At 33.5% G+C, this 65,152-nt stretch overlaps 3 protein-coding genes and 2 long non-coding RNA genes across 7 annotated transcripts in view; 3 read left to right on the top strand and 2 right to left on the bottom strand.

Annotated features, from left to right (window-relative positions):
* Positions 1-32,424: 32,424 nt before the first annotated feature.
* On the bottom strand, positions 32,425-36,180 carry LOC104646685 (uncharacterized). Its single transcript, XR_740858.4, has 2 exons — positions 36,001-36,180; positions 32,425-33,247 (listed from the first exon to the last, which is right to left on the bottom strand). It is a non-coding gene; the product is annotated as an uncharacterized lncRNA (long non-coding RNA).
* A 3,449-nt stretch (positions 36,181-39,629) lies between these two features.
* LOC101259429 (uncharacterized) lies at positions 39,630-44,275 on the top strand. Its single transcript, XM_004236613.5, has 5 exons — positions 39,630-40,334; positions 41,991-42,209; positions 42,913-43,011; positions 43,198-43,302; positions 43,744-44,275. Exons 1-5 carry the CDS (start codon positions 39,822-39,824, stop codon positions 43,960-43,962), a joined length of 1,155 nt encoding a protein of 384 aa, XP_004236661.1. The 5' UTR covers positions 39,630-39,821; the 3' UTR covers positions 43,963-44,275.
* A 201-nt stretch (positions 44,276-44,476) lies between these two features.
* Positions 44,477-47,149, bottom strand: LOC101259735 (uncharacterized). Its single transcript, XR_011220550.1, has 3 exons — positions 46,995-47,149; positions 46,398-46,548; positions 44,477-44,614 (listed from the first exon to the last, which is right to left on the bottom strand). It is a non-coding gene; the product is annotated as an uncharacterized lncRNA (long non-coding RNA).
* Positions 47,150-52,353: 5,204 nt separating this feature from the next.
* Positions 52,354-58,854, top strand: LOC101260037 (scarecrow-like protein 21). 3 transcript variants are annotated; one of them, XM_069297006.1, is made up of 3 exons: positions 52,354-52,485; positions 53,228-53,267; positions 56,695-58,854. In XM_069297006.1, exon 3 carries the CDS (start codon positions 56,893-56,895, stop codon positions 58,552-58,554), a length of 1,662 nt encoding a protein of 553 aa, XP_069153107.1. In that variant the 5' UTR covers positions 52,354-52,485; positions 53,228-53,267; positions 56,695-56,892; the 3' UTR covers positions 58,555-58,854. The 3 variants fall into 3 exon arrangements, with proteins under 3 accessions (XP_069153107.1, XP_069153108.1, XP_025886403.2); XM_069297007.1 differs by having other exon boundaries at positions 52,378-52,485; positions 53,225-53,267; XM_026030618.2 differs by lacking the exons at positions 52,354-52,485; positions 53,228-53,267 and adding an exon at positions 53,341-55,245.
* A 4,245-nt stretch (positions 58,855-63,099) lies between these two features.
* LOC101260528 (heterogeneous nuclear ribonucleoprotein 1) overlaps positions 63,100-65,152 on the top strand; it is a 4,645-nt gene continuing 2,592 nt past the window's right edge. Inside the window, exons 1-2 of the mRNA XM_004236617.4 lie at positions 63,100-63,467; positions 64,423-64,645. Coding sequence (XP_004236665.2) covers positions 64,430-64,645 — 216 coding nt within the window. The 5' untranslated portion in view covers positions 63,100-63,467; positions 64,423-64,429. The remainder of the gene's footprint in view (positions 63,468-64,422; positions 64,646-65,152) is intronic.

Raw genomic sequence — 65,152 nt, 5'->3', positions numbered from 1 at the left:
AATATTTCTTATGGGCGGGAGACTCAATACCGCTATCAAGATTGAAAATAAATGTGATGACTCTAAAATATTAATATCGTTTTTGGTGCCAGGCAAACTAAAATAAGCATGTCGAAAGGCTAGATAGATACCAAAGTCGAGGAATATTGAGAGGAAACTAAAATTTTAATAATAAATTTAGAAACTATTAGTGATCCAAATGTTCGTGTTACCTGCAACGAGAACAACAACGAATACTTGAAAAAAGAAATTGACAGTCACAACTGCAATCGCAATCACAATCGCAACAATTTTCGGAATCATATCTGAAGTTTTTATCGGATAGTGCTAGATCTGGAAATGGAATTACTAAATGATTGTTGTGATCAATTAATTATGTTATATATTGTATTTTATCTTGTATTTAAATTATTATGTTATTGTTATCTTGTATTTAAATTATTGTGTTATGTAGTGTATTGTGTTATTTAAATTATCATATCATGCATTGTATTTTTAATTAAATTTTTCACCTGGTCATTTTAATTTTGTGTTCCTTATAATGAAAATTAATAATATAATAAAATTTTACTATTGATGAAAATTAGAAAAAAAAAATACAATTAATTTGAAATTAAAGTAGTATATATTTAAAAAAAAAATTTAAAATATTATATTACATTTAAAAAAGAATTATAAATATTAGATATTTAATTAATGGAATTATATGTAAAATAATATGTAAAATAGAAAGAAATAGAAATAATAATAAAATAGTCAAAACGTAAAATAGAAAGTGTGAATAGTAGTTCTCTATATTTGGAGAACTACTGTTCACCTCTCTATAAATAGATAATAGAGAGTGATTCGGAGGTGGGTTGGAGAGGGCATTCTCTATTTTACTCTCCAAATATAGAGATGGAGAGTAAAATAGAGGTAGGTTGGAGATAATTTAAGCAGATTTACTCTAATTTGTTGCTGCAGCCTCTTATTAAAATGATAATATGTTTTAAACATTAAATGATGCAAAATAGGTGACATTTGAAAGAAAAATCATTGACCTATAATTTTCGTAAGTCATGCCTCACCTAATTCATCACTTACTAAAAGATGTGGTAGTACATTGTTTGCCTTCAAGAGAGACACACATTGATTGGATGTAGTGTTTTTATCAAAAAAATTTATGGTTGTTTGTGATAATTAAATAAATTATGTGTATCAGTTCGAATGGGTAATTATAGGCATTTATAAGTTCCAATGAGGTATGGACCGTGAAATAGAGTTTTTATATACCTGAAACTAACATCAAAAATCAAAATTATGAATGTTCAAAATTTCTCTTATTTACAACTACACTAGTCTCCGGTAGAATGGTCATAATGTTTTTCTTGATATATTAAATGATGCAAAATTAGTGGTATTTGAAAGAAAGCTTATGGACCTACAATTTTCATTTTTTGCTCACCTAATTCATTACGTTAAGTTAGTTTCGGGTATAGAAAAACTCTATTTAATGGTCCATACCTCCTTTGAAATTATAAATACCTACAATTACCCATTTGAACTAACACATATAATTTATTAAATCATCAAAAATATCCACAAAAAATCTGGTCAAAAAACAACATGCAGTCAATGTGTGTCTCTATAAAAGGCAAACAAGGTATACTATCAAATCTTTTAGTACGTAATGAATTAGGTGAATCATTAGATACGAAAATGGTCAATGAGTTTTCTTTCAAATGCCACCAATTTGTATCATTTAGGGGCCGTTTGGTTGCAGGTATTAGTTATGCAGGTATTAGTTATGCAGGTATTAGTTATGCGGGATTTAATTATGCAGTGTTAAATTATACAGAGTTTAATAATTTTTTGGGCTGATGTTTGTTATATTAAAAATTAATAAACATTATATACTTGTAAAAAACAATTTATTTGTATTGTTATATCTTAGAGCTTTCTTACCATTGTATTTTTATTTGTTTTTTGCATTTTGCTTAGGCAAAGTTTTAGACGGAAACTTGAATGCCACATTTTTCAACTTCCTCATATAGTTGAACCGATATATGACATGTGTTAACACGGGATCAATATTGTAATAGTTGAAAATTATTGATATGCTAGTACATATAATTATGTATATATAAAACAAAAATAGATACATATAAGTTAACATTTGAGCAACACCGCGTACTAATGCTACATATTATACTTGGAGCCTTCACTTCAATAATCTATAATATAGGAAGTTTATTTTTTTCTATTTGATGAAGGATTTCATATTTACAAGAGTCTTGGTAAGAACTAGTAGAAGCTCCAAAGCTTACTTCAAGCAAAGCCATTGATATGTATGTTGGAAAGATATGACTTACTTCCAATGGCAAGATCTATTGACAGATGATGCTTACTTCCAACAGAACAATCTATTGCTAGACATTATCCTCAACAATTATCGATATTGTCCTCACCCCATAAACAATATACTCAACAATGATAGAATATATGCCTTCACTTAACAAGTAATGGACCAGGTCCCTTACTACACTAATGAATAAAACAGAAAGTTAAATGCAGTAAAATCAACACAGTGATTTTACGTGGAAACCTCCTTGCTTAAGGGAGTAAAACCACGACCTGTCTCACAGGATTTTCAATCATTTTCACTAATCTTCAAAAGCAAAAGCAAAACACGATTACACCAACGTAAGAAAGAGTTATCAATCTTACAGTTAAGCAATAGTCCCTCCTTCTTAACAAGCCTAAGTAGAAAACTATCTACCCACTAAGTTCTCCCACTTGGACAACCTAGACTTTTAACACTACACAACGATTCCTTTATAAATTCAGGAATGTTTTACAGTTTGTGAACAAGAGAACGTATTCCTAAACAACTATATGAAAAGCTCCAAAGATTGATGTTGTTGTTGGAATACTTCTGCCTTTTTCTATCAGCCTTTGCAAAATGTTCTTGAAGAGGTTTCTCTCAAGTTGAAAAAACTAAACAAAATGTTTAGGAAAGTGCCTTTTATATGGGCAAGTCACTTTCCTAAACCTCTTTGCCATTGGCTGGAAAAGTCACACTTTCTGACGCCATCGGGAAGTGTGCACCTACTTTCTGTACCGTCTCCAGCTGGCAATCACCTGGCTCCTCATCATAAGAGCCTGGTGCCTCTACTAGGTCCCTGAGTTTGTTTCATCTGCAATACTCAAGCAAGAACCCTGCAATACTCAACTAAGAACCTGGTACCTTTGCAAGGTCCCCAAGTTTGTCAAATCATCAAAACTACAAATAACATTTTTTCCCTTTTTGATGATGACAAACATTGAAACCATGATCTAAGATCCTCTCCAACTTTGTTCCCCCTTTTTATATTCCCCCTCACTGTATGTTCCCCCTCACTGAAATATCATTTAGCCACATTTATTTAGCTACACACAGTTACACATCTTCCCCTTTTGGCATCATAAAAAAGAAATGCAGTAAACCAGTGATGTGAACATAAACACTAAACAAGATCAAAGCTAAAAATCAACTAATCAGTAAAGAAAAAGCATGCACAAGAGGAGATAAGTAGAACAACACAGGAATGAATTAACCAGCATGCCATCATAACATAAATACATTAAAAACAAACTAAATATCCATCAACACATTGATAAGCCACACAAAAAGAACTTGACACAGGGGGTGGGGGGTTGTCCAACAGTTTAGGAAGAGGAGGGAGGATGAGACAGGGACTGGATAACAAGAGTGAGTCGTGCATTGGCTTCATCATTGTCCCTGATGGCCTTTTCTTGCAGGGCAGTTATCTTCGCCTTCAACTCAGCATTCTCTTTCTCCAGAGCTTGAACCACTGAAGAACCTGGTCCCTCACTTTGTGCAGTAAGCAGTTCTGCTTTGAGTATAGCAATCTCTGCCTCTTTACCACTTAACCGCACAGTAAGCTCTTCAACCTCGTGCTTAAGCTGATCCTGATCATCAGTAAGTTGAGCCATTTTTCTCTTTGGATAGTCTCTTCCTTCAATGCATTCGCACTCAACCAAGGTACTTTCAGAGATGGTCTGCTTAACAGTCCCCACTTTTCCAACACTGAGAGGGATTTGAAAATGCTTGAATACTTCCGTGAGAAAATATCCATAACCCATTCCGTGAACACCTCTTCTCTCAATGACAGTTTTGTGAATATATTCAAGCATTAGACCAGGGAGGTTCAAGGCGTCGAAGCTACACAGCATCTCCATCACATACAAATCAGCAGCAGTTGCGACTGTCCTCTTTTCTGTGCGAGGAAGGAGCACCTTGTTGACAAACTCAAAGACCAGCTGATACTCACTCTTCATAATTTTCTTATAAATCCCAGCAACCTTAGTTGTGGGTGTCTTAGAAATCACAGAAGCAAACTCAGAAGAGCAAGTTTTGCCCAGTACAGACCGGGTCCCCTCTTTAGGCACCCTGAGAATTTTGCTCAACACCTCCTCATTCAAAGATATGGCAATATCATTTACCCGTGTGAGGATGCTCCCACCTTCCATGAATTGGACATTGTAGCAAAATTCACGGACTTCTTCTTCATGGAGGATGGGGGATTTTTTGTCGAATAAGTGCAGCCAAGATTGAATCTTCACCATATCGTGCAGAGAATCCATGCCAGGAAGAGTTATGATTCCCATATCAAAAACTCTGCCTGCCAAGACTGTTTGTGTTCTGAGGTTGTCAACCACCTCCTTCATGTTGACACTCTCAACTTTCCTGGCCTGGGAACCAGGTCCCTGTGACCGCTTTCTCTTTTACTCAGATCTCTTCCCTTTTGACTGTGTGTTATCAACCTTCTCTGTAGCCATTTTCTTTTTCTTTTCTGACCTCTTTTTCTTATTTTATTTTCCACTTCTTCCCCAGACAACTCAACCACAATAACATCAGGTATTTTAAAATTTGATATCTTGAAAGTTCTTGCACGTCTAACTGCAGTAGTAGAGCATGCATTTGCCTTTAAGACATCAGCCATCAACTTCTGGGCGGCAGACCTAGTAGTAGGTCGTCTTTTAGGAGCCTCCTCTATAACTCTCTCATTTCCTTTTCTAGATTTCGCCACTTCTCTCCTCTCCACCTTTCATTTTAGAGGTTCTTCCTCGCTTGCAGAGTCAGAGGAAGAAGAGGAAGAGTACCTGCCCAAATCAGGGGTCTTATCAAAGATAGGTTGAGTGGGTATTACCTCTTCTCCTTCCAAGACTTCAGTATGCTCTGCCCTTCTTTCTTCTCGCATCATGGCCAAGCTTTCAATCACGAGCTCTTCACTCGCTGTCAATATGTTGGACTCAGAAGCCTTGTGCTTGGGTAGATACCCTTCAAACATATTGTCAGGCAACATGTCTTGAAACGGACCAGGTCCGGTAGGCATGACAGAACTATTTAGATCTATAGCGAAAAAGGGGTTATCAGGGGTGTCTTGTGGAGAACTGGAAGGAGGAGGAAGTCTGGCTTAAGTATTGGTAGGAGAATAGAAGGCAAGAAGCTCTATTTCATTGAGAGCATTCAACATCTGTTTGGAAGAGGATGAAGGAGAAGACATGGTTTGTACACTAGAAAGAGTTTTGCTTTGAACAGTGAAAATAAGAAGAAGAAGACAAATTTTTCCTTTTGAGATTTTGCTAAAACCCTTCGTGAATAGGGTTTTTAAAGAAAGAGAAAAGGTACCAGGTCCGTGATTGGATGCGTCGTTTGAGAGAGAAACGATGGGACTGATCGGTCACAGTAACCAATGGCTGACACGTGGCATTATCAACGGTCATATTTTTCAGTTTCAATTTAATGTATAAATGCTAATCTGGATAGGCACCAGGTACCATAACACAGTTAATCTTCATTCCTCAGTTGTTCTAATTGCTTCCCTTGCCAAGCAGGTCCTTACTGAGAGTATACCTACAGAAGGTACAAAAAGGATCTTATTCAGATATTTAAAATTCACACTAAGGATACCTGCACTGCAATTTTAACCATCAAGGGAATGCAACTGTTGGAAGCTAATAGCATCACTTGGAGATCAACATCCCCAACTTCAATCGATTTCTCTCAAATTGATCCTTGCTGAGAGCTTTGGTGAAGATATCTGCAATTTGCTCTTCTGTTGGACAATATGTGAGCACAATATTTCCCTTCTCAACATTATCTCTCAAAAAGTGATGTCTAACATCTATATGCTTTGTTCTCTTATGGTGGACTGGATTCTTTCCCATACTAACAACACTAGTATTGTCACACATAAGAGGAATAACTTTGATGTGAATTCCAAAATCTTCCAAGTGTTGCCTGATCCACAGCAGCTGAGAGCAACATGTGCAGCAGCTACATATTCAGCTTCAGTAGTTGAAAGAGCCACAGAGTTCTGCATCTTGGTACCCCAGGAAATAAGTGATGATCCAAGGAAATGAGCCATTCCGGAGGTACTCTTCCTGTCTACTTGATAACCAGCAAAATCAGCATCTGCAAAACCAAACAGGTCAAAAGTATCACCTGCAGGATAGAAAAGGATCAGGTCCCCTATTTTCTTCAAGTATCTGAGAATACGTTTTGAAGCCTTCAAGTGTGAATCACGAGGACATGCTTGAAACCTTGCACACATTCCAACACTATACACAATATCAGGCCTACTAGCAATTAGATATAACAAGGATCCAATGATTCCCCTGTACATTGTCTGATTCACAAGAGAATCAGATTCTTCCACTATCATCTTGGAATTTGTTCCCATAGGAGTATCAATAGGTTTAGAATCAAACATATTGAATTTCTTCAACAGCTCCTTAATGTACTTCTCCTGACATATTGAAATCCCATTTGATGATTGCTTGATTTGCAAACCCAGGAAGAATGTTAATTCACCCATCATGCTCATTTCAAAATCCTTTCCCATCAGTGATGAGAATTCTTCACACAAATATTCTGAAGTAGTTCCAAAAATTATGTCATCCACATACACTTGAATGATAAGCAATTCTTGTTCTCTTTTTAATAAGAACAGAGTATTGTCTATCTTGCCTCTTTTGAAACCATTCTTCAGCAGAAACTTTGACAGCCTTTCATACCATGCTCTTGGAGCTTGCTTTAGACCATATAGTGCCTTATTCAATCTGAACACGTGATTTGGTAGCTCTGCATCTTCAAAACTAGGAGGTTGCTTGACAAACACCTCCTATTTGAGATCTTCATTCAGAAATGCACTCTTCACATCCATTTGGTACAGCTTGAAACCCATGAATGCAGAAAAAGCTATTAAAATTCTAATAGCTTCCATTCTGGCAACAGGTGCAAAAGTCTCATCATAGTCTATTCCTTCTTCTTGATTGTATCCTTTCACCACCAACCTGGATTTATTTCTAGTAATCACTCCATTTTCATCAAGCTTGTTTCTGAAAACCCACCTAGTTCCAATTATTGTTCTGCCTTCAGGTCGAGGAACCAGGTACCATACCTTACTTCTTTCAAACTGATGGAGTTCTTCTTGCATAGAATTGATCCAGTCTGCATTACCCAATGCTTCTTTAACATTCTTGGGCTCAATAGATGATATGAATGCTGAGAATGCAACTAGATTTCTTGTTTTTGATCTAGTATGAATTCCAGAATTCAAAGGAGAAATGATCTTATCAAGAGGATGTGATGAGCTGTGCTTCCATCCTAACCTTGGAGCAGATTGACTTGGATGATCTGCATGCTCTTCTTCATCAAGAGTGACATCATTTTCTGGGGAGTCTAATGTACTCTTGCTAGAATTTTGAGTAGAACCAGGTACCATATTATCCTTTTCAACCTCAGCAGCCTCTTCAGGTAGACTATGATTCTGATCATCACAGTCATTGTTCAGTTGTTGATCTGCATCAGCTTCACCTCCTTCAGAATTCTTTGATTTGAGCATTTTCATCACATCATCATCATCATTTGATCCATCATTCTTTAAGCTTCCATCTTCATCAAATACAACATGAATGCTTTCTTCAATGCATTGAGTTCGTTTGTTGAATATTCTGTAAGCCTTGCTGGATGAAGAATATCCAACAAACACTCCTTCATCACTTCTGGGATCAAATTTTCTCAGATCATCCTTCAGATTATTCAGCACAAAACATCTGCATCCAAATGCTCTAAGATAGCTCAGCATTGGCTTTCTGTTTTTGAGCAACTCATATGGAGTCTTGTTCAAAATAGCTCTTATTAGACACCTGTTGGTAACATGACATGCTGTGTTAACAGCTTCAGCCCAGAAACTTTGAGGAAGATTTGATTCAATAATCATAGTTCTGGCAATGTTCACCAAGGTTCTGTTCTTTCTTTCCACTACTTTATTTTGTTGAGGAATTCTTGGAGCAGAGAAATTATGACTCGTACCATTTTCCATGCAGAATTTATCCAGTGTTGAGTTCTCAAACTCTGTGCCATGATCAGATCGAATGTTGCAAATAACTTGATTCAATTTGGTTTGAATTATTTTGAAGAATACCACCAACTCTTCAGCTGTGTCTGCCTTTGATCTCAAGAATCTCGTTCAGGTGTATCTTGAGTAATCATCAACAATCACCAAAATGTACTTCTTGACATTTCTGCTTTGAACCTTTAAGGGTCCACACAAGTCCATGTGAAGCAGCTCTAGCGTTCTTGATGATGTTAGCTGATTCTAAGGCTTAAAAGATGATCTGATCTGTTTTCCTTTAACACAAGCTTCACAGATCTTATTTTCAGCAAACTTCAGTTTGGGCAAACCTCGGACTAGGTCCTTAGAGATCAGTTTGTTCAATAAAGATGAGCTTACATGCCCCAGCCTACGATGCCAGAGATTAGCATTTTCATTCTGAGCACTAAGACATGTTAAGTCATCTCCATGAGACATCTCTAAATTTTCTACAGACATATTTTTACTTCTATGTGCAGTGAGAATTACCTTGTTTGTAGTTAGACTCACCACAGTGCATTTCTCAGAAGTAAATTTGACCTCATTTCCTTTGTCACAGATTTGTGACACACTCAACAAACTGTACTTCAACCCATCCACATGGTAAACATTGTCAATTGAATCTTCAAGAGATCTTCCTACTTTGCCAACTCCCAAAATGTACCCCTTTTTACCATCACCTAAAGAGAAACCACCTCCTTGGAGTGTCTTGAATGAGAGGAAGTTCTTTACATCACCAGTCATATGCTTAGAGCAACCACTGTCCATATACCAACATTGACTGCTGCTCCTCTCACTCACCTGCACCAAGAATCACTTGTTTAGCTTGGGAACCCATTTCAGCTTGAGTTCCCAGTTGGCAGACAAAGGAGTGATTAGATTGTATTTAGTCCAATATGGTAGATTTTGAGGCTTTCTAACAAAGGACATAAGAGCAGGGACAAATTTTTTCTTTGAAAATCTGTGAGTTGAAGCATGCTTTGGAGGACCAGGTCTCTCTTTTGGTAAATTTTGCTTTTCAGCATAATTAGAGAACCTTTCACAGGAGTTCTCCAGCTAGCACACTCACTTTTCAAATGTCCATTCTTACCACAGTGAACACACAGCAGATTGTCAGACACAAACACATACTTACTGTGAGGATTATAAGGAGGACTGATGTTCAAACTTCCTAGTCCTTTCTTGTTAAAATTACTCTGATTTGTTGCATTTGACAGTAACTTTGAAGATTTGGTCCACTTAGGGGATTTTTCAAGTTCTTCCTTAAGTTTCATAATATCCTGTTCTAATTTGTTACTCTTTTCAAGCGACAGACCAAGGTTTTTCTCAGAGTTTTTCAATTTTTCTTGAATTTCAGATTGCAAACAATTTGACATTCCATTCAGTTTTTCAGCTTCTTCAGTGATCTGGTTCAACTGGTTCTTAAGTTCAGAGTTATTTGACTCTAGAGACACCATTCTTGACATTTTCTCTTCAAGTTTAACTTTGTTTTCAAATAAACTGGAAAAGTCACACTTTCTGACGCCATCGGGAAGTGTGCACCTACTTTCTGTACCGTCTCCAGCTGGCAATCAACTGGCTCCTCATCATAAGAGCCTGGTGCCTCTACTAGGTCCCTGGGTTTGTTTTATCTGCAATACTCAAGCAAGAACCCTGCAATACTCAACTAAGAACCTGGTACCTTTGCAAGGTCCCCAAGTTTGTCAAATCATCAAAACTACAAATAACAAACAATTTGATTGTCTACTTAATTTTTGAAATAATAATATAGTACATTAAATATAAATTCCAGTTTCGTCATACTAAATAATTCGTTTAGTTACAATTTTCACATACTACCATATCCTAAAATTGAGAGTCCATTTTTCAAGCAACAAAATAGTGACACAATAGATTTTACAAGATGAAGAATACAACAAATCTAACTATACCATTGAGACAAACTTGGAATTTTAGTACTGTGGCCTCACAGGATCAAACTAGACACACACATTCATTAAACGTGAAAGAAATTTACATAATACATTGTTTAAATTATATAAACCAGCAAATAAATATAGGAAAAATAAAAGTGAACTAGGCCATGGTTACACCTTACAAAGCAGCTACACCAAAAAAAATCCAAAGATTTATAGTTTATCATCAATAAACATTTGCACTTATCAAGTTCATTGATGTTTAAAAAGCACTCCATGAACTTTGTGTTGCTCCAACTAATATAGTAGCTTCCTCTTCAGCAATTTGATCTTATTTTTTAGTTGGAGCATCATTCTCATCCACAACAATAATAGGAAATTCCAAAGTCATATCATTAGCATCTTCTTGAGCTTCAGTTCTTTCTATTTCTTGAACACCAACTTTTGGCCCCTCGACAGATTGTTCAGTAGTTCCATCCTTGCGAAATATCTCTTTCGAATCAGCAAATAATGGTCATTTCTTATATATCATTGACTTGGCATATGGATGAACCTAAGGGAAAAAAGCAAGTATATGAAGTAACTGATAATATTCCAGAGACATTATATTCACCAAGAAAAAATATAACTAACTAGCTTTTGTTTACTAACAATTTAAACAATTGTAAATCACCTTTATGAAGTCATCCCAAGCTTTTGGATCTTCAACCAAGATAGTTCCATCGCTGTATCAAAATCCTAAGCAACTTCGACTTTTTACCAATGATATGGTCATATAATGCTTTTGCCACCCTCTTATTTTTGAAAAAATATGTGGTTGAGCTTGCAGTCCGCAGTTAGGATGACAAACATTCATGTGTTGTTCCAGTTCTATCAAATATCCATGTTTAAAGGTTTCATTATCTTTATTCCAATCATTAGCACAGAACTTTTTTAATCCATTAACTAGAGTAAGTTCCTGTTCTTGAGTACACACGCTTGCCCTTTTTCGAGACATGAACTTTTTTTAATGGAACTGTTGGTTTTAATTGTAAGAATGTAAAAAAATCACAATTTATACCAACTTACAATTGACTACAAAAGTATACTAACTTATTTTCACATATATTGCATTTGTCTCTCACCAGATTTACAAGAGAAAAAACACAATATGAAGCATTAGAACATGTTACGATTTCAAAAGTTTCTAACCTCAAAGAAAAAATTTAGATTGAGATGTCTTCTATGCCTCTTAGAAGATAATAAAATTTCAGATGTATAAAAAGGCATACAAAGTATCTCATTGTATTAAATTAGAAGTGATGAAGGTCATAACTATCTACCTATAATACACAATGGAAATGGTCTGCATTTGATGTAATAAATCAACCCGTCCTTTGGTTAATAATGGAAGATTAATGAAATTCTAAGGAGTGAATGACAATTTAATGGTAATCTTGTCATGGATTCTTAAGTTATACTTTGAGAAACTAATGACACAAATAGGCTAGACAGACCTTACAATTATTGGAAAATCATTTAGCCAAAATATCACAGTTAAAACGCCTAATTGCACAAACTCAAAATGAAAGCCTCAAAACATGAATCAACAATCATACTAGACCAAAAATGACCTTCCGAATCTAAACACACTGGCGGAATTCTCATCCGATCAGTTTTTACCAAGAATAATCGAACTTTGACTAAATTTCAAAGTTAAAACGCCTAATTGCACAAACTTAAAACGAAAGCCTCAAAACCCGAAAAAACAATCATACTAGACCAAAAATGACCTTCCGAATCTAACCACACTGACGGAATTCTCATCTAATAAGTTTTTACCAAGAATATTGACTGAAATCAAACTTTGACCAAGTTTCAAAGTTAAAACGCCTAATTGCACAAACTCAAAACGAAAGCCTCAAAACCCGAATCAACAATCATACTGGATTAAAAATGACCTTCCAAATCACACCACGCTGACGGAATTCTCATTCGATCAGTTTTTACCAAGAATATTGCTAGAAAACGAACTTTGACTAAATTTCAAAGTTAAAACGCCTAATTGCACAAACTCAAAACCCAAACCAACATTACTAGACCAAAATGACCTTTCAAATCTAACCACACTGACGGAATTCTCATCCGATCAGTTTTTACCAAGAATATTGACTGAAATCGAACTTTGATTAAATTTCAAAGTTAAAATGCCTAATTGCACAAACTCAAAACGGAAGCCTCAAAACCCAAACCAACCATCATACTAGACAAAAAATTGACCTTTCGAATGTAGCCACACTGACGAATTCTCATCCGATCAGTTTTTACCAAGAATATTGACTGAAATCGAACTTTGACTAAATTTCAAAGTTAAAATGCCTAATTGCACAAACACAAAACGGAAGCCTCAAAACCAAACCAACCATCATAATAGACCAAAATTGAACTTTCGAATCTAGGCACGCTGACGAATTCTCATCCGATCAGTTTTTACCAAGAATATTGACTGAAATCGAACTTTGATTAAATTTCAAAGTTAAAATGCCTAATTGCACAAACTCAAAACGGAAGCCTCAAAACCCAAACCAACCATCATACTAGACAAAAAATTGACCTTTCGAATGTAGCCACACTGACGAATTCTCATCCGATCAGTTTTTACCAATAATATTGACTGAAATCGAACTTTGACTAAATTTCAAAGTTAAAATGCCTAATTGCACAAACACAAAACGGAAGCCTCAAAACCAAACCAACCATCATAATAGACCAAAATTGAACTTTCGAATCTAGGCACGCTGACGAATTCTCATCCGATCAGTTTTTACCAAGAATATTGACTGAAATCGAACTTTGATTAAATTTCAAAGTTAAAATACCTAATTGCACAAACTCAAAACGGAAGCCTCAAAACCCAAACCAACCATCATACTAGACAAAAAATTGACCTTTCGAATGTAGCCACACTGACGAATTCTCATCCGATCAGTTTTTACCAATAATATTGACTGAAATCGAACTTTGACTAAATTTCAAAGTTAAAATGCCTAATTGCACAAACACAAAACGGAAGCCTCAAAACCGAACCAACCATCATAATAGACCAAAATTGAACTTTCAAATCTAGACACGCTGACGAATTCTCATCCGATCAGTTTTTACCAAGAATATTGACTGAAATCGAACTTTGACGAATTCTCATCCGATCAGTCTAAAGTGATCGATTTCATTCAATATTCTTGGTAAAAACTGATCGTATGAGAATGACGTCAGCGTGGTTAGATTCAGAAGGTCATTTTTTGTCTAGTATGATAGTTGTTTCAGGTTTTGAGGCTTTCGTTTTGAGTTTGTGCAATTAGGTGTTTTAACTTTGAAATTTAGTTAAAGTTTGATTTCAGTCAATATTCTTGATAAAAGCTTATTGGATGAGAATTTCGTCAGCGTTTTCAGATTTGTAAGGTCATTTTTTATCTAGTATGATGGTTGTTTTATGTTTTGAGACTTTCATTTTGAGTTTGTGCAATTAGTCGTTTTAACGTTGCAATTTAGTCAAAGTTTGATTTCAGTCAATATTCTTGGTAAAAGCTGATCGGATGAGAACTCCATCTGCTTGGTTAGATTCGGATGGTTATTTTGGTCTAGTATGATAATTCGGGTTTTGAGGCTTTCATTTTGAGTTTGTGTAATTAGGCGTTTTAACTTTGAAATTTAGTCCAAATAATTGTCCAAATGTTCTCAAATCTGCCAAGCATATTTATTTCATCAGTTGCGCAATGTCCAACTTCAAAATCCATAACAGGATTACCATTCAATTTTTCTTTCACTCCTTAGAATTGCATTTATCTCCTATTACTAACCAAAGGACGACCATATTAATAGTATGTGTATGGCAGATGGAAACCTGTGACCGTTCATCACTTCTATTAAATAAAATCAGATACTTTATGAGGAATAGATATCTATTGTAGATAGATAGCTGTAAAACCCTTTATGAGAATCATTTTATTTCAAGTCTTATTTGACAGTGCATTAGTTGCTCTTTTAAATGTTAATCTGTTGCTTTCACAAAATGTCAATCCAAAGGATTCAAATCCCTGTCTTTGCCACAATTACTATATTGGGTTTGTTACTTCCAATCTGGTAGTGCTTTTTTAATAATGTGATATTCTTTATTTTAGAGCACCTTAACTACGTGACTATATAGATTTAGCCAAATGAGACAACATTCATCAGGAAAGAATTCACTCACACATAATTCATAGTTAAAATATACACCTTCATTTAAAGTGAATGAAACTTAGCATAATTCATTGTTGAATTACAAAAGTTAACCCATACAACAAAGACATGCAATTACATTTTTTTTAAAAAAGGTCCCCTATTTTTGTAACATTATCCTTCAATGACAAACACATAAACACCAGCCTTAACAATACTTGACAAAATAGCATCTAAGTACTTTGTACTTCTGACTGGATCTTTGTGATAACTCCAATTGTTGAATAGTCTGCGAGAAAAGAAAAGTTCAATATAGTCTCAGAGAAGAAGGAAATAAAAACACCTTGTAGAAGATGATGAACTTACCGTTTGGATAAACTGCTTGAGCAATCTGAAGATCATCTTAGTTGGCTACTTACAAAAGCACTAATATTGAACATAGTCATGTATTTGTTGTTGACATCCTTTGAATGGGAGCAATGTCGCGGCGACTCAATAATAAAAAAAAGAATTGGTTAATTGAATTTTTGAAAAGGGTAAAGGGGTCAAAAATGGTAAAAGGGGGTTAAAGGGAAAAGGGAGTCGCCACCAAATTTTTAGGAAAACTAGGAACCGATTAACTAATTAACCTAAAAGAAATGCCTACGAAACCAATTTGATTCTAGGTAAGGGATTGTAACGACCTGTTTGGTCGTTTTGAGCAACAGATTTTATTTCTGGAAAAACAGGCTGAGATGACGGAAACCACGACGGACCGTCATGGGCACGACAGACCGTCAAGGGGGTCTCGTTTCAAAATACTTAGAATTCTGAAATTTGGGTACTGAAATCGACTCTCTGAACTTCGTAACGGAATGGCAGAACGGACCGTCACAGGCGTGACGGACCGTCATAGGCGTGACGGACCGTCACAGACTCTTCAGAGAAATTGAGTCTCTGAACTCTGTGCCGGAGCAGCAGGACGGACCGTCGCAGGCGCGACGGGCCGTCACAGGCTGCGTAATCCCAGGCTGGGTCGGATTTCTTTAAATGTTTTAAGGGACGTTTTTGACTATTCCTGCTTTGATTATAAAGTTAGTGGGTTAATGTTAATAAGTCTAATTATTTGGGGGTTAAAAGAGGTAACCTTAAGTTAATTAGTGGGTTATTATTGCCATCTTTTATTCTTAATTATATGCTAATTAGGGTAAAAGAAAGAGGGTTTGAATAAGAAAATTTGAAAGGACAAGAGAGGGAGAAAACGAACGAACAGGGAGAGAAGAAGAACAAAGCTTTGGGAATTTGCTTGCTTGATAACTAATCTTCGGTGGAGGTAGGTTATGGTTTTTACACTATTCGTAGTAAACTCTTAATAGCGAATGATATGTGTGGGTAGTATTGTAAACCCTTCTATATGCTTAATTGTATGCTTGCATGAATGTGATTATGTAATTGTGATGAGATAAGCATGATGAAGTTATTGAATCCTAAATCTTGAAAAAGAAACCCTAATCTACTTTGTTAATGATGATGCCTTAGTATACGAGAAGGCTTGATGAATGAAAGTAGTGAGATTAGGGGATCGGGTGCCACGTTCCGGTACCAGGATAGTATATGAGGATCGGGTGCCACGTTCCGGTACCAAGATAGTATATGAGGATCGGAGTGTCACGTTCCGGCACCAGGATAGAATATGGATCGGGTGCCACGTTCCGGTACCAGGATAGTATATGAGGATCAGAGTGTCACGTTCCGACACCAGGATAGTATATGGATCGAGCGCCACGTTCCGGTACCAGGATAGAATATGGATCGGGTGTCACGTTCCGACAGCAGGATAGAATGAGGATCGGAGTGTCACGTTTCGACACCAGGATAGTATATGAGGAACGGAGTGTCACGTACCGACACGAGAGGAATTAAGATAATGAATCTTGAAAGATGTTAATATACTCAATCTAATGAACCTAATTCCCAAACGAGTATGATGAGGAGGCGTGAGTCCTCATTGATGTGCTTGCTATTGTAACCAAGGGTTATGGTAATTGTAAATGCTACATGTTGAGTATTATAGTTGATTTTATGATATTATCTGATATATACTGTTTTCTATTTTGAGTTGGCCGATGATATCTACTCAGTACCCGTGTTTTGTACTGACCCCTACTTGTATGTTTCTTTCCTTGTTATTTATGGAGTGCAGCAAACGTGCCGTCGTCTTCAACTTAACCGCAACTCTAGCCAATCTTCATTTCACCGGATTTCAGGGTGAGCTAACACTTCTAGCTTGGACTTGAACCTCTTCTTCATGTCTCGATGCCTTGAAGTTCCGGCATGGACTACCTTTTTATTTATTCTAGCTTTCTAGATACTCTTAGCTTTAGTAATTTGAGGATAGATGTTCTTGTCATGATGACTTCCAGATTTTGGGGATAATAATAGATGTTTGAGTTTTAGAAGTTATTTGATTTATATTGTTAATGAGTTTAAGTCTTCCGCATTACTTTCTGTTGATATTATATTGAAATGTTAAGGTTTAGATTGGTTGGTTCGCTCACATAGGAGGGTAAATGTGGGTGCCAGTCGCGGCCCGATTTGGGTCGTGACAAACTTGGTATCAGAGCATTAGGTTCGTTGGTCTCATCACACAAGAACGAGTCTAGTAGAGTCTTAAGGAACGGTAGGGAGACGCCTTTACTTTTCTTTGAGAAGCTATAAGACTTTAGGAAAATTCCATTCTTTCATTCTTTCTTTCGTGCTATTACTTGGGTCCAATTGTATCTAGGTGATACAAATTTGTATCTGACCATCTTCACTCTATTTCGCAGATGGTTAGAACTAGAGCAACAACCGCGCAACATCAACATCGGCAAGACAAGATACATCTGAGCCAGCCACTGAGACTGTAGCTCAAAGAGGAGCAGTGGCAAGAGGGCGCGGTAGAGGTCGTAGGAGGACGTCCTCTAGAGGAAGAGGACGAACGCCTGGCCCATCTGATACTAGGGCAGTGACTCCTCCACCGACTGAGGAAATAGTAAGAGAAGGGGAGGATGGGGAGAATGAACAAGTGCAGAATGAGGAATTACCACCCCAACCTACCCCAGAGATGATCAATCAGGTTCTTGCTTATCTTAGCGGGTTATCCGATCAAGGCCAAGCGCCTCCAGTGTTTTCTGCACCAGCACCTCAGGCTCCGGAGGTACAACATACGGCTACTGTGGCTCCCCGCATGGATGCCTCATTGGAAATAGGCACATTTCCTCGTCTGACTACAGGGTCTATAATGACAAATGATCAACATGAACTTTTCAGTAAGTTCTTGAAATTGAAACCTCCAGTCTTCAAGGGTGCTGAATCTGAGGATGCCTATGATTTTCTGGTTGACTGCCATGAGTTACTACACAAGATGGGTATAGTAGAACGGTTTGGTGTGGAGTTTGTGACTTATCAGTTTCAAGGGAACGCCAAAATGTGGTGGCGGTCACATGTTGAGTGTCAACCAACAGAGGCACCACCTATGACTTGGGCATCATTCTCTAGCTTGTTTATGGAGAAGTATATCCCCCGGACTTTAAGGGATAGGAAAAGAGATGAATTTTTGAGCCTAGAGCAAGGTAGGATGTCGGTTACTGCATATGAGGCTAAGTTTCGTGCATTATCCCGGTATGCCACCCAACTATGTTTCAGTCCACTAGAGCGGATTCGCCGTTTTGTGAAGGGGTTGAGATCAGAGTTGCGGATTTCAGCCTTACAGGTAGCGGCTACAGCGAAATCTTTTTAAGAATTGGTAGACTTCGTGATAGAGGTAGAGGGAGTGAAGCCAGATGACTTCACCATGGCAACTACATCAAAAAGGTTTCGAAAGGGAGGTGAGTTTAATGGTTCTTACTCTAGAGGACAGGGTTCAGGAGGTTACTCAGTCCGACCAATTCAGTCTTCACTACAGACTGTAGTTGGGGGTCCACCTCAGACTGGTCAACACTTCTCTGAGAGACCTATGCTTGAATCCAAAGAGTGTTATGGATGTGGGGAGACTGGACACATTAAGAGGTATTGTCCAAAACAGAGTTACAGACCTCCAAATGTTAGAGGTAGAGGTGGTTATGGAAGAGACCGTCATTCTGGAGGACGCGGTGGTCGAGGTAATGGTGGTCACCAAAACGGTCGGGGTGACGGACAGATGGGAACTACTGCAGCGCAGCTTGGTAGAGGCAACGGGCGGTCAGAAGCGGAGACATCAGATGTTGTCATCACAGGTAATCTTTTGGTTTGTGATTGCATGGCTTCTGTATTGTTTGATCCTGGATCCACGTTTTCTTATGTATCTTCTTCATTTGCTACTGGTCTTAATTTACCTTGTGAATTACTTGACATGCCTATTTGTGTTTCTACTCCGATGGGTGAGTCTTTAATAGTTGAAAGGATATATAGGTCTTGTTTGGTGAATTTTGTGGGGAACAATACTCATGTAGACTTGGTTATCTTAGACATGGTTGATTTTGATGTAATTCTGGGTATGACTTGGCTTTCTCCGAATTTTGCGATCTTGGATTGTAATGCTAAAACAGTGACGTTAGCCAAGCCTGGGACAGATCCGTTAGTGTGGGAGGGTGACTACACTTCCAATCCGGTTCGTATCATCTCCTTTCTTCGTGCTAAGAAAATGGTTAGTAAGGGTTGTTTAGCGATCTTGGCACATCTCAGGGATGAGACTACCCAAGTACCTCCAATTGAGTCGGTCTCGATAGTTTGTGAGTTTTTAGATGTGTTTCCCGCAGACCTTCCGGGTATGCCACTGGATAGAGATATTGACTTCTGCATCGATCTTGAACCGGGTACTCGCCCCATTTCTATACCCCCTTATAGAATGGCTCCCGCGGAGTTAAGAGAGTCAAAGGCACAACTTCAAGAGTTGTTAAGTAAAGGTTTCATTAGACCAAGTGCATCCCCTTGGGGTGCTCCGGTGTTATTTGTGAAGAAAAAGGATGGGAGTTTTAGGATGTGCATAGACTACTGGCAGTTGAACAAGGTAACTATTAAGAACAAGTATCCCATTCCTCGCATTGGTGACTTATTCGATCAGTTACAAGGTGCTTGTGTCTTCTCTAAGATTGACTTGAGATCCGGTTATCATCAATTGAAGATATGGGCAACGGATGTGCCAAAGACTGCTTTTCGAACTAGGTATGGGCATTACGAATTTGTAGTAATGTCTTTTGGTCTTACGAATGCCCCTGCTGCTTTCATGAGCTTGATGAACGGGATTTTTAAGCCATATATGGATCTCTTTGTGATCGTATTCATTGATGATATATTGGTATACTCAAAGAGCAAGAAGGAACATGAAGAGCATTTGAGAATGGTACTGGAAATGTTAAGGGAGAAGAAGCTCTATGCCAAATTCTCCAAGTGTGAGTTTTGGCTAGATTCAGTGTCCTTCTTGGGGCACGTGGTGTCTAAGGAGGGCGTGATGGTAGATCATTCTAAGATTGAGACAGTGAAGAATTGGGTAAGACCTACTAATGTGTCAGAAATAAGGAGCTTTGTTGGTATAGCTAGCTACTACCGTCGATTTGTCAAGGGATTCTCTTCCATTGCTTCCCAATTGACAAACTTGACTAAGCAGAATGTTCCATTTGTATGGTCGGACGAGTGTGAATAAATCTTTCAGAAGCTCAAGACTTTGTTGACTACCGCAACTATCCTTACCTTGCCAGTGGAAGGTAAGAATTTCATTGTCTATTGTGATGCATCCTATTCGGGGTTGGGTGCAGTGCTAATGCAAGAGAAGAACATAATTGCTTATGCTTCAAGGCAATTAAAGGTGCACGAACGTAATTATCCGACCCATGATTTGGAATTGGCTGCGGTAGTGTTTGCCTTAAAGCAATGGAGACACTATCTATATGGGGTTAAGTGTGAAGTATACACGGATCATCGTAGCCTACAGTATGTCTTTACTCAAAAAGATTTGAATTTGAGACAGAGGAGATGGATGGAACTACTGAAGGACTACGATATCACTATCTTGTATCATCTGGGAAAGGCTAATGTCGTGGCAGATGCCTTAAGTAGAAAGGCAAAGAGCATGGGAAGTCTAGCTCACTTGCAAGTTTCTAGACCTCCATTGGCTAGAGAGGTTTAGACTCTGGCTAACGACTTTATGAGGTTAGAAGTAAATGAGAAGGGAGGATTTTTGGCCAGTGTGGAGGCGAGATCCTCTTTTCTTGACAAAATCAAGGGAAAACAGTTTAATGATGAGAAACTAAGTCGAATTCGGGATATGGTGTTGCGAGGAGAGGATAAAGAAGCAATAATGGATGAGGAAGGTGTTTTGAGAATTAAGGGAAGGGTATGTGTGCCCCGTGTTGATGATTTGATCAACACTATTCTGACAGAGGCTCATAGTTCTGGATATTCTATACATCCTGGTGCAACCAAGATGTACCGTGACCTAAAGCAACACTTTTGGTGGAGTAGAATGAAGCGCGACATTGTTGATTTTGTTGCCAAATGTCCAAATTGTCAGCAAGTAAAGTATGAACACCAGAGGCCCGGAAGAACACTTCAGAGAATGCCCATTCCTGAATGGAAGTGGGAGAGAATTGCAATGGACTTCGTGGTTGGTCTTCCAAAGACATTGGGGAAGTTTGACTCTATTTGGGTGATTGTTGATAGGTTAACTAAGTCTGCTCATTTCATTCCGGTCAAGGTGACTTACAATGCAGAGAAGTTAGCCAAAATCTATATCTCAAAAATTGTTCGGTTGCATGGGGTTCCACTCTCCATCATATCAGATAGAGGTACGCAGTTTACTTCTAAGTTTTGGAGAACATTGCATGCTGAATTAGGTACTAGGTTGGACCTTAGTACTGCATTTCACCCTCAGACCGATGGTCAGTCTGAGCGAACAATTCAAGTGTTGAAGGATATGCTTCGTGCATGTGTGATAGAATTTGGAGGACATTGGGATAACTTCTTACCCTTAGCAGAGTTCTCCTACAACAATAGCTATCGCTCCAGTATTGATATGGCTCCGTTCGAAGCATTGTATGGGAGGAGATGTAGGTCTCCCATTGGTTAGTTTGATGCATTTGAGGTTAGACCCTGGGGTACTGACCTTTTGAGGGATTCATTAGAGAAAGTGAAATCTATTCAAGAAAAGCTTTTAGCGGCGCAAAGTAGACAAAAGGAATATGCAGATCGAAAGGTTAGAGACTTGGAGTTTATGGAGGGTGAGCAAGTCTTGCTGAAGGTTTCACCCATGAAAGGGGTGATGTGGTTTGGTAAAAGAGGTAAACTAAGCCCAAGGTATATCGGTCCCTTTGAAGTACTTCAGCGCGTGGGGGAGGTAGCTTATAAACTAGCCTTGCCCCCAGGACTATCCGGATTGCATCCGGTGTTTCATGTGTCTATGTTGAAAAGATACCATGGGGATGGAAACTACATTATCCGTTGGGATTCAGTTTTGCTTGATGAGAATTTGTCTTATGAGGAAGAACCTGTTGCCATTCTAGATAGAGAAATTCGCAAGTTGAGATCAAGGGAGATTGCATCCATCAAAGTTCAATGGAAAAATCGACCCGTTGAAGAAGCCACTTGGGAGAAAGAGGCTGACATGCAAGAAAGATACCCACATTTGTTTACAGATTCAGGTACAACTTTTCGCCCTTGTTTTCTTCTTGTGATCGTTCGCGGAGCAACGATGGGTAAATTGGTATCTATTGTAACAACCTGTTTGGTTGTTTTGAGCAACAGATTTTATTTCTGGAAAAACAGGCTGAGACGACGGAACCCACGACAGACCGTCATGGACACGACAGACCGTCGAGGGGGTCTCGTTTCAAAATACTTAGAATTTTGAAATTTGGGTACTAAAATCGACTCTCTGAACTTCGTAACGGAATGACAGGACGAACCGTCACAGGCGTGACGGACCGTCACAGGCGTGACAGACCGTCACAGACTCTTCAGAGAAATTGAGTCTCTGAACTCTGTGACGGAGCAGCAGGACGGACCGTCGCAGGCGCGACGGGCCGTCACAGGCTGCGTAATCCCAGGCAGGGTCGGATTTCTTTAAATATTTTAAGGGACGTTTTTGACTATTTCTGCTTTGATTATAAAGTTAGTGGGTTAATGTTAATAAGTCTAATTACTTGAGGGTTAAAAGAGGTAACCTTAAGTTAATTAGTGGGTTATTATTGCCATCTTTTATTCTTAATTATATGCTAATTAGGGTAAAAGAAAGAGGGTTTGAATAAGAAAATTTGAAAGGACAAGAGAGGGAGAAAACGAACGAACAGGGAGAGAAGAAGAACAAAGCTTTGGGAATTTGCTTGCTTGATCACTAATCTTCGGTGAAGGTAGGTTATGGTTTTTACACTATTTGTAGTAAACTCTTAATAGCGAATGATATGTATGGGTAGTATTGTAAACCCTTCTATATGCTTAATTGTATGCTTGCATGAATGTGATTATGTAATTGTGATGAGATAAGCATGATGAAGTTATTGAATCCTAAATCTTGAAAAAGAAACCCTAATCTACTTTGTTAATGATGATGCCTTAGTATACGAGAAGGCTTGATGAACGAAAGTAGTGAGATTAGGGGATCGTGTGCCACGTTCCGATACCAGAATAGTATATGAGGATCGGAGTTTCACGTTCCGACACCAGGATAGAATATGGATCGGGTGCCACGTTCCGGTACCAGGATAGTATATGAGGATCGGAGTGTCACATTCCGACACCAGGATAGTATATGGATCGGGTGCCACGTTCCGATACCAGGATAGAATATGGATCGGGTGTCACGTTCCGACACCAGGATAGAATGAGGATCGGAGTGTCACGTTCCGACACCAGGATAGTATATGAGGAGCGGAGTGTCACGTGCCGACACGAGAGGAATAAAGATAATGAATCTTGAAAGATGTTAATATACTCAATCTAATGAACCTAATTCCCAAACGAGTATGATGAGGAGGCGTGAGTCCTCATTGATGTGCTTGGTGTTGTAACCAAGGGTTATGGTAATTGTAAATGCTACATGTTGAGTATTATAGTTGATTTTATAATATTATCTGATAATATACTGCTTTCTATTTTGAGTTGGCCGATGATATCTACTCAGTACCCGTGTTTTGTACTGACCCCTACTTGTATGTTTCTTTCCTTGTTATTTGTGGAGTGCAGCAAACATGCCGTCGTCTTCAACTCAACCGCAACTCTAGCCAGTCTTCATTTCACCGGACATCAGGGTGAGCTAACACTTCTTGCTTGGACTGGATCCTCTTCTTCATGTCTCGATGCCTTGAAGTTCCGGCATGGACTAGCTTTTTATTTATTCTAGCTTTCTAGATACTCTTAGCTTTAGTAAATTGAGGATAGATGTTCTTGTGATGATGACTTCCAGATTTTGGGGATAATAATAGATGTTTGAGTTTTAGAAGTTATTTGATTTATATTGCTAATGAGTTTAAGTCTTCCGCATTACTTTCTGTTGATATTATATTGAAATGTTAAGGTTTAGATTGGTTGGTTCGCTCACATAGGAGGGTAAATGTGGGTGTCAGTCGCGGCCCGATTTGGGTCGTGATAGGGGTTCAAGTTATTCCGAAGGGAAGGGGTTAGGCACCCTTCGAAATCCACAACTGTGGTTCCCGACTGAGTTCATTTTTTCCAATTGAGGAGATAACAATAATATACTAGTAATATAAATAAAAAATAATAATAAAATAAAACAACAACATGAGAAACGGCCTAAGGTTTGCCTAGCATCGATATATACAAAATAATGAATTGTAAAATATAATTCGAACTCCTTTCGAATAACTTCAATGGAACAAGTCTTGGGTACCTGTAAACACACTTAGTAAAGGTGTTAGTAATAAATAAAAATGAATAAAATTGAATATATGAAATAATAATTTAAAAAACAAAAATCCGTCTTACTAACATGGGAGGCCTTGGAAATCGACGGTAATTTCTTCATCGGCCCTTTTAACAATTTAACAAACAAGTTATATGAACTTAAACTTAAAATTTTCGTCTTTTAATATTGGGGAGGCCTCCAAAACCGACGGAGAGTTTTTTCATTGGCCAATTAACAAATATATTTAATATAACCTGAACATCAACAAAACATAACAAACTTATCCCAAGAGAATATGGAAAACAACAACCAAACTAAAACAACATAATTAGAAATGAAAATAACAATAACGTAATATATAAAAATAACATTAAAATAAAATAATAACAAAACCCTGAAAAGTTAAGATAGCAAATAGTTGACTAACAATTTTAAAATAATAATAATAATAAATAAATAAACATCAAACCGTAAAATAATGCTAATATTAAAACTACAATAAACACAAATATTAATTGACTTTTAGAACTACATTAAACTAAAAAAACAAAACAAACTACATATAATAAACAGAAAACATAAAATAGCTGGGAATTAAATAAAACAAGGCTAAGAAAAAAAAATTTACCTGGTTCTGGGCGGCGAACCTGAACTACGAGTTTGAAGAAGACGACTCCAACTCCTCAACTCGAAAAACCACAAAAACACTTTAAAATTTTTGATCTATGGGAACCAAGAATTCTCAAAATTTTATGAGTATTCTTTTGTTTTCCCTTCCAAATCCTCCCCTAAAAATAGTGAATGAAGTGGGTTTATATAGAAACCCAAAAATCCTCAAAAAGGATGAAATACCGATGTGGGACAATTGCAAAATTGAAAATTATTTGAGAAAAGATGTGGGATAGGCAGATTTTTTTATTTTTTTATATTATTTATTTTTTGTATTTGACTCAAAATGTATTAATTTTAAAACCATCGGACCAAAATTTGGTGTCAACAACTTGCCCCTTTGTTTGATTAGGATCGATGAAAGAGATCCTGGTCAAACAAAGTTGACGAACCAAATTTGGTTTGATAAACATTGAACAAAACAATTGAGACGTTAGTAGAACTTTTGAGCAAGACTCCACGTTGATCGACTGGGATGAAAATAATAAACAAAAGACGGAGATTGATTGCAAACTGAGAAAATTCACATACCCTTTGATGTTAATTGCAAAATTGCACAATGAAGGTGATGTACCTTTTGAAAGAAGGATGATGCGAATAACATGTTACTTTGAATGAGGTGACAACCCAGCGTGTCTCGTTGAAAGGCGGACAACCCAACTTGAACTTAATATGTCATTTGAAGGGAGATGACAACCCATCGTGTCTCTTTGAAAGGCAGACGACCCAACTTGGACTTAACATGTCATTTGAAGGGAGATGGCGACCAAATCATGTCTCTTTGAAAGGCGGACGACCCAATTTGAACTTAACATGTCATTTGAAGGGAGATGACGACCCAATCCTGTATCTTTGAAAGGAGGATGACCCAACTTGAACTTAATATGTCATTTGAAGGGAGATGACTACCCAATCATGTCTCTTTGAAAGGCGGACGACCCAACTTGAACTTAACATGTCATTTGAAGGGATATGACAACCCAATCTTGTCTCTTTGAAAGACGGATGACCCAACTTAAACTTAATATGTCATTTGGAGGGAAATGACAACCCAATCTTGTCTATTTGAAAGGCGGACGACCCAACTTGAACATAACATGTCATTTGAAGGGAGATGACAACTCAATCTTAAACTTAATGTGTCATTAGAAGGGAGATGACAACCCAATCTGAACTTAACGTGTCATTTGAAGGGAGATGACAACCCAACATGTCTCTTTGAAAGGCGGACGACCCAACTTGAACTTAACATGTCATTTGAAGGGAGATGACAACCCAATCTTGTCTCTTTGAAAGGCGGACGACCCAACTTGAACTTAACATATCATTTGAAGGGAGATGACGACCCAATCCTGTCTCTTTGAAAGGCGGACGACCCAACTTGAACATAACATGTCATTTGAAGGGAGATGACAACCCAATCTTAAACTTAATGTGTCATTTGAAGGGAGATGACAACCCAATCTGAACTTAACGTGTCATTTGAAGGGAGATGACAACCCAACATGTCTCTTTGAAAGGCGGACGACCCAACTTGAACTTAACATGTCATTTGAAGGGAGATGACAACCCAATCTTGTCTCTTTGAAAGGCGGACGACCCAACTTGAACTTAACATATCATTTGAAGGGAGATGACGACCCAATCCTGTCTCTTTGAAAGGCGGACGACCCAACTTGAACATAACATGTCATTTGAAGGGAGATGACAACCCAATCTTAAACTTAATGTGTCATTTGAAGGGAGATGACAACCCAATCTGAACTTAACGTGTCATTTGAAGGGAGATGACAACCCAACATGTCTCTTTGAAAGGCGGACGACCCAACTTGAACTTAACATGTCATTTGAAGGGAGATGACAACCCAATCTTGTCTCTTTGAAAGGCGGAAGACCCAACTTGAACTTAACATATCATTTGAAGGGAGATGACGACCCAATCCTGTCTCTTTGAAAGGCGGACGACCCAACTTGAACATAACATGTCATTTGAAGGGAGATGACAACCCAATCTTAAACTTAATGTGTCATTTGAAGGGAGATGACAACCCAATCTGAACTTAACGTGTCATTTGAAGGGAGATGACAACCCAACATGTCTCTTTGAAAGGCGGACGACCCAATTTGAACTTAACATGACGTATCACAAAATCTGCAATATCAATGTTAGTAGCAAATATAACATAATCATGCAAACATGACCATATGACAAGGTATTAACCAATGCAATGATTCAAACTTAATAACATCATGGACCAAATAAAATGTCAACTTAAAATGGAATAAAAAAGTGTCATATTGAACGGCATGACAAACCAATTTGGAAAGAATTAATTTATTTAAGATAATAAATTCATTTCTAAAAGATATCATTTTGAAAGGCATGACGACCGAAAAATAAAAAGATGTCATTTTGAAGGATGTGACGACCCAAAAATACAATTTTGAACTTTGAAACGGTCCACAAAGTTATTTGGACAAATATGAGCATAAAAATAAAATGATGTCAGTTTGAAAGGTATAAAGACCCAAATTTAAAAGATGTCATTTTGAAAGGTATGATTACCAAAAATAAAAATATGTCATTTTGAAGGGCATGATTACCAAAAATTCAATTGAAACTTTGAAACGGTCCACAAAGTTGTTTGGACAAATATTGGGCAAAAATTAAAATGATGTCAGTTTGAAAGGTATGACGACCCAAATTTAAAAGATGTCATTTTGAAGGGTATGACTACCGAAAAATTAAAAAAAATGTCATTTTGAAGGGTATGACTACCAAAAATGCAATTTAAACTTTGAAACGGTCCACAAAGTTGTTTGGACAAATATCAACAATGAAACAGTCCACAAAGTTGGTATGGACAAATATCAACAATGAAACGGTCCACAAAGTTGGTATGGACAAATATCAACAATGAAACGGTCCACAAAGTTGGTATGGACAAATATGGGGCATAAAAATAAAATGATGTCAGTTTGAAAGGTATGACGACCCAAATTTAAAAGATGTCATTTTGAAGGGTATGACTACCGAAAAATTAAAAAAAAAATGTCATTTTGGAGGGTATGACTACCAAAAATGCAATTTAAACTTTGAAACAGTCCACAAAGTTATTTGGACAAATATTGTAAAGTGGGTTTCAACCCATTTTTTATTTTATGAACAATGAAACATATTTTAACTTGGTTAGCGCCAACAATAGTATTGTACAAAAATTTCTCACAATTTTCACTTTCAACTGAAATTGACATCGAGGTAATTCCTATGGATTCAAGTGGTAACTCAAATGTACTTAAGCAACAACAAGATTTGTCCATCTTGCTATAAACAAAAGCTTAGAACTAGACCTAACATCATGCTTCAAGTGCCGTCACAAGAAAGAAACTTTCAATTTACGCACATTTAAAGTGTTTTGATTTGGAAACATCTGGAAAGGCACACTCATATTCGAAAAAAATTTTCAATGCATGCAATTGTGATACCATAGGCTTGACCTTCATGTAAATCTTCGCTAATGTGGAACATTTGAATTGAAATCATGTAGGGCTTGTTAATAGCTTGTAATGTCGGCTTAGGAACGGATAGGATAGTCATTTGGGATTAAAGTGACTTATTCCTTCTTGAGCATTGCACTAAATAGATGCTTTCAACATTTATTATGCTTTAGAGTTTGATTCTCTTTGTTGTCCCTTCTTTTCGCACTTTTGACTTCTTTGAAACTTTGTTTGTCTGAGTTTTCCCCCTTTTTGAATTTTCTCCTTTTTGTTTGGAGTGTTTTTCTTCTTTTTGAAATTTTGCTTTCTTAAATTGGTGGAGAATTTTGAAGCTTTTTTTTTCTTCTAAAGTCACTGTTGTTTTCTTGACACTCAGGAACTTTGATAACTTTTGTCTTTGACAAATTTGAACTTTGTATCTTCTCTTATAACTTGCATGTCTTCAGTGCACTCAAGAAATTCTGGTCAAAAGAGAGATAGTGCGTAAAAGCACTCAGAAAAGGTATAGGCTAAGATGTGGTTGTTCAAAGAAAAGGCTTAAGGCTCAAAGTGGGGACATCTAAGGATTAACATCATTTGGTAGGCTTTGAAAGGCTCAAATGGATCAAAGAAGGCCTACAATCATTTTTCAAATCAAACATTACTCAGAATTTTGCCTCAATAACATTTAGGCCAAGTTCTAGATCAACAATGCAATATAATTTAATTTGATTCAAAACTCACCACACAATGCACATGAAACAATGAATCTGATTTTGTTCTGATCTTGAATTTATACAAGACAACATTTGCAAGTGTAACAAAGTATGAATGAGAGGTACCAAAAGAATCCATTGTTTAACAAGAAGTCAATCTTCATTATTATACAAATTATTTTTCACATGCACACTTGAACTGTGTCGGCACCAACCCAGTTAAAAATAATTTCGAAAATATAAACAATCAAAGAATAAAAAATAAATTAAAAAAAATCTTTTGAAGAAAGAATACCGAACCCAATAAAGGTTGCCTACGTATCTCATTGATGAGAATCAGGTTTGCGTAGTTCTTCCAAATATGACATAAAATTTATAAACAACAAATTACTTTTTGAAAGGAAAAAATAATGAGAATAAAAATCAATGAGCAACATTGAAAGACGGGCAACCCGAATTGAACAAAATATTTTTTATTTACAATTTAAAGAAAATTTTTACAAGGACGCATGAATCAGTGAGTCACATTGAAGGGCGGACCACCTAAATTTAACAAAAGTACAAAAATCGTTGAAGGACGGACTACCCAAACTTAAAAAATGTCAATTAAACTAATTTTTTCAATGGAGTATAATAAAAATCAAAGATATACAATGAATGTGACATCATGTACAAAAAAATTAATGCAAAATAAACAAACCAACTCGGAGTGAAGCCTCATAAATACTGGAGTCTGTGTACAATCTTGGTGAAATTTTGAGGGCATTCCAAAAAAATTTTGCCCTTATATCAGCTTCAACAAACCTCCGATATTTAATATTGTAATTACTATCTCCATTATAAAATTTTGGAGACTTCCACAAAATTTTGCCCCAGTTTCTGTTCTTAAAATTTGGAAAACTTACGGGGAAGATGACCGAGCCTTAATGGCGCCTACGTATCCTGTTGAAGTAGGAATCAGGTCAAACGTAGTTCAAACGGCTTGTAACTTGAATAAAACAAGACTTGAATTATGAATATTCTAAAAACTAGGTTAACAAAAATAACTTTGAAATAATGAATAATACATCACGTATAACAGATATATCATATAATATACAAACAATGAGTGCATGTTATGCAAATATGTCTTGAGTGTTATGCTTAATGCGATGTTTTGGTTTCGCTTTACACTAGCTGACTAAGAGTGGGCTTAAAAAGAGACTTGTTTACCCGAGTTGGACAACTACGGGATGAAGTATAATAAACAACGTTGGATGACCGCAAGCCAACTATTTTTTTATCACTTCCAAAGAATTTCAAAGGTGTTTTTCTGAAGGACAGTCGTGGAAAGCCACGTAACCGCCTTTATCCTAATGCATTCTATTTGCCATTTGGCAGAAATTATGTAATGAAATAGAATAATATACAATAAATAATGAATAAATAATTAGTACGACATGCAAATAATTAACAAAATATACAAGATATAATGAATAACACAATAAAGAATAGTATCTACAATTTGAAAAAATGAACCCAGAATGGTTAGAACCTCTAATTTCCCCAGCGGAGTCGCCATTCTGTTGACATCCTTTGAATAGGAGCAACGTCGCGGCGACTCAATAATAAAAAAAAGAATTGGTTAATTGAATTTTTAAAAAGGGTAAAGGGGTCAAAAGTGGTAAAAGGGGGTTAAAGGGAAAAGGGAGTCGCCACCTAATTTTTAGGAAAACTAGGAAACCGATTAACTAATTAACCTAAAAGAAATGCCTACGAAACCAATTTGATTCTAGGTAAGGAGTTCAAGTTATTCCGAAGGGAAGGGGTTAGGCACCCTTCGAAATCCACAACTGTGGTTCCCGACTGAGTTCATCTTTTCAAATTGAGGAGATAACAATAATATACCAGTAATATAAATAAAAAATAATAATAAAATAAAATAACAACATGAGAAACGGCCTAAGGTTTGCCTAGCATCAATATATACAAAATAATGAATTGTAAAATATAATTCGAACTCCTTTCGAATAACTTCAATGAAACAAGTCTTGGGTACCTGTAAACACACTTAGTAAAGGTGTTAGTAATAAATAAAAATGAATAAAATTGAATATATGAAATAATAATTTAAAAAACAAAAATCCGTCTTACTAACATGGGAGACCTTGAAAATCGACGGTAATTTCTTCATCGGCCCTTTTAACAATTTAATAAACAAGTTATATGAACTTAAACTTAAAATTTCCGTCTTTTAATATTGGGGAGGCCTCCAAAACCGACGGAGAGTTTTTTCATTGGCCAATTAACAAATATATTTAATATAACCTGAACATCAACAAAACATAACAAACTTATCCCAAGAGAATATGGAAAACAACAACCAAACTAAAACAACATAATTAGAAATGAAAATAACAATAACGTAATATATAAAAATAACATTAAAATAAAATAATAACAAAACCCTGAAAAGTTAAGATAGCAAATAGTTGACTAACAATTTTAAAATAATAATAATAATAAATAAATAAACATCAAACCATAAAATAATGCTAATATTAAAACTACAATAAACACAAATATTAATTGACTTTTAGAACTACATTAAACTAAAAAAACAAAACAAACTATATATAATAAACAGAAAACATAAAATGGCTGGGAATTAAATAAAACAAGGCTAAGAAAAAAAATTTACCTGGTTCTGGGCGGCGAACCAGAACTACGAGTTTGAAGGAGACGACTCCACCTCCTCAACTCGAAAAACCACAAAAACACTTTAAAATTTTTGAACTATGGGAACCAAGAATTCTCAAAATTTTATGAGTATTCTTTTGTTTTCCCTTCCAAATCCTCCCCTAAAAATAGTGAAAGAAGTGGGTTTATATAGAAACTCAAAAATCCTCAAAAAGGATGAAATACCGATGTGGGACAGTTGCAAAATTGAAAATTATTTGAGAAAAGATGTGGGAAAGGCAGATTTTTTTTTATATTATTTATTTTTTTGTATTTGACTCAAAATGTATTAATTTTAAAACCATCGAACCAAAATTTGGTGTCAACATTTGTTATACGAAAACAACCTACTTTAAGCCCACAACATTCACATATATGCACATTTGTGGACATTCTACTAGGTAACAAAAGATCCCATTATGGTTAGACCTTATAAAACAGTTACACAAAAACCATTCAGTGAATTAAAGCTTATCATTCGTAATCATCCATCAAAAGATCCCATTATGGTTAGACCTTACAAAATAGCTACACAAAAATCATTCAATAAATTAAAGCTTATCATTAATAATCATCCATATCATACTGTGACGTTCAAGTTCGCTGATGCTTAAGAAGAATTCCATCCTCTTTATATTTTGAGTAATTCCCATTGCTGCCTTAACTCGTTCATCTGAGTTGTATGTTTCATATGCAGGGAATCCAATAATAGAATATATCTTACCACGAATTTCAGATAGACACGCTCTCCTAGATTGTCAATTAAAGAAGACATCCTGTTATCATGGCTTTCAGTGAATTGTTTCATCACCTCCACCAAACCTTTAAAAACAATCTCTTATCATCTTTAACTGTTTTTCTTTTTTTGCATCTACCTTTTTCATTGACTTTAGAAGATGATGCTTTAAAACAGTTACCCTTTTTCTAAGATTGATGGGTTTCACCTTTTTGAGCGGTGAATGAACTTTATGCTGCTCCAGTTGATTCATTAGGTTCATGTTGAGCGTTAAATGGACTTTGTGTTGCTCCAGTTGGTTCCTCTTAAGCATCTCGATTTTTTCTTGTGCCTGAAGCATCATCTATGTCGACAACATCAATGGAAAATCCCACAGACATGTCATTAGTAATTTCTTGAGATTCGATTCTTTCTATTTCTTCAACAGCATCTTCTGGACCTTCTACAAACTCCCCAGTAGCTCTATCCTTGCCAAATATCTCTTCCCAGTCAGCAAATAATGGCCATTTTTTCAAGTTCATTGACTTGGCATTTGGATCAACCTAAGAAAATAAAGAAAGTAACTTGTCAATATTCCAAAGACAAAGATCCATAACCAAGAGAAAATACAAGTAGAAATTGCCTAATGATTTCAAATAAATATACGTTTTATCAAGTCATCCCAAGCTTTTGGATAATTAACTAAGGTACTTTCGTCACTAAATTGAAATCCTAAACCACTTTGACTCTTTAGCAACGATATGGTTGCATAACTCTTTTTCCATGCTCTTATTTTAGAATCAACATGTGGTAAAGATTTCAATCCACAACTAGGATGACGAGCATTCATGTAGTGTTTCAATTCCATTAAATATTCATGTCTAAAGGTTCCATTATCTCCTCTCCAACCATCAACACACAATTCTTTTAATCCATCTGTAAGAGTAAGTTCCTTTTTTCTGGAGTCCATATTCTTCGACATGAAGGTGTTGGTTTTCTTGGCCTCTTTCTGGACGTGTTGGATGTTGCAACAGTAAAATTAGCCATTTCAATTTGAATTTTTTTTAAATGAAATCACAAGTAATACTAAGTTACAACTTACAAGAAAATTATCTCAATCATAATCAAATTAATTGTAATACAACTTCATTGGTCTGCGAAAAAGATAATGTGAAGAGATAAAGAGAATTTTACTACTTATATTATAAAATAATAGATATACATTGAGATTCACTATTTATTTGCACAAACAACAATGTGAGACATACAAAAGATTGACCATTTGTTTTCACAAAATAATAGAAGGTATTACATTTTACAGTGGATGGAAAATCAAAAGTAAAAGTTCATAAGCACACCAAAAATGAGCACATAGTTTAAAATTATAAATATTGGTTTCCCAATCGTTCATTCCACATAGACTGAGCTAGTTCATCCCTCCAAGTGGTCTACTCATCAGATGTTTCAATTGTATTAATATTTTCATGTTCATGTTGATTCTCCATGTGGAAATCCATTTCCATATCTAAGGGGTCAGCTTCCATATCTCTTCGAATGAAATTGTGTATAAACAACATGCACTAATAATTCTATTGTGAACCTTAACTGAGTACTACGGAGGACTTCTAAGAATTCCCTTACGTCCTTTTAATAGTCCAAATGCTCGTTAGATAACATTACGTTCCCCAGCATGCTTCATATTAAAGAGCTCTTCTCGACATCGAAGTGATGGATTGTCACCCTACCAATCCTTTAGCCAATATCTATATCCTCGGTAGGGAGACAGTAAACCATTTCCATTTGTATATCCTCCATCTCACAAATATTAATTACCTAATAATGTAAACAATAATATAATTACTTTAAATATTATTCTATTTTGATGTAGTAGAAATAAACAAAGGTCTTCCTATATTTAGCATACCATGAGGTACTTTCAACCTATTTCTTCGTACAACAACATCTCGCAATACGCGACCATCAGCGACTGATCCCTCCCAACCAGGTAATACATAAATAAAGTTGAGATTTCTATCACAAACCCTCAAGACATTAGTTGCTATATCTCTATTTCGTGTTCTGTATCTTGGTTTATATATTGCTTCAACTCTAATGGAAATGTAAGTGCCATCCAATGCACCAAGACAACCCTATAAGATAAATTAACTCTAAATACTAAATGACTATTAAAAATAAAAATACGTTCACCATAATATTTCAAGTTTATTGTAGTAAATCAAATGTTAAGATTGAAATTTACCTACCTTAAACCATTTCCATCGATCATCACTATCATGTTCGAGCACCGGATTAGGTTTAACAAGTAATACTGGAGTTAGTTTAAGAATAACTCTTAGATATTCATTAAAGGCTCCACTTACACTCCACCCGATCTAATATAATCAACTTTGATAGACCTGTTCTTTTCATGATGAGCCAAAATATTTAAAAATATTGCTAACTTTTCAGTACTCGACATATTTTTACTGTCAGTCAAACCTCCAATATTCTTGGCTAAGGAGGCTAATATGTGAAAGGCGTTTCTATCCATCCTAAGCTTGTCAATACATAAAATATCATTGTCACGAATGAGAAAATTCAGATGAGACAAGATTTTTGGAATTCTAGCACTCAACAATATCGAATGCCCCATCTATTTCTAGATTGTTTTCTTAATAACATGCTGTAAATAGCCATAAAAAAGCAGATAAGGACAATATAGGAATACACCACAATCTCCTCGAGAATCATAAAGGATTCAACATCGCGCAATTGCTGAGAATCCATTTTCACCTATTTTCCAACTAAAAATCACATCATGATCAAATTGAATCCCAAAAGAAAAAAAACATATCAATCATGTTACTTAACTAAGTATTGCAAACACATTTTGTATAATAGGAAGGTAATAGATGGTTTCATACTAAAATGTTCAATTTTATTGAAAAGAAAATGAAAAGTGACATGAAAAATAGGGTAAAATGTTTATTTTTGTTTGGCTTCTATAGCTAGAATATTAATACTATTTTGTCAAACTGCAAATACATGTTTATCTTTTGCAATTTTAGAAGCTAAAGCAACTAAACTTAATGAACTCATTGGGTCATAAATCACAAATTTTAAACAAACAAAACAAAACCCACATCAAATTTAGGTGTACTCAAACATCAACTTAACTAGAAAATACTCAGAAGATCTACAATTTCATTATCTCATCGAATTAACAAGAGGAAAAACACAAAAGAGAAAACTGGAGGAGGAGAAGAAGAACAAATAAAAAAAAAACAGCCAAATTTTGAGTTTGAGAACTTCTAACCTCAAAGAAAGAATGTCAAATTGAAAGTTTTTCAATCTACTTGCCTAGAAGATGAAGAACCATTATTCTAGATCTACAGATGGATAAATGATGGGAATGTTTATCTAAAAACATGTGGTGTGTATTGGTTGAGAGTGAAGAGTAAAATTGTCAATACATAGACTGACTCACAACTTAAACATGTATTAGTTATGTGATTTTCTAATTTTATAACCAAACATAGTATTATGTATGTTGAATTTTATACTTTAACAAAAAAATGCTACCAAACATGGTAAAGCTTATGCAACATTTAATACCTGAATAACTCAATCCTTATCCAGTAACCAAACGATCCCTTAATGTTTAAAGTAAAGCATCATGACCATTTTAAAGACTAGTGTAGTTGTAAATAAGAAAAACTTTGAATGTTTATAATTTTAGATTCAAATGTTAATTTTGGGTATAGAAACACTCTATTTCATGTTCCATACCTCATTTGAACTTATAAATACCTAATTATCTATTCGAACTAACACACATAATTTATTAAATCATCACAAACATTCACAAATATTTTTTGTCAAAAAACTACATGCAATCAATGTGTGCCTATCTTGAAGGCAAACAATGTACACTACCATATTTTTTAGTACGTAATGAATTAGTTAAGCCATGACATATGAAAATAGTAGTTTAATGAGTTTTTTTACAAATGTCAAATTTTGCATCATTTAACGTTTAAAGTAAAGCATTATGACAATTTTACCAGAGACTAGTACTGTTATAAATAAGAGAAAGTTCTAATTTTTATAATCTTGGCTTTAGATGTGTTTCGCATTTAAAAAAACTCTATTTCACGGTCCATAACTCATTTGCACTTATGAGTATCTATAATACTCATTCAAACTAACACATATAATTTATTAAATCATCACAAATACCCACAAAATATTTTGGTCAAAAAAACTATATACAATAATGTGTGCCTCTCTTGAAGGCAAGCAATGTATACTACCATATATTTTAGTACATAATGAATTAAGTGAACCATGACTTATGAAATTGTAGGTCATTGAGTTTTCTTTTAAATGCCACCAATTTTGTATTATTTAATGTTTATTATGACTATTATACCAGAGACTAGTATAGTTATAAATAAGAGAAAGTTCGAAGTTTCATAATCTTAGCTTTAGATATTTGTTTTGCCTATAGAAAAATTCTATTTCACGGTCCATACCTCCTTTGAACTTATAAATACCTATAATTACTCATTCGAACTAACACAGGTAATTTATTAAATCATCAAAAATACCCACAAAAACTTTTGGTCAAAAAACAACATGCAATCAATATGAGCCTCTCTAAAAGGCAAACAATGTATATTATCATATTTTTTAGTATGTAATGAATTAGGTGAGCCGTTAATATGAAAATTGTAGGTCCATGAGTTTTCTTTCAAATGCCACCAATTTTGTATCGTAATGTTTCAAGAAAAGCACTGTGACCATTTTATCAGAGACTAGTGTAGTTGTCAATAATAGAAATCTTAAACATTCATAATTTTGGCTTAGATGTTACATAATGTATACATAAAAAATCTATATGTATACACAAAAAATCATTCATAAAAATAGACGTGTAAATTTTATTGATGGATACAACAATTGTATCATGTAGACATAAACTTGTAATATATACATAAGAATGTTACCAACAATAATAGGTTATAACTAGAACGAATACGGGAATGAAGTTAATATGATAACTATGAAAATTAATTTTTATTCATAAATTGTACATGTGATTCTTGTTATGTATACTGTAACTGCACTATGTATACATTGGTTCGTGTTTATCTATGTATTCATTGGTCTGTATTCACCTAAGAAATTTGTATACATTTATTCAAAATGAGATTGACATTTATTGGTATACATTGATTTATATTCAACAAAATCAACATTCTATTTTTTACGAGAATCTTATGAGAATATTTATTGCCCATGAAATTGAAAACAAAAATTTCAAATACTAAAACCTGAATTTTTGCTCGAAAAAGTTTAAATTTTTTAAATTTCACAAATCACAGAAATTTTAAAATTAAGTGAAAAAATAACACTGCATAATTATATATTAAAAGAAGATTTTGGGAGGATCAATGGATAAACATACATTTGATCTGCATAAACAAAGTAAATTAAGTAGAATTAGAAAAAATACAAAAGCAATAAATATACCTAAAAAAGATTTTAGAATGAAAAAAAAGGATTAATAACATAAATCTTCTCAAAAGAATTGAAAAAAATTTAATTCCACAAATCATGAAATTCAATAATTAATTGGACAAGAACAAAATTATATATAAAAGATTATTATTAGAAATATTCATTAATAAACATATTGTTATATTTGATTTTTATAAACAAAGTGAATTAAAAAGAAGAACAAAAAATTTGGGAGAGAAACAAATATACGTATAAAATGAATTCAAAAAAATAAAGGAGACAAAAAGAGAAGAAGTCTATTATAAAATAATTGACAAACAAAGAAGAAGAATAAAACAATAAATTTTACCTTTTCAAGAAAAAAAAGCAGCAATCAAATGTGTTTAGAGAAAATTAAGGGGAACAAAAATACAATTTTTAAGAAAGAGCAATATAACTATTGTATGTCAAAGAAATAAAAGAAAGTCCTTTTTTTGCCAATACATTCTAAAATAAGCTATTTTTTTTTTTGTCAATTTAGTCTATAGATTGTCATGCTATGCCATTTATTTGCTTTTAACGTTAGACGAGCATAAGCATATTAATTTCAATTAAGGACGTGGTTACAACTTACATATCAGATTTTTGAAACACTTATATGAGTTTTTGGCTAAAATTATCCCTCAACTATGAGTCAAATCTGATGTACATTCTTATATTATCTAAGTGAGCAAAAAACATCCTTATACTATTCAAAAAATAACAAGTATCATCCTTCAGTCTATTTTTTTAAGAAATTGATTGAACCAATAATTATCTTTTTTGAATTTGGTGATCATGTCTTAGCCACAACGAGAAGATCAAACTTACCTAAAAGAATAATGATATGGATATTTTATTCTCACATTTTAAATTTTGTGAGTTGTTAGTTTATATGCTTTTGCATCATCAAGAAGTTGACTAACAACAATACGTAAGTTTTGAAATATTTATATAGTAGGTTTCAATGATTAGAAAAATTATGTAAAAAAATTCATTTCAAAAATATTATGTGCAATTATTTTGGTTTTTTTTAAATTAAAAGACATATATAGTACGTATATACTATATATACAATGTAATTCACATTTTATACAATATAAACAAATACTGAAAATTTAGTGAAATTAAGTAGGTGTTTTGTTGTGAAAATTATAAATAATTACTTTATTTGAAATTTTTAAAGTTAATTTTACTCTTAGCAACTCGTACGTTCAAAGCAAGATGTTGGGAATTGGATTTGATCATATTTTTTACAAATAATATGTAGAATTGAATATATTTTATCGGAATATGTTTTAAGCATCAATTTCTAAAAAAAATCCAACTTAATTAGCTTAACCACGTGTACATATACCGACACATCTACTTATACGACTAAAATAAATTTTACATATTTGGGCTTTAAAATAACAAATAAGCTTAATAGCCTTTCTTCTTCCCCCCATTTTTCTTTTTGAATTCAGACAGCTCCAAACTCCCATTATCACCATCTCAAAAACAGCCAAGAAATGATCTTTTCTTAAATTCAATATTAAATTCAAACCTTAATCACTCCAAAAAGTTATAAAAAAAAAAACCACAATCCAATCCCCAATGGCTTCAATCAACCCATCGTATCGATACGCCAACGCCGCCACTTCTTCCATAGATTCTCTCCGATCTTCTTCCAAATCCGACCCTTCATCCTCCACCGACTTATCGCCTCACCCTCACAATCCCCACTCCTCCTCACACGCTATAACGCGCCTTCACGCGCCGTCCACCACACGCCACAACTTTGGGTCTTTGGTCAAGAAATTGGTGGAGCACAAATCTGGGCCGTCGATGAAATCGAAGCCTAAGGGTGAGCTGAAACTGATTGTTCCAGCGGATTTCGTGGCGAAAAGGGGAAATGGATTGAGTGCTTTGCATAAGAAGTTGTTCAAGGGAGTAGTGAAAAGAGATGAAGGGAGTGAGAAGACGAAGAAGGCTTTAACTGAAGTTAAAGCGAATACGAGGAGCTTAGCTATGGTGTTAAGAAGTGAGAGGGAGTTGTTGAGTATGAACAAGGAGCAAGAGAATGAGATTGAGGAACTCAAATTGGTGATTGAAGAGAAAAACAAAGAGGTATTTTCTTGAAACTTGTAATTTGCTTAATGCTAGAGTTTGATTAGAATCCATTTTAGAGGTGGCCGAGCAAGGAATTCTATCGAGTTCATTCAAAAGTTTCAAACTTACTGTCTAAAGTAAGTCAAGGGGTCTCGAAAATTTATGTAAAGTGATGCTTGAAGAGAAGAACATAGAGGTGTGACTATGAATTGTGTAATTTGTTTAATGCTAGCGTTCGATTAGATCCATTTTAGTCTTGATTTTGCCCCCTAGTACTTGATTTAGTGCTTAAGCAATGGCGTAGGTAGGAATGTTAACGAGGCCATCTATAAGTTTCAATTTTGGGATCTTAAGGAAGTTAAGGGGGTTCAAAAGTTTATATATATACGAAAAAATTGATTTTGGACTATGATTTTCCAACAATTGAACCCCTTTATTGGTTGTGGCTCCGCCATTGCGCTCATGATTAGTGCTAAGTTTATTCAAAAGATTATATTTAGTAATAATTGTCAAATTGGTGTTTGCTGAGCTCAAATTGATGCTTGAAGAGAAAAACAGAAAGGTTTGTTCTTGAATTGTCTTAATACTAGAGTTCTATTAGAATCCATTGTAATCTTAATTTGCACCCCCAATACTTGATTTAGTGCTTAAGCAATGGTGTAGCTAGAATTTTTAACAAGTCCGTTCAAAAACTTCAAACTTACAGCCTATTGTAAGTTGAGGGATTCATAAGTTTATGTATTATGTAGGAGAAAGTTGTTTTATATTTGTTTGGGCAGTAGGATTCTCCAATAGTTGAACCCCTTCATTGGATGTGGCTCCGTCATTGTGCTTACGGATAGTGCTGAGTTTATATAAACGATTGCTTTTAGTAATATTTGATGAATTGGTGTATCCCAAATGTTCTACTTCACAAATATTGGAAAAAAATAACTGAATCCTGATACTGTTGCTCGCCCGTGAAAGAAGCAATGGAAGTAAGTTTGATTTTTGACCCAAACCTGTTTTTTTAACAAAAGTTAGAGATTTGTACTTCATGCAGGGGTAAATGAGAGGTTAGAGAACCCTTAAAAGGATCAATTATTTAGTATTCAAATGAAATGTCCTTCTTAGAGTGAAAAATTGATGTAGAGGATTCATACAGCCGATCCAACTAATTTGAGATTGAGGTTTGATTGATAGCTTAAAATTTAACTATGCCTCGTCCTCCATTGATTGTACACTCCTGCAAAGTTTATAAGGGAAGCTCGTGTTTTCGACATTTCTAAGTGGATGGTAACTTGCAGTGAAATTGTTTGGCTAAAAGTTGCACCTTTTTAGATTATGTAAGGATTATAAGTCTGAGTACACTTTCTAAAAGTAATATTAGGTGATATGTTATACTGATAAATGATAATAGCAGATTGCAAATCTTTTGGTTCTTTAGTGAAAGTAGTTTCGTGTTACAACAATGGGGTCATATAGATGTTGAGTTACATAATGGCAACTAGTTTTGTTTTAGAGTAAGCTTCTGTGTGGTAGCTGTTAATTGTACACTGTGTGAATTTAAGAATGCTCTTACTGAAATGACACATTTGTTGTCAAAAATGTGGTGGATGATAGTACCTTCGATGGTACGTTGACTATATGGTGTTGTTTTATCCCATTTGATAAATTATTTTATAATGATGACAGGTTGAGAAGTTAAAGGATTTGTGTTTGAAGCAGAGGGAAGAGATAAGGTCGTTGAAAAATGCCTTACTATTCCCGGATGTTATGAATTCTCAACTTCAGGAACTCGTGGAGAAGCAGGGATCAGAACTCAAACAGGCAAACCAGCTTATACCAAGTCTACAAAAGCAAGTCACTTCTCTTACAGGACAACTACGATGCCTCGCCTATGATCTTGCTGAGGTAACCTTGAGAAAGTTGTTGCCTATATCCGCTTAATATGATTGAGGATTTATTAACATATGCATTAGCGAGTTGTTTAAGATTCTTAATATAAGACCATAAGTTCTAAGAAGAAGACATTTTCTTGAACTTGTGCAGAATTTTTGTCTATTAATATCTGTGTATCCTCTAACGGAGACATTTGTGATGCACCATAGACGTAGTATTAAAAGAACTGCAGCGTTCCTAAGATCAGCAGATATTAGTTAAATGAAGTCACTTTATTGTTTGATATCGTAGTCACCTTACCAATCTTCATCTTAAAAGTTAGAAGGATGAAACCGAGTCAATTTTAATGGATTTTCTTCAATGGTTCAAGTTCACTGCTGAATATATCTTCTCTTGGTGTAAGCCTGAACCAAACTCTTTAACTATACCTAATGAGAAAAAAGGGTCAAGTCTATAGCATAGCTCTTTCTTTCCCCGTTTTCCTTTTAAAGGAGAGGCCTTGCAGATTCGTAGGTCAACATAACATGTTGGATTTGAAATCAAACTCTCTACCTTGAGCTGATAGGAATTGAGACTTCCAATGGTCCACTTTTCTCTCCTCGTAATCGAAGTTGACCCCTTTACCACATAAAATGTGCTTTGGATGTAATGATGCAAATATGTTCAGTCTATATTAAAACCAACATTAGTTTTTGAAATGATATTTTTCATACAGGTTAAAGCAGATAAATACCCTCTAAGAGGGTGTTATGATTCTCTTGATAGCTCCCCAAGGTCACCAGAATACGATCAAGAAGAGGCAGTGAATTCTCTGGTAAGTACATTTTCATGATAAGAAGAAACAAAAATGGTGGTAAAACGGATAACCAATGATATCTTGCATAAAAATTGGATATATGTTTTCTGCTCTATGTTAAGATTCTTTTGGAAAGCATTTCACTGTAACAATTTTAAGCATACGCTTCAGAGAGTAACTAAGTTTTTCTTCATTTTTCTCTAGGAATTCAGTTCTGAGAACACAATTTCCCCCAGTAGTCCAGATGACATGCTTCTCAAGGACTTAAATCCATGCTTAACGCCTTATTCTGCCAAGACGAAGTCCAAGGTGAGTGTCTCCTGAACCAAAAAAAGCTGCACAACTTGGTTACTGGAAGTTGTTTCTCATATAGAAATCTTAAGTTGCTAGATTATGCTTTCAACGCACCCCTCATTGATTATTTAACGAGACATGAAAGTGGAGTTTCTTTTCTATAATGGGGGACAATATGAAATGAATTCAACAGTTCTGCCAGCTTTGATACCATGTTCAAAGTGTGAGATCGTCCCATCTAAAAGCTTAAACTGTCAAATATGACACATTTTTATATACTTAAATCTATTCAACCGTCATAACCTTGAAAATTCGTCTGAAGTACCTCTACCAGTATATTGCATAATTTCTGAATTCACAATCATTTGAAGTTTTCAAGATTCATTTCAAAACATGATTTTCTATTCTTTTTACCAAAGTGAACTCAATTTTGATGCCTAATGTGATCTATTTTAGGAATTTGAGTTCAATTCTCCTGATGACAAGAACTTGCTTAGAAACAATATACAAGTGTACCATGACACTAGCTACAGCTACAGTTCTTGTGCAAGCAAAGTATCGAAAAGTTCAGGCTGTTGTCAAAGTTCAAATGCAGCCAACAATTCAATTCGCGCAGCTCGTGGATCTGATGAAAGCAAATACACATACAGAAAGCAGATCCACAATATGTTCTAAGGTTATATATTCTTGTTCCTAAACAAGCATCTTTATATATAGCTTTGGGATGATTAAGGCCGCGTTGAGATGAAATTAAATTAAAGAAACATAGTCAGTGAGTATTCAATATTCACATAGCCGACTCCAACTTATTTCGAATTGAAGCACAGAGTTTTTTAAGGATTTTTGGTTGCATTTTACAACTAAGATTATGTGATGCACTTGTATATTTTGTTTACTTCACATTTTATGTGCAAAACTTGGAGCTTTTTGAATTTTGAGATTCAAAACCATATAATTGCTCATTAGTCAATAAAAACACTTGTATGTACTCCCTTTGTTTCATTTTTTTTGTGTCTTAGTTTGTCTTGATACGTAATTTAAGAAGGTAGAGTTTTGAATCTCGTGATCCTAATCTAGAGGTGTGTGTAACACATTAAAGATATCGTTCTTAATCATACGATCTTAATGTCATGTCAGTTTTGTAAGGGTGTGCCACTAAAGGTAAAATAAGAATGATGAAATCCAAGAGTTATTGAATAGAAAGGCGACATTTTTATTAATATATTCAAAACAACGTAAGATAAATAAAATGAAATGGAAGCAATGTATTCCATCTATCTTGGTAGCAATCCACCATTAAGTGCCATCCTCACAACCTGGAAAATAACTGCCACATATCCAGATATTAAAAGATGTCATGTTAGAACTTGTTTTTTTTCCATAATATATGTTTTGATTTTATGAAAGTATACAAATTATATACACTCACAATATTCAAAATTAAAGGTTTCGTCTATAAATAATGATATATAGTATATGTTAATCATTCAAAAAATATTATTTACACTTCATTTGATTGATCTAGCCTTTTCTTTGTATCGATATTGTGAATCACATACTAAGGGATCGTTTGATAGAGTGTACTAGAGAAAATAATGCATACATTAGCTTGACGTATTAGTAGTGCCTTGTTTGGTACACTTTTCTAACTAATGCTTGTATTAGTAATACACTCTATTGTTTTTGTATTAAAGAGTGTATTACTTATACCATCTATTTTTATGCATTAGTAATGTAATGGATTTTAATGCCATGCATTAACATTATAAAAGACACAATTAACCTTAAAAACTTTTTTTATATCCATTCCATTATATTTGTGGAGGGTATTTTTTTAAACAATTTTTTTTTCTAAAAATATTATGCAATGCATTATATTTAAAACTTGCATTTGATTAAATAATAAAAAACTACCCTCAGAGCCTTTTTGAAACATTTCATAACATTTTCTTTTCTTTTTAATTTTCTTTGTTGTCATGTGTTTTATTTTCATTTATTTTTCTATGTCTTTTAATTTGTTGGTGTTTTCATAGACTTTATGTTCTCTTAAATATATATTTTTGTAAAAAAAAAAATCTAATTTCAACATAATTTAATTAAATAAAATTACTATTGTTACGATAAATTTGATAAAAAAGAAATTCTTTTTCCAACTTTCCACAAAAATATTTTGACTCAAATAGTACAAATATTAAATATTATTTTTGAAAATTAAAAAAGAAGAAGAAGAAGAGGAGGAGGAGGAGTTAATGATGTTTTAGCAAAGAACTTTGTTGCAACTTGAAAAAAAGTGTAAAAATAAATAAAGTGTGAAGGGTATTTTTATAAACAAATGTTTTCAAATAGAAATTATGCCAAATTTGTTATTTCTAATACATCAAATCAAACAATGTATAAGAAATAATGCCTGTATGACTAATGCAAGTATTAATATGCAAGCACTACTAATGCAAGCATTACTAATGCACCATATTTTGCATTATTCTTATACACTCTACCAAATGACCCCTAAAAGGGCATCCTACACGACTTACTTGAGACTACTAAGGTTGTCGGTGGACTCTTTTATTAAGGAGAAGGGGGGGGGGGGTGTAAACATGACAAATTCTTAAGAATATCAAAATTAATTATGAACAATATGCAACGATGTATCCGGTGTAATCTCATATGCATATGTGGGGCCTGAGCAGGATATGGTATATTGAGTCGACATTTTTGAAAATAATTTCAAAGCAATTTGAAAAAGGAAATATGGAAATATAGAAGATATTGGAAACAAAAGGAAAGCAATACATAGCATTTAGACAAAAATGAGTAGTAACAACAATGAAATAAGGCAATAATCGAGTCGAGAAATATTGATAAGAGAAAATCAACGACAAGAAACTACAAAAGTAATGCTAATACTATCGTAAGAAAGTGAAAACAGACACAATGCTTCAAACTATTACCAATCATATCTTAGCACATTCACATGCCTACTTATTTTAATATAATTCACAACCTTTATACCTTTCTACGAACGATACAGTTAAACTGAATTGAGAATGAAAATAAAAGACTATATAATAGAATTTAAAATAGTTTGAGGGATTAGAAAATTAGCTTACAAGATCCAATGAATAAAACAGCAAAGAGAACAAGAAAAATATGAATTGGCTCCAACCCTTTGTTGCCTCTTTGATTTTGCAATATTCCCCTTTTTGTTATGTTCTTTTCAAACTTAGCCACTTTCTTCTCTGCAACTCTTTTTGAAGTTGTCTACAAAATAAATAAATAAATTTTAAATTTTAAAATCGTCCCAGACTCCATTTTTTAACAGAGTTACAAAATATCATAAAATTATATCATGTATATTGATCAAATATTACATATACATTAAATCATGAACACTATTGTGGTGCCACAAACCAATGAATTGAATCCCTTCTTCAAAATGATTACACATAAAAACAAATATTTTCATATATATAATGACAAAGATAAATAAAAAAAATTGACATCACAAGTTCAAATATTTTGAATCCCCTATTAAAACTTCTAGTTCTGCTCTCGAATATTTTTAACGAAATTTTTAGATTCACATGTATTTGATATTGAAAATGAAACACAAACCTCATTGTAATTATTACACTATTAAAGAAAATAATGCTAAAATTACATATTAACTGCATAATACTGAGAGGAAGGAAGATATTAGCTCTTACCATTGATGTGTTGCTTTGGTTGTAGTTATAAGCACTATATATGAACTTTATACTAATTTGAAATGTGATAATGAAGAAGAAAGAAAATGCCCTTAATGTTTGTAGTATTATATATAAGCTCTCGTTCATTTTTATTTGTCACGTTTTACTTTTTAAGAGATAGAATATATGTACTTTAATATGAGAAGAATTGCAGTTTATAATACGTTTCACATAATTTTTTAATATCTTAATTTAAAATATTAATTAATCTAATTACATTTAATTCCAAAATCAATCAAAATAATTATCAATAAATTAAAATGTAATAAGTACGTATATTCTTTTATTAAATGTGATAATAAATTAAAGTAGTTTCTTCTTTTATCCTTCAACATGAAATGTTGCAAGAGTAATTAAAAAAAACACAAGACTTGTCGGCCAAAAGCAATTACTCCTCCTCGGTATCTTTTTAATTAATATGTTATATTATTCGGGAGTTAGTTTAATTAATTTTTAAAGTTAAATCAGATTAAATTAATTTTAATATTTTAAAAATAAAAAGTAAATATTGAAAAACTATTTGAAAAGAATATTATAAGTTGCATCTATTTAGTATATTTTCAAAAAGAAAATTATAACAAATAAAAAAAACAGATGAAATATATATATTTTTTTTACTTGACTACTGAATAAAACTCAAAGGACCGAAGAGTGTAGCATATACATAAATTTTATTTATATTATTACGATGGAAAACTTATTTTCAATAGAATTTTAATTACGTTAAAAAGATAAATAATTTTTTTTTATTATACTAATAATATTAAAACCAAACGTCTGTTGAAGGGTAAAGTGCTAAAGTTACCCAATTCTAATCTAATTAGTATAGGGACCAATTTAGCCCCCCATAAACAAGGGGAGAAACTAGGAAATGATGAATTAATTTATCAAAGTTATTCCTCTTATTTCAAATTATTTATTGTGAATTTTTATATCCAAAATTATTGATTATTTTAGAAGTTAAAGACAAACTTAATATTTTTTTCATTTTACACTTAACATTGGTTGTTTTTTAAAATTACACACATCTCCTAATAACAAATATATAAAGTAAATATTCATTGAAAAACTTACAATATATTTTAAGACTTATCATATAGTAAGAAATTCCTCTTGATTAATGTTTAATTTGAGACGGGGAGGATAAAAAATATTCATTTATTAGTTACTAATGATTCATACAATCGATTTTACTCTTATTACATAGTATATAAGTGTGTATTCAGGAGGAGGTCATCAGGTCCACGTGAACCTATGTTTTCCTCTCGATATCATATATAGTACTATTATATTTTATTGAGATATAAATGTGTGAATTCACACTCGGAGTATCATATAATGCAATGATGACTGAAAAATCGCTCTACATGAGGTTAAAATTTTAAATTTTATATTTATCTTATTTTATTTAACTTTCTAAACTTAGTTTTGAATCTATTATAATAAAATTTTAACGATTTTCAATTATAAGAATTTAAACATTAAATCGATTAGATTTATATTTTAGATGTATCATTTTGTAATAGTGGACTAAATATGCATCTCATGGATTGTATAGTGATTTATAATTAGACTTTATTTTAATACAAAAATGGTGGACTTGGTCATCATTTAATAGATGACATAAGAATGATGACTTTTCATGGATTAGATCAACATGACGCTCGTACTAATTAAATAATAGTGTAAATAATTAAACATTTGACATTTTTAATTATTGACTCTTTTCTACTTTTTGGACATACATGCTATTTATATTTACAAATGACAACGTACTATTTTAAAAATCAATATTTATCTTTACTATATAGTTTTATACATTATTTAATATTTTAAAAATATTTATAATGTAATTAATTCAATTGGAGAATGTAATGTAAAATGAAAGAGATGAAAATTTTAATTACTCTAATTAGGTTTATATTGATGGAGAGCAATAGCAAAGTTAACAGACGCAAAAGAAATTTGATGATAAAAAAATATTACACACACATATATACTCATATTATAGTATATATATTTAAATTTTGTAACTGTTTTCATTATTTATTTATTTAGACTTTTAATCTCCTTTTGCCATGATTTTCAATTTTATAGAGTGAGGCCCTAAATCTCAAAATATAAACTTATATGATTGTACGACGTAAGTTTATTTTTTTTTTTTTTTTTTGGGCCAATTCTTTTGGCAATATTAGGCCAATCTTATCTCCTTGTAGAAAAATTTCCTTATATAGGCATAAACATATTACATCATGAATAATTTTTTTTGCACACCAAACTTGATTAGATCCCTCCAATTCTATGTATTATTTGATTGCAGATATTTTTGAAATATTTGTTTTTGAAAGAACTTATCGTCAAACTTTTAATAGAATGACAAAGTTCAGTCTTGAAATCAAGAAAATATGGTTCCTCTTTACAACGAACAATAACATGATTTATCCGATATAAAATTGATATGGCGTATATAATGTTGTTTATGTGATGTTGTACTTGAAATGAAGTTGTGGTCAGGGCAACTCAATGTCTTTAAAAATGAGGCTTATATCTTAGACCTCCAAAATTGAAATGCCTAAGAAAATATAATGAATTTTTTAATTTATTTATTCTTTTTTTTAGTTTGTTTCAAAACATTAAAGAATGTTTCTTTTTTATGGATCAATTTTAAAATTTAACTTCCACGTGATATGTTTAACACCACAAGATCAAAAAATATTTTGGTATATATAGAGATTAAGATCATAAAAAAATAAAGATATATTAAAAAGAAAGAAATAACTTGAATATTAAATATAGAAAAAATAATTAAAATTTTATGCACATGGAATATTAAAGTTAAAGTCTTGTCAAAACAGAGACTAAAAGAGATAAAGTTATTTTTTTAAAAACAAAGAGAGTACAAAAGTAAAGATATTAAAAATAAGAATGGAGAAAAGTATGTTGGTCAAGCTTGAACCTGGACCTTATAGTTGAAGTGTAGAACTTTAATCCGTGTAAAAATGGGTTGAGTAAAATAATAGTTTATCTATATTTTATGAATAAATAGTTTTTTACTTAAAAATTCACCAAACTGTTGAAAATACTTTATTTATTTTATTTTATCATAAATATAAAAAAAGAAACTTAAAAATAAATTCGGAGTTGGAGGGTTCGAGGGTGGGGTAGGGGTGGGGTCGATGGCTGGGGTGGGGTGGGTCCGGATGAAAAAATAAATAGTTGAAGTTGAAAATACTTTTTAGAAACAAACTTTTTTTTTTGGTGGGGGTGGGGATGGGATGGAGGTGATTGGAGGACGATGGTAGGGATGAAGTTGAAAACATTTTCTAAAATTAAACTTAATTTTTTTTTTTTTGGAGTGGGTGGTAAGGGGCTGGTGTGGGGTGGGTTGGAGGGGGTCGAGGGCAGAGGTGAAAAAATAATTATTTATTCCTTTGTTTCATTGGTAAATTGTAGCAGTTAACAGGTTGGTGAATTTAATGGTCCATCATAACTCGCTTATACTACTAACTCATTCGGATGTTGTCAAAGATCAACTAAATACATGCCTAGATGGAGAACTATCTAATAAACTAGTATTACGATTAATATATACTAAGTTAACATATTTTGATAATCTATTCGTATTCACTAGAGAGATAATGTAATATCTAATGTTTAATGAGAGCCACACAACTACTAATAGAACTTCATTATATCTAACTAAATTAATTATTTATTATTATTGATTTAAATATTTTTCAATCATTTTCGAAACAAGTACAAGATCATTTGAAATAGTAGGTATGAATGGATGTTCTCGAGATCTTTTTAGCTTCAAATAACTAAGTAATTTATAAACTACTAGTATTTCATAATTCAAAAGCAAATAGTTTTAGAATATGTAATAACTATTTTTTTTACCTTTTTTTTATATAGATGTAGTTCACTAATTCACTAAATATGCTTACACAAAGCACGTGCCAAAATATTATATATATATATATATATATATATATATATATATATATACACGCAAACACATAAATAAATATTTATTCAGTATCTTCTTCATTGCAAATGTTGTATTAGGGGCTAGGGCTTCAATTTGACAAAAATATAAATCATAATGTTGGGCGCAAATTCAATTTTTACGAATTCAATAGAATATAATTTAATAATTTTGGCTCAGATGACACAGTTGGGTGAAAGATTTATTTAGTGTATTTAAGTAATTTATTTGAAATTCAATATACAAATAAATATCTTATAAATTCATAAATGATATGACGTGTGACTCAAGCATATATCACGAGATTTGCACGAGTTCAATTCTTATTGCAAATAAATCTGATCTTACCAACTTTAGGAATTTGTAAGAGTTTAGTTAATCAGACATTTGTATGAGAAAATAAAAAATCTAATTCATCGAATTTAAAATTACACATATACTCTTAAAGATTTTCCGATTGCGTGAAAAATATTAGTACATGAAAAAATAAGAAAGGAGATGAAAAGACAGAATGATAAAAATACATGCACCTCAACTAATTTAGTATTTAGGAAAAATGTATGATAATTAAGGAGAAACAATCAATTTAGTTTTTATTAAACACGAATAATTAAACATACGTCACAATTTTTTTTTAACAACTCCTTATGAAACTTCATAATATTGTTAATTAGAATTAACATCCTAAATTAATTGTTAATTTAAATATTACTTTAATCATTTCAAAACAAGTATATGATCATTTGAAGTAGTTGGATATATGAATGTTCTTTTGGTGTATATTCTAAACAACCAAGTAATTCTAAAGTACTTAAATTACTATTTTATAACTCCAAAATAATAGTTATATATATATATATATATATATATATATATATATATATATTCAAGTGAAATACTTAATACTTGTATAAAAAAAAACAAATTTAATATCATGCGCCACAGTTTATTGATGATTTTTCTATTATAAGAATTAACATTAGTACACATAAAAAAAATAAAAAAAAAAGTAGAGGAAATAGTAAAAAGGTCATTTGTCCTTTTTTATTTCTATTCTGTGTTAATCTTTAATATATAAAATTAATATCTTGTTATCAATATGTATGACAACATCACAATATGTATGACAACATCATAATTTGACGTAAATTTAAATTATTTTGATTTGACACAACTTCATAATCTTAAAAAGAAAATTATAAAAAGATAAAATTGAGATAAAGTGAGTAATGTTTTTTTATGGGACACAGATCATTTTGTATTATCTTTTCATAATATTTCATGGACATAACTTCAGTTACATATTTACCTTAAAAAGATTAATTCGATAAAAATTAAAGATCAATTCATTTATAGATTGAAGCATAGTTAATTTACCAAATTCTTTTGTATTCTCAATCAACAATACACACCAGGCAAATTCCTCTTCTGTCTCTGTTTTTTTTAAAAGAAGACAAAAAGGTTCTTTCATTTTCATTTCTTTGGGAAAAAAAAAACACAATCTTTTTTTATTAATTCTATGATATTTTTGTTACCCTTTTCTGTTTTTGTTCTTGGTTTTTTTATAATCTAGTTTTCTTGGAAAATTAGTGAGTGTTTGAGTTTTGTTTTAATGTGTGTTCAGCAGAAGGCAAAAAAGTTCAAACTTTTATTTGAATTCTTTTTCAAAAAACATCTTTTTGATATTCTATGATGTTCTTGTTGCCCTTTTTCCAACTTTCATTAGTATTTTTTTTATAAAAAAAACATTTTTTTAATTAATTTTATGATGTTGTAGTTACCCTTTTCTGTTTATGTTGTTTAATGGGGTTTATGTAATCTAGTTTTCTTGGAAAATTAGTCTTAATGGGAAGTGTTTGATTTTTCTGAGTTAGTCCAAATTGGTTGATTTCTGGTTTGTTTTAATGAATGTTTAGCAGAAGGCAAAAAAGATTCCAACTTTCATTTGAATTCTTTTAAAAGAACATCTTTTTGATTGATCTGATGTTTCTTGTTGCCCTTATGTCTTTCGGAAACAGTTTCTCTATCTCTACACTTTTTTTGTTGTATGTTCTTGTTGCCATTTTCTGTTTTTATTCTTTATGAGTGTCATATCCTCTGTTTTTCTGGGAAGATTAGACTTATTAAGAAGTGTTTGATTAATTAGTGTTAGTTTTTTCTATTAACTGCTGACTATTGGTTTGTTTTAATGTGTGTTTAGCAGAAGGCCAGAAAAAAACATCTTTTTGAGTAATGTTTTGAAGGTTTGTCATAATCTCTGAACTAATTTCTTGTTACCCCTTTTCTGTTTTTTTTTATTAAAATAAAATTATTAATGGATTATGTAACTCTGGTTTTTGCATCGAAGGGTGTGACGTAGTGATTAATGAAGTGGTTAAGAACCGTGAGGTCTTAGGTTTGTAATTTCTTTTCATCTGTCCTAGATTTGGTGGACAGAGTTATTTGATAATTGTTGTTGGTGGGACGTGACATGTATGCCGTGGAATTAGTTGAGGTGTGTAGGAAAATTGGTCCTACTGAGAAATGTTTGATTTTCTATGGACCTTTGGTTTGTTTAATGTTTGATTTGAGTTTCTAGTGTTGTTAGTCTAGTAGTTCTTATAAAGTTATTGCATTTTTCAATATGGAGTCTACATTTCTGTTTTTTTTTCCTTCTAAGTTCAGTTGATTCTTGAATAAGTAAAGAATTAAAGTAAAGACTTTTAGTCAACAACATATCCAAGTGGGGTCCGGACAGGGTAGAGCGTAAGCAGATGTTATTCCTACCTTAGAGAGGTTTTTTCCGAGAGACCCTTGGCTTTGAAGAACAATAACAACAACGAAATAATACGAAATGAAAAACAGTACATAATATACTGGAGAAAGAATAGGAAAAACAACAAAATAAGGCTATTATCGAACTTTCAGGTATTTGTTTTCTTTTAAGAAAAATAAAACTAGACCTTTGGTTTTGTGTACTGGGGTCCTTTTGGTTTTCCAAACACAGCGATTGATTCCTAGTCAAACTGTTCACTTGTTTTTTGTCGTGTTTCATTTAATTTGTTATTGACTGTATAATGAAAAAGCGAGCAAACTATGGTTTCAACGCTTACCTTAGAAAAGAAGAAAAGACTTCTTTTATATGGAGTCTATGTCTCTATTTACTTCCTTGGAGTTTAGTTGATTCTTGGAATAAGGGAAGAATTAAAGTAGAGTTATTTAGTTAACAACAACAACATACCCAAGTGAGGTCTGGTGAGGGTAGAGTGTACGCAAACCTTGCTCTTACCTTGTGAAGATATAGAGGTTCTTTTCCACAGACCCTTGGCTTAGAAAAACAGTAATAACAACGCTATAATGAGAAATGAAAAAAAACACTTCGTTTTGTAAAAAACTAAAACTAGAGCTTTGGTCCTATTGGTTTTCCATTTCTAAGTTGAAAAGGTTGTATCTTTCTGTTGTTTGCTAACTTAGGTTCAATCTTGCATGCTAATTAATCAGTTAGAACTAATTTTTTTTCGCTTGGTGTTTGGGGCAACTGCATTGAGGTCACGAGTAATTTGGATTTGGTATCTGCACTGCCTACCAGATTCTTTTTTTTGGTACTCGGGATTCGATCCGAGCCCTTTGGCTAAGGGTTCCTGTTGAGGGCCGAGGGATCGTTATGAGCTAATCATCTGAGTTGTCTTTATAGAGAAACTGTTTTTTTATTGTCCCTTGTTCTTTTTTTTTATTTTTGACGAGCTGGTTTGGGTGAAAAATCTTAATAGTAAACAATCTCAATGTAGACCCTGTTAGTTGTGGCAAGCGAGTGGCGGAATTTGGGGGTGGGGGTGGGGGGTTGAAGATAAACAAACTGTTCCACTTGTTTTTCGTCGTGTTCCATTTAATTTGTTATTGACTGAATAACAAAAAAAAAACAGGAAACAACTGTTTCAACGCGTACCTTAGAAAAGAAGAAAAGACTTTCTTTATATGGAGTTTATGTCTCTTTTTTTCCCTTGGAGTTTTATTCTTGGTTTAAGGAAAAAAATGAAGTAGTCTCTTAGGTCTTTGTTTACCCAAAAAATAAAATAAAGGTAGAAGGGGAAAACATGTATCATTTTTTAATGAGGGATATCTCCACTATACATCGCAAAGTTTAGGGGTATAATTTTCCCGTTTATAGAACTAGACCTTTGGTCATTTGTACTGCGGCTTTATTGTTTTTCCCTTTCTGTTCATCTGTTATTCATTTCTAAGGTATGAAGGTTGCATGTTTCTTATTTTTCTTCTGTTGTTCGCTAACTTAGGTTCAATGTTACATGCTAAGTAATCAGTAGACCTGAGTTTTTTGTTTTCATCCAGACGTGCTTGGTAATGCATTGGGGTCCCAAATTAGTCTGCATAAGGCACATTATAAAGGGAAGTGCTAGCGCTCCCTACTAGGATTTTTCTTCATACCCAGGGCTCGATCCAAACCTTTGGTTAAGGGTGCTTGCTGAGAGCTGTGAGATGTTTATAAGTTAATGATCTGAGTTATCTTTGTAGAGAAATTGGTTTGAGGTGCTGGTTGGGGTTAGAACCAGAAAAATCTTAACCTTAATAGTAAAGAAAGGGGAAAATCAATGCAGACCTTGTTAGTTGTGGAAAGCGAGGGAAGATGTGTGGAGTGGGGTAGGGGTGGAAGGGTTGAAGATAAACAAACACGAAGATTTATTCCTAGTCAAACTGCTCACTTCTTTTTCGTCGTGTTACATTTAATTTGTTATTGACTGTATAACGAAAAAAACAACAAGCTACAGTTTCAAAGCTAGCCTTAGATGGACTTTTTTTCCCCCACAAATTAAGAGGTTGAGTTAGGGAGATGGAGGTTAAAGAGTATAGCAAGCCGTGCTAGCCTAAGTCGAGGTCTGATAAATTTGTCGATTATCTTGCTAATTCTTCGTGATTCCGCTTGAATTTGAAGGTTTATCTCTTTGTTTAAAGGTAATCCACTATTTGTAGTATATAAAAGGATATTTGATGTTAAGGGTATCATTTTATTCAAAAAGTCAACAACGAGGCGTTCTTTTTATTATTTTTCGATAAGTTTCTAAACCCTTGGTAAATCCGCTACTGCCTTTGTGTTTTTTACGATGTCATTTTGGGAGTTATCGATCAACAATTCTGGTGCATTTGTTGACTTTCTTTGTTCATTTACTAAGTGCAGGTAGTTACATCAAATTCTCAATTAACTCGTCGTTCCTCATTAAGAACTGCAATAGCAACTTCACTGATTAGTCTCCCTTAACGTTTTCCCTAATTCTTTCCTATATATGTGTCTTGGTCAAGGAGAGAGTAGCAACGTTTTCAAATGTTAGATTTACTGATCTGATATGCATTTCCCATTTCTCGAATGTTTTAGGCCTTGATGAATGATCATACTTTGTATATTTCCAATTTTTTTGGGTATATTGTTCTTTTGATTCTATCCTTTCGTAATTTTCATCAAAATGATGTGGAATCTTGTCATAACGTTCCCTAATTCTGTGTTGTTTTGTTTATGAGCATGAATATCGTCCACAACTTCTTTGACACTGATCAAATTTGCATTTTGGCTGTAAAAGGAAAGCTTCTTTGTTATATTGTGACAATCTCTTGTGACATTTAGTATTCGTTTTAAAAGTTCAGTCTCACTAAGAATACTGATCATGTTTTACTTTTTGGCAGATTTTGCTGGCTCTAACATTTGCTTCGGCAGTGTACTGGAGATATCCGTTCTAGCTCAAGTGCTTCAGATTCAGCAGTCTATTCTCTTCTGAAAGAACCTTTGGTTTTTGAGATGTCGTGAGTAGTTTTAGTGTAGAAATTTGCTGATCAGTGTCTTCCTTTGGCACAGCTCACAGTGAGTGAGTTACTTATTGTCAGATGCAAGCATCTCAGGGACCTCAAAGGTCGTGTAGTGTACATAAATTGTACAATAAGCCAATGCAGCAAGTTCAGCAAAACTACACCCCTTGCCGTGCTTCTGACAACAGCAATTATAATGATGGTAGCAACTCCCAGGCACAGGTTTCTTTAACGACAGAGAATGAGAAGTTCTTCACTGTGGACACATTTCCGGCTACTGACTGTGCCATCTACGATGGAGATCCTTCCGTAAGCGTCTCTTCCAACAGGAGTCCTTTCTCTTCTCAATGTTCTCAGTCGAACATGTTTGAGCAACGTCGTTCTTACGAGAAAACTGCTGGTTCACCTGTAAGTTTGTGTTCAGGAGTTGATGACAGCAACGGGAAGAAGCATGAGCTGCGGGAACTGAATAATAAGTTGCTAAGGCCTGAATCCGATATTGATGACAGCTGCAGTTGCTCATTAAATGGTGTAGTCTCAAAACATTTTTCCTTGACAAGGCGGAATCAAGTATTGGACGTAGCCTCAAGATTGGACTTGAAAGAGTTGCTTGTTGCCTGTGCTGAAGCAGTAGATGAAGCTGATACCTCGACTGCAGAAGTTCTGATGGATGCTTTGGAGAAAAGGGTATCGGTTTATGGGGAACCTATGCAACGACTGAGTGCATACATGTTGGAAGGTCTAAGAGCACGATTATTGTCCTCTGGGAGTAACATATACAAAAAACTGAAGTGCAATGAACCAACTAGCTCAGAATTGTTGTCCTACATGCAAGTCCTGTATCACATCACCCCTTACTTCAAGTTCGCTTATATGTCCGCCAATGTTGTCATAAGCGAAGCCATGAAGAACGAGAATAGAATCCATATCATTGATTTTCAAATTGCACAGGGAAGTCAATGGGTGTTCCTCATCCACTATCTGGCTCGTCGGCCTGGTGGTCCGCCATTTCTTCGCATCACAGGCATTGATGATTCCCAATCAGCTCATGCACGCGGTGGTGGACTTCAGCTAGTTGGCGAAAGGTTAGCGAGCATTGCCAAGTCCTGCGGAGTGCCTTTCGAATTCCATACTGCTGCATTGTCAGGCTGTATGGTCAAACTAGAGAACCTAAGAGTTAGACATGGAGAAAGCCTGGCAGTTAACTTCCCTTACATGTTGCACCACATGCCAGACGAGAGCGTAAGCACTATGAACCATCGGGACCGCCTATTAAGACTAGTCAAGAGCTTGTCTCCCAAAATCGTGGCCTTAGTTGAACAAGAAATGAACACCAATACCGCCCCTTTCCTTCCAAGGTTCCGTGAAACTCTAGATTACCACAAAGCAATATTCGAATCAGTCGATGTAACTCGCCCGAGGAATGACATGCAACGGATCAGATCAGAGGAGCATTGTATTGCACGGGATGTTGTCAATCTCATAGCATGTGAAGGGGCTGATAGAGTGGAAAGGCATGAAGTTTTTGGCAAGTGGAGGTCAAGACTTTTGATGGCTGGATTTACTCCATGCCCGCTGAGTCCATCGGTTGCTGAGGCCATTAAGGTCATGTTGAAGGAGTATAGCTCAAATTATAAGCTTGCTGAAAGCCAGGGGGCGCTTTATATTGGATGGAGCAACAGAGCTTTAGCAACTTCTTCTGCTTGGCAATTACCTCATTCGCTGCCTTTGGGATCTTGATATTAGCATTTGGAAGAACAGAAGAGCCGAGACCGTTTCTTTGAAACTTTTTTCTTGTTATAGAGAGGTAAGTCTCTGAAATCTCGAGCTTATAGGAGTTAGCATAGGTAGTTAAGATCTATAGTAGACACCATCAACTCAGCTGGTATCTGTTAATCAAACATGAAATTGAGAATTCTGTTGTAATGAACCAAACTTACCAGCTTACTTAACCAGAAGTTTAGTTTGTTGTGCCAACTTGTAATGATAAATCTGTTTTGGGCATAAAGTTTCTATCTTGTGTTGTTCTTTTAGTTTTTACATGGTTCTCTTTGATTTCATTTGTCCCGATCGTAGTTGAAAGCTATATTGCTCCAACTCTCCAAAAATGTTGTCACACATGTGTCGAGGCTTTCGTAACTGCAATACTTTTGGAGGACTCGGCACACACCTATCAACATTCTTGAAGAGCCTACACAACATAAGTAAACTTAACCAGAATTTGGAACTTTTGTTGAACTTGTATATATTCTGCTTTTCCAACTTTGTAATGATAAATCTGTTTTGGGCATGCTCTAAAGTTTCTATCTGATTGTTTTCTGTTTTTGCTTATATGATCTCTTTGTTTGTCACTTGTCCTGAGCATAGTTGAAGGCTACTTTGTTCGAACTTCGCAAATATGTTGTTGTACCTGTGTCGGGTCCTTCAAAGATGTGGTACTTTGGAAGGATTCTGTATCTTATTGTTCTTGTTTTTGTTTATATGTTCCCTTTGTTTGTCATTTATCTTAAGCATAGTTAAAGCTACTTTGCTCGAACTTCGCAAATATGTTGTTGTCCTGTGTTGGGTCCTTCAAAGATGTGGTACTTTGGAAGGATTCTATATCTTATTGTTCTTGTTTCTATTTATATGTTCTTTTTGTATGTCATTTATCTTGAGCATAGTAGAAGGCTATGTTGTTCGAACTTCGCAAATATGTTGTCGTACCTGTGTTTGGTCCTTCAAAAATGTGGTATTTTGGAAGGATTCTATATCTTATTGTTATTTGTTTTTATTTACATGTTCTCTTTATTTGTCATTTATCTTGAACATAGTTGAAGGCTACGTTGCTCGAACTTGTCAAATATGATCCTTCAAAATGTGTTACTTTTGGAAAATCTGATACGTAAACATGTCTAACATTTTTGAAGAGCTTAGCAACATAGGTATGTATGTATATTAGTGCTATGTCTAAACATTTTCACTTGGAAGAGCCTAGCAACATAGGTATGTATGTACGTTAGTTCTATGTCTTGACATTTTGACTAGAGGTTTCGAGTGTGAGTGAAGAATTATATATTTTAATTTCTCGTCCGATATCTACTTACTTTAAAATAACATTTAAGTCAAATTTGCATCACGTAGAATTCATTAAAGGGAGTCATATTATTGCAAAATAATTTTAAACTTTTAAACCTCAAATTCGAAATTTCTGAGTAGGTACCTAATGATACGAGAAAAACATCATAAACTTTAGGAGGTTTGTTAAATTGAAATCCTAAAATAGTTGTGGAGTTGTGATGTTGCAAAAGTAACAACCAAATACTCATATTTTGCTATTTGAACTGTTCGAAAGTGACTTGTTAATTAGTTAGTTTAAAATATATATTCCAATATTTTATGATAGTTTATAGATTTGTCACCAAACATATAATGTGTTGTAGTTATTGAATTTATAATTAAATATTTACAAATATTAAAAAAAATAAAAAATCAAAAGCTATTGTTCATTCAAAGTCCAAACACATGTCTAATATAATAGATTCGTCTTTGAGAAATAGTTTTTTACATCTAAAACGATAAATTTAGTTGTAAAATAGTCTTTTTTGTTAATGTGATGATTTATTTACTTTTTGATTTTTTTTATTCGATTTGAGACTGAGTAATTATATAAATAAATTTAAACTTCAATTTATCGAAGGATTGAAACATAGTTGTTAGAAGTATCTTTACTCATCAATCCCTTTCTCTTGTTGTTTGCCTCATCCATGTGATTATATTAAATTTATATCCTTTTGGTATTTTGTTTAAATTAATCAAGTCTTAATCAATTAAATGTTCTATTCTTTTGTGGGCCAAAAAGAAAAAAAAATTAAATTAAATTATTATTATTATTATATTATTATTAGAGGATGTGACAGGGTGCCACCGTCCAATGTTTGAGTTGGGGTTCATCCCTTTCCTCCACATGAAGAAAACTAAGCCACAAATACTTTTGAATGATAAATTAAATTAATTTGATTCTCATTTTAATTATTGCTATTAATTACCTAAATTTATCTTTCTTTTTTTTTTAAAAAAATAATAAAATAATAAACCTTTAAATACTTCTAGACAATATATGGGGGTGAAAAAGAAGAAGCATGGAACTTGAATGTGTTTGAATTCAACTTTTTTGTTGTTGGTCAAATCAATTTATCGGATGGTTTAATTTGATTTTTATATTTAAATGATTTGATTTGTTAGTTATTATTAATTTTTATACATATTAAATTGTTATTCAACCATTGGTTGATTTGGTTTGACTTAATAATTATTTATCCATTATTAATTTTGTAATTATTTAAATAATTTATTGAATATGAAAAGAAATATTATTTGATATAATTTAATGAATCACGATTTAATTTATATAAAAGTTAGGCAATCCAATTTCGAAACGACGATATGGTATGTCCTAAATCAGTAAAAAATGACAATACATGATAAATTCGATAACATTTTTTGGAAATTACTTTCTTCATCCTTAATTATTTGTTTATTTTTCTTTTTTTAGTTGTCCCTAATTACTTGTTTATTTTGCTAAATCAAGAAAGGATAATTTTTTTTTACAGATTATACCCTCAATTAATTACTTCGTATGTAAAACGTCAAACTTTTGAAAAATCTCAAAATTTTAATTCACGCACTTCATAATTAGTAGGATAAAATGGTAAGCTCACTATGTCAACAATTATTTTCTTAATATGTGTTTTAATTCAAAAGTGAACTAGTAATTAGGAAGAGAGAGTAGAATATAACAAGAATTAGATTAGCAAACATTAGATTATTATAAATACATTGGTTAATTTATTGATTATACCCTTAATTAATTACTTCGTACGTAAAACGTTAAACTTTTCAAAAATCTCAAAGTTTTAATTCACGCACTTCATAATTAATAGGATAAAATGGTAAATTCACTATATCAACAATTGTTTTCTTAATATGTGTGTCAATTTAAAAGTGAACTAGAAATTAGGATAAGAGAGAGTAGAATATAACAAGAATTAGATTAGCAAACATTAGATTATTATAAATAAATTGGTTAATTTGTGATTTTACACAAATCTCATAGTGTTTAAAGCTAATTACATCTATCCTTACTATTTTTAAATTACAAAAATCACTTAAATTTGATGAAACCTAAATATATACCAAAACGTCTCGATACATCGCATCAAGATTATGCATGCATCCCTCCATATCATGATACATCACATCTTAGTTTCATATACATCACTCAACATCTAGATACATCGTATACGTCCCGATACATCATATGACATGATGTATCCGACCAATACATCCTGTAAAGTAATGTTTTGATACATTGTGTGTGTCTCAATACATCACATAAAGTGATGTATCCGACTGAAACATCACATAAAATAGATTTTTTTGTAATTTTTTCAATTAGTAGAGAATTTTAGAGAATATAGTAAAATTAGTTATGTATTTAGGTCATATTTCTGAATTTGAATCTATTTTTATTTCAAAATTAAATCACATACAATATGTGATCAGCTCGATATTACCATTTTAAAATCAAAATCGATTATATCTTAAAATAATACCATCAAATTTGCTAAAAATATATCAGACAAAAGCTATCACAGCAAACCAAAACTTTTATCATTCATTTTAGATTCGACTAACTATTTTGCATCACATTTATATGCATGTTTGATTATTCGTTTTTATTTGGAACTAATAACATAAAAGGAAAAGGGAATAAAATAAAAAGAGACATATTGAAAAAAATTGAGAATCAGTGGGTAAAAAAATGAAATAAAATGAAGGCAATACTTCCACATGGTTAATAACAAAGGGTCACATAATAAAAATAATATATTTGAAATCCAACTATTATGAATTAATCAAAAAGTTTTATTCCGCAAGTAAAACAATTTATTCGTTTAGTTATTTTAATTTATAGTCGAATTCACGAAATTTTGATATTTTAAAGTTTCTTTTAGAGATAATAATAAAAAAGTTATTTAGATTATTCTTTTGTATTTAAGTCATCAAACACACATACACACATATATATATACGTAATATTACGATTGAAATATATTTCAATACAAAAAATAATTCTTTTTTTAAAAAATACATTACTAAAATATAAAACTCGCTCATAATACAAATATATTTTCGACGATAAACTATTTATTTGTTCAAATAATAGTACTACAAAATAAAGGGAAATCAAAAGTCTCTATCGTCCACCCTCTTATCAGCTCCAACATTTCTCACCAAGAGGATAACAAAGTATAATATAATTTGCTTTAAATAGATTATATATAATATAGTAATTGGTTATAATTTATATGCAAATTGTATATGGTATATATATACATATAATATATAATATAAATTTTAGCCATTTCATATTGTGAATCAGTTTTTTTTAATACAACACTCTTTTTTTCTCTTACCTTCATCTTTTTCCATTGATAAAAACTCCAACAATTTGAGACCAAAACTGAAAAATCTTAGGAAGAAGCAAAAAATAATAGAGAGGAAAAAGATAAAGAGGGCATTTTAGCCCTCTACCCTTTTGCTTTATGCCTCTCTAGCAGATCTTGAATTTCAATCCTTTTTTTTTCTCAATCTGGGCCTTCATCTTTTTGGTAAATTTGACCTCTTAATTTCTTACATATTGATATATTTTTTGATGTTTCATATTAAAGATTCAATCTTTATGGGTTTATCAGAATTCTGGTTTGTAGGTCTGTGTCTGTTTTCATAGTTATTGGATGTTTGACAGTAAAGTTTCAATCTTTATGTTGAATCAGAATTCTGGTTTGGGGTTCTGTGTTTGGTTACATAGTTTTTGGATGTTTCATGTTAAAGTTTTAATCTTTATGGTTTATTCAGAATTCTGGTTTGTGGGTCTGTGTCTGTTTTCATAGTTTGTGGATGTTTGATGCTAAAGTAAAGTTTCAACCTTTATGGTTCATTCAAAATTCTGTTTTTTGGATATGTGTCTGTTTCCATAGTTGAATATTTCAAGTCAAGCTTCAATCTTTATGACTTTTTCAAGAATTTTGGTTTGTTGAATTTGGATTTTTTTGAAGATTAGAGATCTCTAGTTGAATTGTAGATTATACATTCTTTAGTTGAGTATTGTAATTTCCAAGTTCTTAGTAATTTGTTTTCTTTGAGATGATCTTGTTTTTTACTTCTAGTTTTATGATTCAGGTATCCGTAGTTTCTTTTCTCCGATTTCTTTTAATATCTGCGAAATTTGTTTTGTATATTGCTATTTTGTTGTCGCTTTTCTTTCTTACTTTCCTATATTGGTTACATTTCTTTAGAGCCTCTGGTCTATCGGAAACAAACTCTGCCCCACCAAGGTAGAGGTAAGGTCTGCATATATCCTATCCTCCCTGGACCTCACTTATGGGATTCTTGTGGGATTATACTGTGTATTTTATTGTTGTTTAGATCTGATGTTAAGCGTTTTGCTTTGATCCAGTGAATGATTTGAATTATAGTTGGAAGATTGTCTTTTGTTGGCTCAATCAATTCACAATTATGTTTAGTTTCATTTTCGGATCAATGATTTCGTAATGTCATCTGCAGAGAGGAAATGGAGAGTGGCAAAGTATTTGTTGGAGGGATTTCTTGGGACACAAATGATGATAGGCTCAGAGAATATTTTCAAGCTTTTGGTGATGTAGTTGAAGCTGTGATCATGAAAGATCGAATCACTGGCCGTGCTCGTGGTTTTGGTTTTGTTGTCTTTGCAGACCCTTCCATTGCTGAAAAAGTTGTTAAAGAAAAATACATTATTGATGGTAGAACTGTAAGTAACCTCAGTGATTCTTGGACTTATTATTTTTTTATTGGCATAATACATAAACAAGACCCTTAACTTGGCTTTAGCGGATAATACTATGCCCTCGAACTTTGAGTATGCACAAGTAGACATTTAAACTTATATAAAATTGAATAATTAGATACACGTATCGTACATGCATAATACATGTAGTACGCCATGTAGGACACAAAATTTCCATGTAGGGTGCAGCGTAGGATGGATGTGTCTATTTGTTCAATTTTGTACAAGTTTAAGTGCCTACTTGTGCACATCTTAAAAGGTCATAGTTGGCGGCTGACGTCAACAAGTTGAAGGGTCATGTTTATGAATGTTTCGTTTAACATTTTCATTGAAATATTATGTCAAAATTTTTAAGCAAATCCACATGCTCTGACTATGAAGCTTAATATTGAAGGTTAATTGTGTTCTTTTGGCGTTTTTATTGAAATGTTATGTCAATTTTTAAGTAATCCACATGCTGTCTACGAAACA

The sequence above is a fragment of the Solanum lycopersicum genome, chromosome 4 (assembly GCF_036512215.1).
Source record: "Solanum lycopersicum chromosome 4, SLM_r2.1".
In the NCBI taxonomy this organism is placed as follows: Eukaryota; Viridiplantae; Streptophyta; class Magnoliopsida; order Solanales; family Solanaceae; genus Solanum; species Solanum lycopersicum.
The sequence above is the reverse complement of the archived record's forward strand: the minus strand, read 5'-3'. Positions and strand labels throughout refer to the sequence as shown.

What these genes read in the sequence shown, in the direction of transcription:
- LOC101259429 (XM_004236613.5), top strand. Translation starts at nt 39,822, where the DNA reads ATGGCTTCAATCAACCCATCGTATCGATACGCCAACGCCGCCACTTCT. An exon ending in TTGAAGAGAAAAACAAAGAG is followed by an intron (nt 40,335 to 41,990) that starts GTATTTTCTTGA and finishes TAATGATGACAG; the next exon opens with GTTGAGAAGTTAAAGGATTT. An exon ending in AAGAGGCAGTGAATTCTCTG is followed by an intron (nt 43,012 to 43,197) that starts GTAAGTACATTT and finishes ATTTTTCTCTAG; the next exon opens with GAATTCAGTTCTGAGAACAC.
- LOC101260037 (XM_069297006.1), top strand. Translation starts at nt 56,893, where the DNA reads ATGCAAGCATCTCAGGGACCTCAAAGGTCGTGTAGTGTACATAAATTG.